General features: G+C 43.1%; 1 protein-coding gene across 1 annotated transcript; it reads left to right on the top strand.

Annotated features, from left to right (window-relative positions):
• Positions 1–37,384: 37,384 nt before the first annotated feature.
• LOC124514242 (cryptic protein-like) lies at positions 37,385–60,405 on the top strand. The gene is made up of 7 exons (XM_047082277.1): positions 37,385–37,407; positions 37,720–37,772; positions 37,864–38,037; positions 38,813–38,927; positions 39,193–39,302; positions 59,008–59,125; positions 60,324–60,405. The coding sequence occupies exons 1-7, from the start codon at positions 37,385–37,387 to the stop codon at positions 60,403–60,405; spliced, it is 675 nt and encodes a 224-aa protein (XP_046938233.1).
• The last annotated feature ends 11,684 nt before the right edge of the window (positions 60,406–72,089 follow it).

Genomic DNA, 72,089 nt, shown 5'->3' with positions numbered 1-72,089 from the left:
CTCTATTCAATATCATCAAACATAAAGGAACGTATGACTACACACAAACTCTAAGATTATATTCTTTACACTGACACCGTTTGTCACTTTATTAACTCCTAAAACTGAGGGTCTGTACCATGCTTAAGTAATTCCTTTTCCAAGTTATACTCAAATTCTTAAAGATATATATGCACACGCATATAAAATCATAGAAAGTGTCAGTCTATTGTCAACACCAACTATAACATAAAAACCCTCACTGAAGAAAAGTGTCAGATGATAGAGTCTCAGATGAAATAAATTTTACACTGAGCAGTGTGAGAAGTAAGTGAGGTGATTGATTTTCAGAAATACCAAATAAAAATTGTGCTAATTAACAATAGGTTTACAACCTACTGGAAATATATACAAACCCTTCTCCCCACACACAATGGAGTCCCAAACCCTTAGACACTTCACTTTCTGGTTCTTCTCCCCTTCTCCATTTCATGGGCTTATTTTTTGTAGGCTTTGCAATGAGCATGTGCCAAAAACTGAAGTCTCTGTGTCACCTCAAGGAATGTATCTTTGTTCCAATAAGACTACTTTTTTGGCCTTACATGGGCATAGGAGACTTCTGGGTAAGGCTGTAACCTCTGTAGTATTCAGCCAATGAGGAATCAGGGGAGGGACTTCCTGTCAGGAGATGAATTGCTGCTGTAACAGCCTCGAGTGTTACAACCCAGCAACCTGGGTTTATTTGGAGGAGGCCTATTTAGATAATAAGAGGCCCTTAGGCCTGGGTCCTGATTTAGAACCATGAAGGCTTGGACCTTCTGGTACCTCTCCATTTGCCCTGTTTTCCACAGAAGAGACCTAACTGACAGATCCTACTGTGTTCAGGGAGTGTTACAGAATATCAGTCCTTTCTCAAATTTTGCAATACAAATTGTTTCCAATAAGTTAAAAGGCATTGCAAAGGAGAGTCCTTGGGAACTGAAGAGAGAAGGTCCACTACAAAGAAAATCCACCTCTCCCTGACGCACTGGTGGTGTCCCATGTGCAGGAAATCTCAGAAGTTTCTGGTGTCAAAGCCACACAACACATCCCTGGAATGAAATTGCTATGATCACTGCCTGCTGTAAAGGCCCCATTGGAGGGAGGCTGGCCCTTCCCAACCCTGCTTCCCCATTGCATTCTTGACCAAAATGGGTACCAACATATGGACCAAGTTTGCCATGCTGAGAAGGCCATGTTTTGCCTTGGCTTGCCTTGCTGAGAAGCTCCTGAAGAACCTGCCATTTTTAACCCATGAAAACATTGGAAAAGTTTTACAAGGGGAAATTACCCAATTCTGTAGTTTAAGTAGTTAGTAGGGAAAACAGTGAAGATAGATATCCTTAATGATCTAAGTAACATTCCAATGCATTTAGTTCTTATGGCCAATTTACTAGGAAACGGGTCCCCATTCAGGTTTTATTTAATCCAGTCAGGTACTGGTTTTGACTGGCTCAGAGTGAAGGTCTCACAGCCAGAAGTGGCTAGACCAGGGATATGAAGGGGATCACATTAGACCAATGAGGAGGAAACTTCACACAGAGTGCTAAGATTGGCAGCCATCCTGGTAACTTAGGTGGCTGTCCCGTGCCCAAGACAGACAACGTTGTATAAGGACAGAAACGAAGAGAGAGCATCAAGTTTCTGGGTCTTATTACCATTCCATCCAGGGTACTAACTTCCAGCCAAAAAGCAGTAGAGTAGCCACAGGCTAGAGGATTGCAGCCTGAGTGAAACAGGATGATATCGAAAAAAACCACCAGACGCGGAATAGAAGCGAGGCAAGATTTTATTCACAGCCGGGCCAAACCTGATCTCCTGATGTTAAGGAGAAAAGTGCAGTGAATGGCCCTAAACAAAGGCAGCAGCGGGCTTATATGGATTTTAGCAAGTCAGAATGCATCATTATTTGGTTAACCAATTACAATCGACAGCATTTCATAGTAGCCAATTATATTGTGACATCAAGATGTTAGTTTTGGCGGGAACCTATAAATTTTGAAGGTCTTTGTCCTAAGAGCGTTTAAAATGACCAATCATAGTTAGACACCTGAGATGCTGTAGGGCAGTGAGTATGTGACTTTTTACATGTTGGTCTTGCCTAGGCCAGATCTTGGTAGAGGGGGTGGGGGAGCGTTTTGCATCCTAAGTTATCTGTTTAGTAAGCAGGCGAGGTCACAGAAGTGAGATAGGGCGGTTAGTAATTACTGATAACCCTAATAGGGAACTACATAAGCCTTTTATCTCAACTATTCATGAAAGGTGAGTTTAAGGTGAACTTATATACAATAAGCTTTCTGATATCTTATAAGTTGACCTATTACACTGAGCAATCGACAAGAAAGTGTTCCATTGGGACAATACTTGTTGAAAAGCCACTGAAATGAAAGTGAGAAGGAAAGCTGGTGAAAAAGCAGATAAAGGGGGCAGCCAGATGTGCGAGGTCAGATACTCCTCTTGCATGCTTTTGGCTTCTGCAATCTTGCTTGTCTCTTGTATCAGCCTGCAGACTGGAACCAGAAACTTGACTGTACTAGCCCTACCCATCCCGGAAGCACATATGTATAAAAGAAGGGTAAAACCTGAGCCAGATGCTCCACCTTTGGAGGTGACTCTGCTGGGCCGACACCTGTGCAAAATAAAGTTTTTTCTGATTCTCCAGTGCATGTTGCTTGTCCCTTCCTGGATGCGGAGTATTTGCTATAACATTTTGGTGTGTTGTCCAGGAAGCCAACAGCTGCACTGGCCCCTTGTGCCTCCATTGTTGAGAACCAGTGGGGGTTCTCATTTTGACTCCCATGATGGGAAGGAAAGTGCACCACCAGTGGTTTCACTGAACCCTGACCCTCTCTGGGCCTGATAATAGCCCAGACCTGGGGACCCTAGGGAGAATCAGAAAATTCTGCCAGGATGGGACATCAGATCAGGTGAGTGTTCCAGGGACTCAGGACTCAGTTCAGGCCTGACCTAGAGGTGGAAGGGGAGCTTGATCACATCCTGGGTGACATAGTCACTCATAGGACAGGTAAGTCCTGGGTAGAAGTCTGGAATCTGTCTGAATGTGAGAGTGCCGGTGCTCCAAGGTTTTGTCTGTGGAGCCTGAGTGGATCCTATCCTGCCATTCCTTGACCACCTCATACGGCTCAAGGCAGAATCAGGTCTGTAGAGGCCTGATCCAAGTCAGGGGTTTATACTGACCTGCCAATGCTAAGCAGCATATTAGTCCCTGCAAGGGGAGTAACCAAGTGGATGAAGTGACCTCTGCCCTCCTGTTTGTCCTGGGACAACCGTACATTGGGATGGATCCATCTAGGATGCCAGGATGGGGGAAATTCCTCAAAAACAACTGTTTTGGGGTGTATGATTAAGAATTTTTTTTTTATATGAAGTTTATTGACAAATTGGTTTCCATACAACACCCAGTGCTCATCCCAAAAGGTGCCCTCCTCAATACCCATCACCCACCCGCCCCTCCCTCCCACCCCCCATCAACCCTCAGTTTGTTCTCAGTTTTTAACAGTCTCTTATGTTTGGCTCTCTCCCACTCTAACGTCCTTTTTTTTTTTTTTTTTTTTTTCCCTTCCCCTCCCCCATGGGTTCCTGTTAAGTTTCTCAGGATCCACATAAGAGTGAAACCATATGGTATCTGTCTTTCTCTGTATGGCTTATTTCACTTAGCATCACACTCTCCAGTTCCATCCACGTTGCTACAAAAGGCCATATTTCATTTTTTCTCATTGCCACGTAGTATTCCATTGTGTATATAAACCACAATTTCTTTATCCATTCATCAGTTGATGGACATTTAGGCTCTTTCCATAATTTGGCTATTGTTGAGAGTGCTGCTATGAACATTGGGGTACAAGTGCCCCTATGCATCAGTACTCCTGTATCCCTTGGGTAGATTCCTAGCAGTGCTATTGCTGGGTCATAGGGTAGGTCTATTTTTAATTTTCTGAGGAACCTCCACACTGCTTTCCAGAGCGGCTGCACCAATTTGCATTCCCACCAACAGTGCAAGAGGGTTCCCGTTTCTCCACATCCTCTCCAGCATCTATAGTCTCCTGATTTGTTCATTTTGGCCACTCTGACTGGCGTGAGGTGATACCTGAGTGTGGTTTTGATTTGTATTTCCCTGATAAGGAGCGACACTGAACATCTTTTCATGTGCCTGTTGGCCATCTGGATGTCTTCTTTAGAGAAGTGTCTATTCATGTTTTCTGCCCATTTCTTCACTGGGTTATTTGTTTTTCGGGTGTGGAGTTTGGTGAGCTCTTTATAGATTTTAGATACTAGCCCTTTGTCCGATATGTCATTTGCAAATATCTTTTCCCATTCCGTTGGTTGCCTTTTAGTTTTGTTGGTTGTTTCCTTTGCTGTGCAGAAGCTTTTTATCTTCATAAGGTCCCAGTAATTCACTTTTGCTTTTAATTCCCTTGCCTTTGGGGATGTGTCGAGTAAGAGATTGCTACGGCTGAGGTCAGAGAGGTCTTTTCCTGCTTTCTCCTCTAAGGTTCTGATGGTTTCCTGTCTCACATTTAGGTCCTTTATCCATTTTGAGTTTATTTTTGTAAATGGTGTGAGAAAGTGGTCTAGTTTCAACCTTCTGCATGTTGCTGTCCAGTTCTCCCAGCACCATTTGTTAAAGAGGCTGTCTTTTTTCCATTGGATGTTCTTTCCTGCTTTGTCAAAGATGAGTTGGCCATATGTTTGTGGGTCTAGTTCTGGGGTTTCTATTCTATTCCATTGGTCTATGTGTCTGTTTTTGTGCCAATACCATGCTGTCTTGATGATGACAGCTTTGTAGTAGAGGCTGAAGTCTGGGATTGTGATGCCTCCTGCTTTGGTCTTCTTCTTCAAAATTCCTTTGGCTATTCGGGGCCTTTTGTGGTTCCATATGAATTTTAGGATTGCTTGTTCTAGTTTCGAGAAGAATGCTGGTGCAATTTTGATTGGGATTGCATTGAATGTGTAGATAGCTTTGGGTAGTATTGACATTTTGACAATATTTATTTTTCCAATCCATGAGCAGGGAATGTCTTTCCATTTCTTTAAATCTTCTTCAATTACCTTCATAAGCTTTCTATAGTTTTCAGCATACAGATCCTTTACATCTTTGGTTAGATTTATTCCTAGGTATTTTATGCTTCTTGGTGCAATTGTGAATGGGATCAGTTTCTTTATTTGTCTTTCTGTTGCTTCATTGTTAGTGTATAAGAATGCAACTGATTTCTGTACATTGATTTTGTATCCTGCAACTTTGCTGAATTCATGTATCAGTTCTAGCAGACTTTTGGTGGAGTCTATCGGATTTTCCATGTATAATATCATGTCATCTGCAAAAAGCGAAAGCTTGACTTCATCTTTGCCAATTTTGATGCCTTTGATTTCCTTTTGTTGTCTGATTGCTGATGCTAGCACTTCCAGCACTATGTTAAACAACAACGGTGAGAGTGGGCATCCCTGTCGTGTTCCTGATCTCAGGGAAAAAGCTCTCAGTTTTTCCCCGTTGAGGATGATGTTAGCTGTGGGCTTTTCATAAATGGCTTTTATGATCTTTAAGTATGTTCCTTCTATCCCGACTTTCTCAAGGGTTTTTATTAAGAAAGGGTGCTGGTTTTTGTCAAAGGCCTTTTCTGCATCGATTGACAGGATCATATGGTTCTTCTCTTTTTTTTTGTTAATGTGATGTATCACGTTGATTGATTTGCGAATGTTGAACCAGCCCTGCATCCCAGGAATGAATCCCACTTGATCATGGTGAATAATTCTTTTTATATGCTGTTGAATTCGATTTGCTAGTATCTTATTGAGAATTTTGGCATCCATATTCATCAGGGATATTGGCCTGTAGTTCTCTTTTTTTACTGGGTCTCTGTCTGGTTTAGGAATCAAAGTAATACTGGCTTCATAGAATGATTCTGGAAGTTTTCCTTCCCTTTCTATTTCTTGGAATAGCTTGAGAAGGATAGGTATTATCTCTGCTTTAAACGTCTGGTAGAACTCCCCTGGGAAGCCATCTGGTCCTGGACTCTTATTTGTTGGGAGATTTTTGATAACCGATTCAATTTCTTCGCTGGTTATGGGTCTGTTCAAGCTTTCTATTTCCTCCTGATTGAGTTTTGGAAGAGTGTGGGTGTTCAGGAATTTGTCCATTTCTTCCAGGTTGTCCAATTTGTTGGCATATAATTTTTCATAGTATTCCCTGATAATTGTTTGTATCTCTGAGGGATTGGTTGTAATAATTCCATTTTCATTCATGATTTTATCTATTTGGGTCATCTCCCTTTTCTTTTTGAGAAGCCTGGTTAGAGGTTTGTCAATTTTGTTTATTTTTTCAAAAAACCAACTCTTGGTTTCGTTGATCTGCTCTACAGTTTTTTTAGATTCTATATTGTTTATTTCTGCTCTGATCTTTATGATTTCTCTTCTTCTGCTGGGTTTAGGCTGCCTTTGCTGTTCTGCTTCTATTTCCTTTAGGTGTGCCGTTAGATTTTGTATTGGGGATTTTTCTTGTTTCTTGAGATAGGCCTGGATTGCAATGTATTTTCCTCTCAGGACTGCCTTCGCTGCGTCCCAAAGCGTTTGGATTGTTGTATTTTCATTTTCGTTTGTTTCCATATATTTTTTGATTTCTTCTCTAATTGCCTGGTTGACCCACTCATTCGTTAGTAGGGTGTTCTTTAACCTCCATGCTTTTGGAGGTTTTCCAGACTTTTTCCTGTGGTTGATTTCAAGCTTCATCGCATTGTGGTCTGAAAGTATGCATGGTATAATTTCAATTCTTGTAAACTTATGAAGGGCTGTTTTGTGACCCAGTATATGATCTATCTTGGAGAATGTTCCATGTGCACTCGAGAAGAAAGTATATTCTGTTGCTTTGGGATGCAGAGTTCTAAATATATCTGTCAAGTCCATCTGATCCAGTGTCTCATTCAGGGCCCTTGTTTCTTTATTGACCGTGTGTCTAGATGATCTATCCATTTCTGTAAGTGGGGTGTTAAAGTCCCCAGCAATTACCACATTCTTATCAATAAGGTTGCTTCTGTTTATGAGTAATTGTTTTATATATTTGGGGGCTCCGGTATTCGGTGCATAGACATTTATAATTGTTAGCTCTTCCTGATGGATAGACCCTGTAACTATTATATAATGTCCTTCTTCATCTCTTGTTACAGCTTTAATTTAAAGTCTAGTTTGTCTGATATAAGTATGGCTACTCCAGCTTTCTTCTGGCTTCCAGTAGCATGATAAATAGTTCTCCATCCCCTCACTCTGAATCTCAAGGTGTCCTCAGGTCTAAAATGAGTCTCTTGTAGACAGCAAATAGATGGGTCTTGTTTTTTTATCCATTCTGATACCCTATGTCTTTTGGTTGGCGCATTTAATCCATTTACATTCAGTGTTATTATAGAAAGATACGGGTTTAGAGTCATTGTGATGTCTGTATGTTTTATGCTTGTAGTGATGTCTCTGGTACTTTGTCTCACAGGGTCCCCCTTAGGATCTCTTGTAGGGCTGGTTTAGTGGTGACAAATTCCTTCAGTTTTTGTTTGTTTGGGAAGACCTTTATCTCTCCTTCTATTCTAAATGACAGACTTGCTGGATAAAGGATTCTCGGCTGCATATTTTTGCTGTCTAGCACCCTGAAAATCTCGTGCCAATTCTTTCTGGCCTGCCAAGTTTCAAAAGAGAGATCAGTCACAAGTCTTATAGGTCTCCCTTTATATGTGAGGGCACGTTTACCCCTTGCTGCTTTCAGAATTTTCTCTTTATCCTTGTATTTTGCCAGTTTCACTATGATATGTCGTGCAGAAGATCGATTCAAGTTACGTCTGAGGGGAGTTCTCTGTGCCTCTTGGATTTCAATGCCTTTTTCCTTCCCCAGTTCAGGGAAGTTCTCAGCTATTATTTCTTCAAGTACCCCTTCAGCACCTTTCCCTCTCTCTTCCTCCTCTGGGATACCAATTATGCATATATTATTTCTTTTTAGTGTATCACTTAGTTCTCTAATTTTCCCCTCATACTCCTGGATTTTTTTATCTCTCTTTTTCTCAGCTTCCTCTTTTTCCATAACTTTATCTTCTAGTTCACCTATTCTCTCCTCTGCCTCTTCCATCCGAGCCGTGGTGGTTTGCATTTTGTTTTCCATTTCCTTTAAAGCGTTTTTCAGCTCCTCGTGACTGTTCCTTAGTCCCCTGATGTCTGTAGCAAGAGATTCTCTGCTGTCCTGTATGCTGTTTTCAAGCCCAGCGATTAATTTTATGACTATTATTCTAAATTCACTTTCTGTTATATTATTTAAATCCTTTTTGATCAGCTCATTAGCTGTTGTTATTTCCTGGAGATTCTTCTGAGGGGAATTCTTCCGCTTGGTCATTTTGGATAGTCCCTGGTGTGGTGAGGGCCTGCAGGGCATTTCCCCTGTGCTGTGGTGTATAACTGGAGTTGGTGGGCGGGGCCGCAGTCCGACCTGATGTCTGCCCCCAGCCCACCGCTGGGGCCACAGTCAGACTGGTGTGTGCCTTCTCTTCCCCTCTCCTAGGGGCGGGATTCACTGTGGGGTGGCGTGGCCCGTCTGGGCTACTTGCACACTGCCAGGCTTGTGATGCTGGGGATCTGGCGTATTAGCTGGGGTGGGAAGGCAAGGTGCACGGCGGCAGGGGGGGCAGGCTTAGCTCGCTTCTCCTTAGGTGATCCACTTCAGGAGGGGCCCTGTGGCAGCTGGAGGGAGTCGGATCGCTGCCGGAGGTTTGGCTCCGCAGAAGCACAGAGTTGGGTGTTCGCGCGGAACGAGCAATTTCCCTGGCCGGAGCCGGTTCCCTTTGGGATTTTGGCTGGGGGATGGGCGGGGGAGATGGCGCTGGCTAGCGCCTTTGTTCCCCGCCAAACTGAGCTCTGTCGTCCGGGGGCTCCGCAGCTCACCCTCCCTTTGTCCTCCAGCCTTCCCGCTTTCCGAGCAGAGCTGTTAACTTATGACCTCCCAGACGCTAAGTCGCGCTTGCTGTCGGAACACAGTCCGTCAGGCCCCTCCGCTTTTGCAAGCCGGACTCGGGGGCTCTGCTTGGCCGGCGAGCCGCCCCTCCGCCCCGGCTCCCTCCCGCCAGTCCGTGGAGCGCGCACCGCCTCGCCGCCCTTCCTACCCTCTTCCGTGGGCCTCTCGTCTGCACTTGGGTCCGGTGACTCTGTTCTGCTAATCCTCTGGCGGTTTTCTGGGTTATTTAGGCAGGTGTAGGTGGAATCTACGTGATCAGCAGGACGCGCGGTGAGCCCAGCGTCCTCCTACGCCGCCATCTTCCCAGAATCCATGATTAAGAATTTTTAAAAGGGATTTTCAGCTGACTACGCAGTCAAATTGACCCCTGGGAAATTACACACCCTCTGTGAATTAGAATGGCCCACATTTGGTATAGGCTGGCCCCCTGAGGGCACCTTAGATGTCCCCACAGTCTGATCTGTTTATCAAGTAGTTAGTGGAGACTCTGGTCAATTCCCATACATTGATCAATGGCTGGAAATAGCCCAAGTCAAGCCTCCTTGGGTCTGGTTCTGCATTAATAGTAAGGGACAATGTAGGGTCTTAGTGGCACAGGCCGAGAAGAAGACCTCACAACAGAAAAAACCGTCCCCCATCCTCCAAGACAATTCAGAAGAAGTCATTACATTTCTGCCACCATATGTCCCTGGTGCCCCATCAATCAAGGGAGGGGAACCTTGCCTGCCTGACAGTCCACCCCTGTGGGTCTCACCTCCACCAGCAGCCAGTCTGCCCCAATCAGGGACACCTGAACTGGTAGGAAGATGCCTTAGGTCCATGGCTCAAGGTCCAAGGCCCCCAGTGACAATGAAGATGCCAACACAGGAGACTAGGGGTCCCCAGAGAATAGACCCCAACGGGACCCTACAAGAGGGGGATCAGTTTTCTATCAACTGTTCTCCAGTACTGACCTCCTCAACTGGAAGCATCGCAGGCCACCCTACACTGAGAAGCCATGGGCAATGGTAGATCTCCTAGAATCCATAATCCAGGCTCACCGCCTTGCTTGGGTTGACTGTAAGCAGATTCTCCTTACCCTTTTCATATGGAGGAGCACCAACGAATTATCACCAAAGCCAGAAAATGGTTCTGGACTCGGGCACCAGATGGACAACTAGATGTTGAGGCTTGGGCACAAGAGACTATGCTTGAAGAAGAGCCCCACTGGGATCCCAACACTGAAGTGAGAAGGGCCAGATTAGAAAGATACCAACTCACCTTCCTCCAAGGGGTAAAAACAGGGGCCAAAAAGCCCACCATCGTGGTAAAGGTATCTGAGGTACTACAAAGGCCAGAAGAGAGTCCAGCTGACTTCTATGAAAGATTATGTGAAGCCTTCAGAGTTTACACTCCATTCGACCCAGAAGCCCCCCAAAACAAAGGCATGGTCAATGATGCCTTTGTGGGATAGGCCCAAGGTGACATTAGACAGAAGGTCCAAAAATTGGAAGGATTCACTGGAAAGAATGCCACCAAACTATTGGAAATCTCCAACAAGGTTTTTGTAAATCAGATCGAGCTGCCAGAAAGGAGGCAGACCAAAGAATGAAACAAAAGATAGCTCTCCAGGCCATGGCCTTGGGGCGACCACTCCCTCTGGAAGGGCCCCTACGGAAACCATGAAGGATTCAGGAACAAAGAAGGGCACCACTGGGATGGGATCAATGTGCCTACTGCAAAGAATTTGGACACTGGAAAAATGAATGCCCCAACTGCCAAAAAGGAAAACCAAAAACCTCCGCTCCACCCAGCCACTACCAACCAGAACCATTTGAAGCTGACCTGATTGGACTGGCAGGAGTGGGCTCTGATTAGAAAAGACCAGACTCTATCCAAATAGGCCCCCATGAACCCATGGTCAAAATGAAGGTAGGGGGCCAGACAATCGACTTCATGGTTGACACTGGGGCTGAACACTCTGTGGTGACACACAAAGTGGCACCTCTGTCGGGTTGAGAAGTTACCATTGTAGGAGCCACTGGGATGCAAACCCAAAGGCCATTTTGTGATCCCTGACAATGCCAGCTGAGGGAAGGTCACCAACTAGTTCATAAATTCCTGTATCTACCCGACTTCCCAGTCTCACTATTAGGTTGGGACCTATTAGCCAAGTTGGGTGCAGAAATGGCCTTCACCTCAGATGGACAGATGCAATTGTGCCTAAACATGAAAGCCCAACCCATGATTTTGTCCCTGATGATTCCACAGGAAGAGGAATGGAGATTATATACTTCCCCTCCCCGAGCTAGGAGCTGAATTCCCTTCAGTTTGGGCAGAAGGAAACCCTACTGGTCTGGCAAAAAACCACCCCCCAATATTAATTGACCTGAACCCTGGGGCCCAACCTATCAAAATACACGAATATATGGTACTATGGGAGGCATGCCCGGGGATCCAGACACACTTGGACAGGCTACTCAAATGGGGACTTCTAAAACAATGCCAGTCCCCATGGAATACTCTCGATGCCCATGCAAAAACCTGGGACAATTACCACCCTGTACAGGACCTGAGAGCCATTAATGAAGCAGTTGTCATGCTGCATTCAGTGTTGCCTAAATCATAGATTCTACTAGGACTCATACCCTCTGAAGCAAGATGGTTCGCATGTCTAGATTTAAAGGATGCCTCCTTCTGTCTCCAGCTAGCATCTAATAGTCAACCCCTATTTGCCTTTGAATGGGAAAACCCTACCATGGGGGCAAAGGAACAATTCACTTGGACTAGACTGCTGCAAAGATTCAAAAATTCACCAACCTTATTCAATGGGGCGATGGCATCTGACTTAGCCAGGTTTCTGGGACTGGGCCTAAGATGTGTCCTCCTCCAATATGTGGACAATCTCCTGCTAACCAGTCCCATGCAGACCCAGTGCTGGGAGAGAGGGAAAGAGAGTCCTACTCAGGCTACTAGCAGAGGTGGGATACTGGGTGTCAAAGAAAAAGGCACAGATTTGCCAAAAGGAAGTTAAATATCAGGGCTTCAAAATTATCCAAGGCAAACGGATGCTGGGAGCCAAAAGGAAATGGCAGTCTGTGACATTCTGGTTCCCACTACCTGCTGGCAGGTCCGAGAGTTCCTGGGAGCAACAGGGTTCTGTCAGATATGAATGCCAGGGCTCTTGGAGTTGGCCATACCTCTATATGAGGCACTAAAGGGGGAAGAAATGGCACCCCTTTTCTGGGGTCCTACTCAAGAAAAGGAAAGGCATTTGAAACCATAAAAACAAAACTCACAGAGGCACCAGCCTTGGGACTTCCAGATGTATCATGAGATTTCAACCTGTTCATACATGAATAGAATGGGGTGGACCCAGGAATTTGGACCTTGGCAAAGACCAGTGTCATACCTTTCAAAGCAGATTGACTCAGTTGAAGCAGGATGGCCACCCTGTTTGAGGGCCTTGGCAGCCACCCCACTTTTAATCAAAGAAGACAAACTTACATTGGAGCAAAACCTAAGCATTAAGTTTCCCCTTTCTGTTATTACCTTGATGGATTCCAGAGGGCAATACCGTTTAAGTCAGACTTGGATGACACAATATCAGAGACTCCTATGTGAGAACCCACAAATAAGATTAGAAGCCTTAAAAACTCTAAACCCTGCCACTTTTTTGCCTGCAGCAGTGGGAATGATTGTCTAAGGTACTTGATTAAGTCTATTCTAGCCAACCTGACCTATAAGACAGGCCCTTACAAAATCCTGACCTCATCCTGTACACCAACAGCTGCAGCTTCATGAAGGCAAAAGATACTCCGGTTATGCAGTAGTCTCTGATTTTGAGGTCATAGAAGCAAAGGCCCTTCCACCAGGATGGTCAGCCCCAAAAGAAGAACTGTGGGCTCTAATAAGAGCATTAGAACTCAGTAAAGACAAATGGGCCAACATATACACTGACTTGCGCTATGCCTTTGCCACTCTACGTGTACATGGGACTTTATACAAGGAGAGAGGACTTTTGATTGTAGGAGGAAAAGAAATAAAAAATCAGGAAGAAACCCCAAAACTATTAAGGGCAGTCTGGAAACTGAAGGAGGGAGCAGTCATCCACTGAAAGAGACACCAAAGAGGAAAGGACTCAGTATCAGAAGGTAATTGACAAGCCAATGCCACAGCTAAACAAGCAACAGGAAAACAAACAACACCCTCAAAAATCATGCTAGCCCTGGAACTGCCAACTTCCCCAAAGTACACAAACTAAGAAACAAAATGGGCACAAAAGGAAAAAGGAGGCCAAAGGAAGGATGGTGGGTACTTCCAGACCAAAGAGTCTATGTACTAGAGCAGCTAGCCCACCAGGTGGTTCTCCAACAGCATGAGCTCACTCACCTAGGAAAAACAACCCTTGAAGGCTTATTGAGCCGTTACTATGTAATTGCTTGACTCCCATCCCTCTGTGCCTCAGTCTCTCAACTCTGCCTCCTTTATGTGCAAAATAACGCCAAATAATGCCAAACTGGGCCCATGGGAATCCAACGCTATGATCAGGCATTCTTTGAAGATTTGGAGGTAGATTTTACTAAAATAAGACCCAGTGGAGGATACAAATTTCTTCTGGTATTCATCTGCACATTTTCAGGCTAGGTTGAAGCCTATCCCACATGCACCAAAAAGGCAGGAGAAGTAACCAAGGCCTTGCTAAAGGATATCATTCCCAGACATGGGATGCCATTAACCATAGGCTCAATGACCCAGCTTTTGTGGCTGAGGTGGTGCAACAAATAACCAAAACCCTAGGTATCCAATGGAACTTACACATGGCCTACTGGTCCCAGAGTTCAGGGAAAGTGGAATGTATGAACCAAACCCTTAAATCAGCCATGGCAAAACTATGTCAGGAAACTAACTTGCCCTGGCCAGATATACTACCCTAGCTCTTTTCCAAATATGCTGTATGTAATAGGATAATGGGTAAAAATAGGATTCCCTTCATTTGAGATCCTATATGGAAGGTAGGATCCTTCAGTTATCCTACCTCCAGTAGTCAAATTCAAGGGGGACCTGACAGAGCTAGAGAATTTATACATACAGAAACAACTACAAGGATTAGGAAAAACTGTATTTGAAATACATAGGTGGATGAAGGACAGGACACCTATTTCCCTAGGAGAACCTGGGGATCAGGTTTTTATTAAAGATTGGAAAAGGGAACCACTCAAACCTACCTGGAAGGGACCCTATTTAGTTGTGTTAACCACACCTACAGCCCTCAATGTTGCCGGACTAACTGCCTGGATCCAACATTCTCGAATAAAGGTAGCCTACCTGCCACCTGACAACCACTTGGAATAGAAAGTGACTGCTAACCAGAATAATCCTTTACAGATCACCCTTAAGAAGATGGCAGATGCTAAGTGGCCTACATCCAGCACCTGAGAACTCTCTGTAACCAGAACCTTGAGGAAATCACCAAGCAACTTGAACTATAACAAATCATTCTCTCTCAAATTTCACTGTCACCCCCTACCTATTTATCTTTCCATACTCATTTTTATACTCTTTGCAGTGGGACTAACCCAAGTTATTCCTGCAGACTGGTGCCTGTCACAAACTCTTGTTAGCCTTCCTCTACTTATTAGTGTCAGGATGCCTAATTGTCTTTAGATGTATATGATCTGATTTATGATTGCTGTCCCTGACTTAGAATAAGAAACTGTCAGGAATCTACCCTAACAAAATGAAATTTCTCCTACTGTTAATGCTGAGTTCTCTCATAAGAAGTGATGTCCTCCTCAATGTAATGATGAATGTTTCAGGACCTATCACACAAGCTCCTCCCTTTCCCATGCACTGAATCGCCTAAAGCATCTCCTAGGACAGAGGACCACACACAAGGTCTTCACCACATATACATATCAACATGCAAAATGTTATCAATCTGCCTTGCTCTATTTCCATGACAGAAAAACCTGTTGGCAAGGAAGAATTAAAGCAAAATACTTTTGGCAGGGAACATCATGTCATGGATATCCAGACAAATGGGATTGCTGGACACAACAAACCCACTTTGGATTGTCTGATGGAGGAGGAGTCTAAGACCAGGCCTATAAGGAGGCAACCCAACAAGAGGCACAAAACTCTATGAAGCAGACTTCTGGAAGTCTGCCCAGGAGACCCAAACTTCCAGAAATCAGGCTTAGTGGGCCTTATGATTTAAACTCCTGTTTATACCATATTCTAAATTCAACCCATCTCCTCTTCAACTTCTCTAACCCTAAGTTAGCCAAGGACTGTTGGCTTTGTCTCTCTCTAAACCCCTTGCATTATGAGGTTACCCCAGTCCCAGATGATATAACCAATATGGCTATCCTCCACAACATGTCAACAGATAACATAACTGTCACAATAGGGTCCATGGTTACTGATACAAAACTAATAGGGCAGCCTCCTTGTGTTTTAAGGACTAACAGGGAACAACCCCTGTAGGTAACTTAACTAACAACCAATGCAACCAAACTGAGATATACAATCAAACAGGTAAAAAACCAAGAGTCACCCTGATGTCTTCCCCCTGTGGGAATATTCTTTGTGGAACTAATGTTTATTTGTGCTTGCCTGCTAACTGGATGGGAATTTTCACCTTTGCACTCCTAACCACCCCCCCAAATAAATATTCTCCCCAACAACCAATCTCTTATATTTCCCTTGGCTGCACATACCCAGTCTAAACGAGCTATCCAAGCTATACCTCTACTAATTGGGTTTGGAATCACTGCTGGAGTAAGTACTGGAGTTGGGGGAGTAACCTCATCTATTTCATTTTACCAAAAACTATCCCAAGATCTGACAGATGACATAGAACAAGTTACAAACTCCCTGGTAACCTTACAAGAGCAGGTGGACTCGTTAGCAGCAGTAGTATTACAAAATAGAAGAGAGTTAGAGCTGTTAACTGCTGAGGAGGGGGGAATATATCTCTTCCTAAATGAGGAACACTGCTTCTGTGTTAACCAGTCAGGGGTAGTTAGAGATATGGCCCAACAACTAAAGGAATGGATCATCAAGCAGAGGCAAGAATTAGCAGACCCATGGAACTCTCAGAGCAACATATAGAATTGGGCATCCTGGCTCCACCCCCTACCTGTTCCTCTCCTAATGCTTGTCATAGCCCTCCTGTTTGATCCTTGTATTCTTAATATGCTAGCCAGGATTGTTCCCTCTTGCCTAGAAGCTATCAAACTCCAGATGATGCTTCAGTTGGACCATTCTAGCTGTCACTACTCTCCTTTGGATGGCGAAGAACCCTAGCTGTCACATTCCTCCCTTTGATGTCCCTGTCCAGCAGGAAGAAGCCAAAACAGTCTTTGCTCCTCCTCCTGTGGTAGCAAAGGATTCCCTGCCCCCACAAACTGATTTTCTCTAAGTCTGCTACAGCATCTTGAGAATCAAGAAGGGGGAATGAGAAGGAAAGCTGTAGAAAAGCAGATAAAAAGGGGCAGCCAGAAGTCCAAGGCCAGATACTCCTCTTGGATGTTTTTGGCTTCTGGGATCTTGCTTGCCTTTTGTATCAGCCTTTAGCCAGGAACCAGAAGCCTAACTGTACTAGCCCTACCCATCCCGGAAGCACATATGTATAAAAGAAGGGTAAAACCTGAGCCGGATGCTCCACCTTTGGAGGTGACACTGCTGGGCCAACACCAGTGCAAAATAAACAGTCTTTACTGATTCCCAGAGTGCATGTCACTTGTCCTTTCCTGGAAAATGAAGTATTGCTGTAACAAAAGAAAAGCAAGACGAGAGGTGTTATGGAACCAGGCTGGCACGCTGGCGGAAAAACCAAGCAGCACTCAGATCTTGGTGGATCAGAGATTCATTTAATGCCAACGGGCTCAGAGGAGACCACTTCTCCAAAGATCTGAGCCCTGAATGCCAGCAGGAAGGGTAATTTATAGTTGTAAGCCTCCATATTTGGGGGGGGGGGTTCGCATGCACAGCAAACAAAGGAAGAAGAACTTGGAGGAGGGGTCTCTTAGCTAGAGACCAGAGCTTGTTTTAGCCCCATCGGCCATCTTTGGCATACTTTATTCACTTCTCCAACACCATCAGTGAGTCTTAGTTCTGTATGGTGCAGATGGCAGGTTGGGGATCACTGGGAAGGCCTGTTACTCGAGGTGAAAACTTCACCAGGGATTAGGGGCTGAGGTGTTTCAAACTGTTGTAATCTCTAGAAAACTCAGACAAAATGTGTAACAATACCTCCTATAACTTTAAAGTACTTAAACATATGTTTTGAACTGGCCCCACCCTGGCTACTTCTTTCTCAGCTCCATTTTATTCTATCTGGATTATTTTATATTTTAACTTACTGGTATAATTGCAGAAAGTGATGTGATGTGATGTGATGTGATGTGATGTGATGTGATGTGATGTGATGTGGGCTGGGAGTGAACAGTCAAGAAAGAATTATTGAGACATTTTCAGTGCAAAAAGAACTGCTTTTGTGCTTATGAGAAGTGACTAATTATATACTTTCTAATTACTGGGGGCTAAGGATAGCAGAAGTCTCTAAGGAATTTGGAAGTAAGGCTTTCAGGACCATGAGGCCTACCCACTACTAAGATAAGGCTATTTACTACTGCCTAGTAAAACATCAGTCTTGAGACCCTTCAGATGCTCTGGATATATATGCAGATGCTCTGGATATATATGCAGATCTATCTGGGGGAGTGTTCAAAGCTATCAGGGAAAGTGACACTAACAAGAGCAAAGCTATAGTGTAAAGCAATAAAAGAAGCCCTCATGTACACTTTATCTCTCTCCATGTCAGTCTGACTTTCTGTCACCTTGTGTGATTCATACTACACTTTGGATGCTGAGAATGGCAGGAAAATTGCCAGTTTGCTCCTGAGCTCTTGCTGCCAGGTATTAGAGCCATACCCACAGTTGGATAAAGACTTCCCTTGCTTGCCAAGTCATTTCACTTGGGCAGCCTGCCTGTGCACAGTTCCACTGGTGAAGAGATTTCAGTAGTGCTTATCCTGGTACCCCATATGCACCTTTGTCCTTATTGGATCAGGACCTTGTCCAGTATTCAGGATTTACAGGTCCAGACCCAGGATGTCTATCAAGATCCAGAGAGAACTAGCTCCTTGATTCTGTGAGTTGAGACCACAGGAATGTGCTCCATTGCTTTGGAGTATGATGGAGCCTTTGGTTCTGAGTCTACCCCACAAGTCCCTGTTTCTATGGTAAGGTGTGGGTATACTCCCTAATCTCGGTCTAAACCCAAGGAGTCTGTCTTTTGCTCTGGAGCAGCCAATGCCTGCTCATTGCTTCCCATGTACTTCCTGCCCTCAGACCTCTTGTATTGTTTGGCCTGTGTGTACAGGGAATGCCCTAACCTGGCAGGTCTTCTCAGAGATAGTTTTTCATAAAGGTACAGCCTAATGGGGAGAGGAAAAGGGCATTTTGTTACCAAACCCTGAAGTCAGATTCAGGCATGTACAGTAAGCCAAACTCTGAGTCACCAGGTTTGAAAGAGAGAAATCTTTATTATCAGAAGGGCAGCCCCACGAGAAGACAGGGAATCAGTCCCAAATCTGCTTTGCCTTTGTTAAGTCTAAGATAGGTTTATATGCAGTTATTAAGGTATGAAGATATGTGTGTGGGGGGGGGTTAGGGCAGGAACTGGAAGGACTTTGGTACTTAGAGGGGAAACTTGAAACTTCTGAGATATTGCACTATTGGGACATCTGGGCTCTATCTGGGGGTCTCATAGCATTACATGTTGGCTTTGTATCTATAAAACAAACATTATTAGGTAGCCTCCCTCCTTGGTTCCAATACCTCATGCTGGGAAGAAGAAAGCAAGGAACAAAGTTAGTGATTCTTGCAAGGCTGTAGAGGAATTTGCTTATATGCAACATGTAAGGTTACAATGGTAGAAGAGCCTAGAGAAAATTTATGTGAAGAATGAAGCATGTACTGGGCTCCAGTTCCCTAATCCTGTTTATAATTCCTCAATCATGGGGATCCTTCTTCACTACTTCTTGCAACGATCCTTCTTCACTACTTCTTGCAAAGAGGGGTGAAGTTTGGCTTTTGAGAAATGAAACTTTTTTGCTCCTAATTGTGAGAACTCTTTGGTGCCTGGCTCAACCTCAGTATTTTTGACAACCATCAAGCTGGTCCCGACTTTTGCAGCCCATGAACAGCATTTCATGAAAAAATTATAAAAAGGACAGCTAGGACAGATAATTGAATTTCTTGTGGAATCCTGGAAAATTTATTAGAAAACCAGTCCCATTTTATTTCTGGGATTTTCACAGGAATTTGTTTTAGCCAAGTGACTTGTTTTCTAATTCATTTAGGTTTCTACTTCAGCTGAAGAATGAACATAGATGCAACACAAGGAGTTAATTACCTTACACATTCTTCCTTGTTCTCCTAAAATAGTCTAGGGCCAATCCTATTGTCCGGGGTTACCTGTGTCAAGGAGTCTAATGGTGTTTTTGTTTTGTTTTGTTTTGTTTTGTTTTGTTTTGAGCTGCTATTAGTTGAGCAATACCCTCAACCAAAGTTCCTAGAATCACAGAAAGGTTTCTTTTTTTAAAAAATTTTAACCTTTATTTATTATTTTTGAGAGACAAAAAGAGACAGAGAGCCAGCAAGGGAGGGACAGAGATAGAAGGAGACACAGAATCCAAAGCAGGTTCCAGGCTCTGAGCTGTCAGTACAGAGCCTGATGCAAGGCTTTAATCCATGAACCGTAAGGCCATGACCTGAGCCAAAGTCAGATGCTTAACCAACTGAGCCACCCAGACTCTCACAGAAAGGTTTCTAATCATGTTTATGGACTCCCTAACCTTACCAAGGCTGGAAAGTTCTCCCAAAGAAATACCAAAATTCATCTTCTTGATTTCCAGAAATGTAGTCTTGGGATCCTAAAGTTTGGCCCCTTCTCTGATGAGAAAGCAGCCTGAGAAAGTGGGCCTAATGTTGGGTTTCTGAAACATTATGAACAGAAACAAGGGTTCCTAAATGTTCCAGAAAACAAGTGCCTCCTATACCCTAGATGTTTATACAAACATAACCCCAGGGCTGCTATTGGTTCTCATGTATGAAAATATAACATGTAGGGGCACAGGGAACCCTAGAAAAGCCCTGAGGATTTATTTGTTCATTAGAAGGAATATTCTAGAGAATGTGCTGTGGCCAAGAAGAAGTGACTGCTAATTTGGTTTTCTTAAAGGAATATTCAGGGAGTGGTATATGGGCTCCATGAATCCACGTTTTCTCAGTCCTCAGTTTAAGCGGACCTGTGTTTTAGAATACAGACAGGTTTTGTTGAAGCAAAAGTCTTCTCAATATTTTTGAGGTTTTGGGGAATTTGAATAGGTCACCCTATTCTAGGATTGAATAAACTTACCAGAGCTTGTTATGTTATAAGCATGAGAGGAATTGCAGGGTCCTCGAGGCAGATTCCAATCATTATATGTCAAGGCTCCATATGTAAAATTTGATAAAAAGAAACACAGAACTGGAATATCCTCTAGCTTAATTATCTTAGCTCCAAACGCCAGAAGAGTAGGCCTGTCAAACCAGATTGTATAGTTAGAAGAAATCTTAGTAAAGTTTGTCAGTGGTACCACTGGGGGAGGAGGGGAGGGGTGGTCACTGTATTCATGTATAGAGTGCAATTTAGGGTGAAAGATCCACCACTTAGTTAAGTCCCCATTTCTAGCTAGAGTTTAAGAGAGTCTTACCATTGAATTGTCTCTCCAGGCTCATGGGGAAAAGGGCAGTAAGCATATCCATAAGGCAAAGAATGATTAGTATCATGGCAAAAGAAGTGATTAAAATTGGGGGCAGCAAGCATACATGTTGAATTAATAGGAAAACAAGCATTGTGAGAGCAAAAAACACAAAACAAATTACAAATGGAAGTCAGCTGTGCATCACTTAGTTTTTGTGAATAGAATTTTATGTCTTCTACAGGCTTGCACTGCTGATTAATGGATTCCTCTCATTTGTTCTTGACACCCAAGGTTTAACTCCAGTGAGTTTGATGGGGGAGTGTGTTGTAAACATCAGGCTTTAAGTTTCTTGTCAGGGCAGGGCTTTTGCCACAATTTCAGGTATATTTGGTCTCCAGGTCTGAAGGGGTGTAGTGGCATCCATAGGATAATGTGACCTGTTAGAAACAAATTTACAGATAGAAATGAACATGTGACCCAAAGCTTTTACAGATCCTGTTACAGCTATTTCCTTTAATATTTGTAGGTCAGGGGCAGCTCTTTTTGCTCACAGGTTCTGTCCTGTGCTTTAATAAAACCACATTTTTGCACCAAAAAATAAATAAATGAATTTGTGGGTCAGCCTGATGGGGTGAGACTTGGAATGGTCTCCCATACAAAATTTCAAACGGACATAATTGGACCTTATTTCAGGGTGCTATTTCTGATTCACAGCAGGGCAACAGCTAACACTTTGGCCCAGGTAAAATTTGTTTCTTGGCAGATTTTAGCAATAGTCCTTTTTAAAGTATGATTCATCCTTTCAGTCTTTCCAGTAGATTGTGCTCTCCATGCAGTGTGTATTTTCCAATTAATTCCTAAGGCCCTTGAGATTTCCTGTGTAATATTTGCCATGAAGGTGGCATCATTATCACTTTAAAATGAGTTCAGAAGCCTAAATCTAATCTCTTTTAACAGACCTTTAGTGACTTCAGATGCTTTCTCCGTTTGTGCTGGGAAGGCTTCTACCCATCTGGAAAAAGTATCTACGAGGATTAATAGGGAACAAAAATTTCCAGGAGCCTTTGGCATGACCATAAAGCCTAACTGTTAATTTTCACAGGGGATTTCTCTGCAATATTGGACTCCTTTTAAGGTTGGAGTTCAAACTTTAGGGTTATTCTTGACACATATTTCACATTGCTAAGTTACCTTATCATCTTCTGAAAGTGAGTCCTAGCAAATATTTTTGTATCCATTGGAGGGTGGCATCTTTCCCACAGTAGGTACCCTGATGGACTTCTTTTAAGATGTCCTCTAGTAAATCTTCTGGAATTAGCACTATGCTTTGTTCATTACTTTTCCATCCTGGAAATGTGGGAGACTCAATATTAAATCCCTTTTCTTCTGCCTGTTCCAAATCGTTTTATGAATAATGTGGTACATATTGGGTGAATGGGTTCTGTGGAATAAAAAATGCCAATTTATCATTTATTTTTGAGAATTTAGCTGTATATTTGGCTGCTTGATCAGCCAATTGGTTTCCCTTAATTGTATGTGAGTCTTCTTTTTTATGTCCTGCACAATGAATAACAGCCACTTCAGTAGGCTGGTTTATAGCCTCTACTAATTTTAGAGGCTTAATTTCCTTGTTATTTTTTTAAAATATTTTTTTATTTTGAGAGAGAGAGTGAGCATGAGTGGGGGAGGGACAGAGAGAGAGGGAGAGAGAAATTCCAAGCAAGCTCCATGCTTACAGCATGGAGCCCCATGTAGGGCTCAAACTCACAAACCAGGAGATCATTACCTGAACCAAAGTGAGACACTTAACTGACTGAGCCACCCAGGTGCCCCTCCTTGTTATTTGAGGTAATGAATCCCCTTTCCTAAGATATTTGCAAATGACATATCAGACAAAGGGCTAGTATCCAAAATCTATAAAGAGCTCACCAAACTCCACACCCGAAAAACAAATAACCCAGTGAAGAAATGGGCAGAAAACATGAATAGACACTTCTCTAAAGAAGACATCCAGATGGTCAACAGGCACATGAAAAGATGCTCAACGTTGCTCCTCATCAGGGAAATACAAATCAAAACCACACTCAGATATCACCTCATGCCAGTCAGAGTGGCCAAAATGAACAAATCAGGAGACTATAGATGCTGGAGAGGATGTGGAGAAACGGGAACCCTCTTGCACTGTTGGTGGGAATGCAAATTGGTGCAGCCACTCTGGAAAACAGTGTAGAGGTTCCTCAAAAAATTAAAAATATATCTACCCTATGACCCAGCAATAGCACTGCTAGGAATTTACCCAAGGGATACAGGAGTACTGATGCATAGGGGCACGTGTACCCCAATGTTTATAGCAGCACTCTCAACAATAGCCAAATTATGGAAAGAGCCTAAATGTCCATCAACTGATGAATGGATAAAGAAATTGTGGTTTATATACACAATGGAGTACTACGTGGCAATGAGAAAGAATGAAATATGGCCCTTTGTAGCAACATGGATGGAACTGGAGAGTGTTATGCTAAGTGAAATAAGCCATACAGAGAAAGACACATACCATATGGTTTCACTCTTATGTGGATCCTGAGAAACTTAACAGAAACCCATGGGGGAGGGGAAGGAAAAAAAAAAGAGGTTAGAGTGGGAAAGAGCCAAGGCATAAGAGACTCTTAAAAACAGAACAAACTGAGGGTTGATGGGGGGTGGGAGGAAAGGGAGGGTGGGTGATGGGTATTGAGGAGGGCACCTTTTGGGATGAGCACTGGGTGTTGTATGGAAACCAATTTGACAATAAACTTCATATATTGAAAAAAAATAAATTAAAAAGTAAATAAATAAATAGATAAATAAAGGAATCCCCTTTCCTTCTATACTGCCTCATGAGTATGTATAACAGAAAAAGTGTACCTGGAGTCTGTGTACAAATTGATCCATTTGTCCTTACTATGTTGAAGAGCACAGGTAGTTCAATGAATTCAGCCTTTTCTACTGAGACCCTGGAAAGCAAGTCCTGGGCTTCATTTCCATGAAGAGTTATAACCACATACCCATTGCTATGCTGCATTCCAGGAAACTACTCCCATCTGTTAAGAATTCAACTTCAGGTCTCTTGAGGGGCTGGTACACCAGATCTGATCTGCTGGAATCCATCTGCTCTATGGTCTGGAGACAATTGGGGTTCCTCGAAACAGCTAGGCAGTAAGGTGGGTGGGTTCAGAGAAGTTACTGCCTTTAATTTGACATTAGGACTTGTCAAGAATGGCTTGGTATTTTCCAAGTCATCTAGCAGTTAATCATTAGCCCCCTTTTTGTCTTGATAAGCAGAGCACTTATTGGGGTAGATGTGTCATCCCTTAGCAGTTTGTTCTAGTTGCTGTGAGAAGTAGGTCATGGGACGTGGAGCAAATCCTAATGTTTGGGTAAGTAACCCCTGGGCCCATACCTTGTCTCTCATGTGTAAACAAATCAAAAGGCTTTTTAAAATCAGGCAGGCCCAAGGCTGGGCAGTGAGCAGTTTTTCTCTCACTTTGTCAAATGCCTGGATCATTTCCTTAGTCTATATTAGAAGTTCATGATCTTCTCCTTTTAAGGCCTCATAAAGGGGGTTTAACAATTAAAATGAAATTTGGGATCCATGTTTGACAGAATCTGGCCATGCCTAAAAATACCCTCAGTTGTTGTGGCATGGAAGCAGCTGCACAGGCAAGACCTTTTTCATCAATCAGGAAGCAAATTTGTCCCTAGGAGAGCTCAAATTCTAAGTGTCTTCCTATTGGCTAGCATATTTGATCCTGTTTCTTAGAGACCTTATAGCCACTCTCTTCCAAGGAAATTGAGGATGGTGATGGTGTCCTGCATTTTTGCTAGCAACTAGAATATCATCCACATGTTGTAAAAGAGTACCTTCTTCTAATTGGAGGTCCCTCAGGTCTGTGGAGAGAACAGAGTCAAAGAGTTTTTAAGTCCTGAGGAAGTGCCATTCCTCAAAATTGTTTCATCTGGGTATCTGGATCTTACCATTAAAAGGCAAAAGTTTTTAAAAGTCTTTCTTTAAGGGGACGCAAAAGAAGCTTTCCTTTAGCTCTAAGACAGTAAACCAACAGAAGTCCCCTGGCAAGGCTGTTAGGAGGGAATATGAACTTGACACTGCTGGATCTCTATCCTGTACTATTGGGTTGATTGCTCAAAGGTCCTGAACAAACCAATACCCCTCCATATGAGGGATGTGAGTATTAGTTATAAGGCAATTGACATGCCCCAATGAGTCCAAATTTTTAGAAGTCTTTTTTTTTTTTAATCTTTTATTTATTTTTGAGAGAGAGAGACAGAGACAGAGCATGAGCAGGGGAGGGGCAGAGAGAGAGGGAAACACAGAATTGGAAGCGGGCTCTGGGCTCTGAGCTGTCAGCACAGAGCCCGACGTGGGGCTCGAACTCAGGAGCTGTGAGATCATGACCTGAGCCGAGGTCAGACGCTTAACCGACTGAGCCACCCAGGCGCCCCAAGAAGTCTTTTATTAAGGGTTGTATTCTCTTTCTTGAGAGGATATTGCTTCAAATGAGGAATAACATGTTCCTTCTTTAAAAGAACTTTGACCAGCTGAGCGATCAAAGTTTTCCTGGCTTCCCATCTGCCCCAACAGCATGTTTACCAGAGTCAAGATGTCTTCAGGCATTTCAGTACTTGGATCCTTTTGATCTTGCATAAATTAAAAAAAAAATGTTTTTAAAGGACAAGTGGTCCTCCTGAGGCATTTGAAAAATTTCTCGAACTTTATTCAAAGTTTTCTGTTTAGGAACCCTCCTTTTGATCCTACTAAAATGCATTCTTTTTAAGATTTTATTTATTATTTATTTATTTATGTTTATTTTTTTAGAGAAAGAGGGAGTGCGTGCATAAGCAGGGGAGAGGGGTAGAGGGAGAGAGACTGTTAAGAAGTCCATGCCAGCACAGAGCCTGACACAGGATTTGATCCCATGACTCTGGAATCATGACCCAAGCTGAAATCAAGAGTCAGACCCTCAATCAACTGAGCCACCCTAGTGCCCCTTAAGATTTCATTTTTAAGTAATCTCTGCACCCAATGTAGGGCTTGAACCTACAACCCCGAGATCATGAGTTGCATGCTTTACAGACTGAGATACCCCTAAAATGCCTTCCGGATAGTTCTGGAGCCTACAAAGCCCACCTTCATTAACAGCCTATTTGGGGTTGCAGGTTGGTACCACTTCTTAGGGCCTCCAGTCTGGCCTGATTATTTGGGTCCAGAAGGTGGAGCTTCCTCCCATGTCTCATCCAAAACCATACAATATTCTTCTACTGTCAGAAGGATTGGATATCTGCCCAAGTGTGATAGTAAGTAGCAAATATCAAGGCAAATAATCCTTCCATGCTGAGTGGATCATCATGATAAGAACGCAGGTTGTTTTTCCAGTTAAATAGATCTGATGTGGAAGTGGGGAATGGACTCAAACCATTCTCATTGGTTTCCCATTAGCATTTAATCCCCCAAATATGTATTGTCATTTGGATATTGCCCTGTTGGCAAGCCAGGCTGCAAACCAACATTGAAAGGGGGACCCTGATGGGTGTGCAGGGGGAGACTATTCCTAAGCTTCCCTCTGAGGGGTCCCTGGTTTAGGGTCCTTTGTTCCCTATTGGGGTGGCTTTGTTCCGTCTTGGGTGACAGGAACAGATGGAGGAGCTGGCATTAGAGCAGGAACTTCTGTCCCATTTTCTGCTTCCCTGGGTGGGTGTTTGTTATCATATCAATAATAATTTTTGTATTACCCCTTTGTCAGAATCAGGGAGGATAGATCGAATCTTCACGGCTTGTTGCACCATAACTTACATGACTTCTGGGCAGATTCATTTGATGCAAATCTTGTACATAGGGCATTTCATCCCATTTCATTTCCTTCTTACAAAACAGTTCTAATTGCAAAGTAGTATTATAATTTCATTTCAATAAATTTCATTTGTTGGCTACTTCTCTGTCACTCAATGCATATTGCAGCCAACCCACATTACGAAAGACTATCTTTTTCTTTTTCATAGACTCATAACTAAAAGTATACCAATTTTGCATCCCAAAGGGCTACAGTCTGGAATCAGCATTTCCCATGGTACAAACAAGACAAACACACAATAACACACAAAGACAATTAAGGACCTGTGAGAGGAAGCAAAATCAAATAAGGGTAGTTATACAACTTTTTCCATTTTGTAAAATGGAAAGTGTAAAAACAGCCTATCTGAAAAATTCCCTGAAAGGGCCAAAAGCAAAATGAGAGGAAAACACAGTTGATGGTGTGTGCACTAGAAACTCACCCTTGAGCTGCAGAATTCCTCCTAGTGGCCAAAGATTTCTCTGCTCCAGTGGTGACTCGAGCTTGAAGGCAGCCAAGCTGGTCAGGGAGACAGTCAAGAGAACTCCCTTGGACTCAGTCTGTGGTCCAAGCAGCCACAGGGAATCCCCCAAGTGACCCCATCACTCAGGGCCTTCCTGCCACATGAAATTGTTACCAAATCCTAAAATCAGATTCATGTGTTTGATGTGCAATAACCAGTCTCTGAATCACTGGGTTTGAAGCAGAGAAAGCTTTATTATTAGAAGGGCAGCCCAATGAGAAGGCAGGGAATTGGTCACAAATCTTGCCTTGATTTCATGAAATCTGACATCAGGGGAGTTAGCAAGTTCCTTTGGAGGCAGTAAGTATAGTGGCTGCCCCCTTGTGTCCTCCACAGGTCTCTGCATTTGGCCCCAAACATTCCTAAATGGTAGAGAGACACTGTGACTTTTCCCAGTGTGCTTGGCTGCAGAGTCAGAGAAGCTAGCTCATGTGTACTTTGCTTCCCACCAAACGCCTGCCCTCCAGTTTTCAGAACCTCTAGTCCATCTGATTGTTTTTAACATTTATTTATTTTTGAGAGACAGAGAGACAAAACACAAGCAGGAGAGGGGCAGAGAGAAAGGGAAACACAGACTCCAAAGCAGGCTCCAGGCTCTGAGCTGTCAGCACAGAGCCCAACGCAGGGCTCCAACCCATGAACCATGAGATCATAACCTGAGCTGAAGTTGGATGCTTAACCAACTGAGTCACCCAGGCACCTCTCTAGTCCATTTGCAATAGAGTTTTTGCCAGCTCAGCAGGATGTGTTTCCTTAGCTAGGGGTTATCAGTACTGCTTTACTGAAGTAGTGATAGGAAAATTATTTCAGTGAGACCCCTTGGGACCAACCCTGTGCCAGGTAATACTCAAGGCACCTGTGGGAGTGAGGTCACTAGGTGTCTCTCTCATCAAGAATTTCCTGGCTGTTCTCAGGTTGGAAAGGCTGAAAATTTCCTATGAGATCTGGCTAGAGGAGCAGGCAACTTCCTTTTGCAGTGGGTTGCGCATCCGTGTGAGAGTCATAGAAGTCCCCACCAGAGACCCTGTCCATACCCACAAGGCTGGCACTGGGAACTGAATTAGGGTGCTTGGATGCTGAGTAATAGCACTTTAAGTGTGCTCAGTTGGTTCCCACCCACTTGCCCCCAGGCATCAGGCCTAGTTGGTCCATTACATAGGACCTACTATAGCTTACCATGCTACCTTCCTGGGGCAGTGTTTGTACCAATCCAGTGATGAAGAGGTTTGAATGTCATTTATAGTTGGACCCCACTGGACTGTCCTGTTCTTATTGGACTAAACATTTCTTCAACAATCAACTCCAAGTTGACACCCATCCTGTGAAAAACCCTGTTCAGACCCACAATGGCACCAGATCTGGCACCAGAGTCATTAGCTACATTGTTTTGGATTAGTATGGACCTTTTGCCCAGTGGGTACCCTGATGGACCCTACATTTAGCCCAAATTGACATACCTGACACTTACCTGGGGGTCGAGCCTTGAAAGCTTGGCCATTCTTCCTGGATCTAGGGATTCCATGCACTGTGCTATGGTGGGGGGATGGAAACATTCCTTTGATTTAGACCCTTGTAACTCTGTGCACCTGGTGGGATAATCAGGGCCTCTGGGGGAGTTAAGTCTCCCAGAAGTCTCATAATTATAAGTGGATAATCTGGCCATACTTGGGATGGTAAGGCTAAGCAGTTCCATGAGATCCAACTTCAGGGAACAGGAGTGTTTGGGAGCAAAGTGGACATTGATATCACTGTGAGTCTCCCAAAAGTCCTCAAAAGGGGCTAGGCTTCTCCTCAGACCTGAAGACCCATCCCAGGATGCCTGAACACAGAGTCACTGAGGCTCAGGCATTGGCAGTCCACTCCTGGGAATCTGCCACAGGCATCTTGCCCAGTTTTCCTATTGGAATGAGCCTGCACTCATCCACCAGGACATCTTCCTGGAGCAGCCTTTCCCTGCAATGTGCCATTGATAAACAAAGTTTGAATCATGATTATTCATGTTAGAAATCAATGGACCTTGCAGTCTTTATGCAGTCTAGGAGACTATGATCATAATTTCCTGGTGTCTCCTATCCTACTAGGTTCTGGTGACCCTGAAAAGGCATCTGAGGTCCCAAGATATCTGGTGTCAAGGGAATTAGCTACATTGTTTTAGAGCAGGATGACCTCTGGTAGCCCCTTGTGTCCCCCTCAAGTCCACACTTTTGGCCTTCAATATCTTTACATGTTTCTGTGGGGAACTATGCTGGGGAGCCTGGCTGCAGGGTGAGAAGGGCCAGTGTATACTCACTTTCCACCCTCTGTACTTCCTGTCCTCAGATTTCTGGGACCCCCTAGTGACATGGAAATAGGCCTATTCCATCTCAGCTGGATACCTTCCTGTAGCTAGGGATTACAGCACTATACTCCTGAAGTAGAGAGAGAAAAGATGTTTGAATGAGACTCCTGGGACCCTGTGCCAGGGGATACTCAGGACACCTGTGAGCATGAGGTCCCCCAGGTGTCTCTCATCAGTGAATTTCCCATATTGGCCTATTATGCAGGTCCTGGACTTGTTTACTCTGCCATTTTCCTGGGGCAGTGTTTCTGTGCACTGATCCATTGATGAAGAGACTTGAATGGTGGTTACCCTCACAACCCATAGAGTCCTTCATGTCCTTATTGAACTAAGGACTTGTTCGGCTGTCATGATTCCAAGCTGTCTCCCACTCTACATAGCCTTGATCATGCCTGGAATGGCTATCAAGATCCTTCGAAATCTGCCTCTGTGATTCCATGAGATCCTGCATCAGCATAACCATTCTGTTTTGGAGCATGATGGGCACTTTGGGCCCCATTTGTACCCACCAGTCCCTGCCTGTGGCCCAAACTATGCCTACATGGGGCCCTGATGTGGAGGCTAAGACATGGAGCTTGGCTTTCATTTCTGACTGGCCTATGCATGGGCACATCATTCCCTGTGTATTTCCTACCCTCAGGTCTCCCAGATTCTAGACCTGAACTGTAAGGCCATCCTCCTGAAGCTAGGGGTTCTTTGCTGCACTACAGATGTGGGGAAGGAAATGTCATTGAGTTTGACCCCTTGTGGCCTTGTGCTGCTAGGATACTCAGTGCCATTTTTAGAGTCAGGTCTCCCAGGTGTGTCATCAGTGTACTTCCCAGCTGTGCCCCTCATGCAAGCATCAGGTCCTCTTGGCCTGTTGGAATGTGCCTGCCCTCACTGTCCAGGATATCTTCCTGGGGCCTCCTTTTCCACACTGTGCCATTGATGAAAAAATTTGAATGGTGGCTACTGTCAAACCCCATATGGGTGTGCTGTCTTTATGGGGACTGAGCACCCACCTGGCAATCATTATTCTCTGGTGTTTTTCATTCTTCAGCACTTTGGTGAAGCATGCAATGGCATCCAAGATCCCAGGTGATCTGGCATCAGGAAAATTGGCTACCTTGTTTTGGAGCAGAATGGCCACTGGCAAACACATGTACACTGCACAAGTCTGAACTTGTGGTAGGGACTCTCCCAAGAGAGCTTTGACCAGGGAATGATGACAGGGAGCCTGGCTTCAGGGTTGGAGAGGCCAGCATATGCTCCCTGCCTGCCTCCTGCCCTCAGGTTTCCAGGACCTCTAGTCCTGTGGAAGTAGGCGTCACTTCAGCCCAGCAGGACATCTTCCTGTAGCTAGGGTTACCTTCACTGCATTCCTGAAGCAGAGGAGGGATATTTCAGTGAGACCCCTTGGAGCTCTGTGCCAGGGCATACTTTCAGCATCCATGGGCATCAGATCCCTCAGGTGACTTTCATCAGTGAACTTCCTGGTTGTGCTGGGAGTTCCCATGAGACCTAGCTTCAGGATAACAGGCAACTTGGGTTTGCAGTGGGGTGAAACTTGTCAGCCCTGTGAGTTCCCCAGAAGTCCCCACAGAGGGTCCTGTCCACCCTCACAAATCCAGGACCCAGAAACTGATCCCAGGGTGCTTACATACTGAATTGGCTCATGCATAAACAGTTCAGTCCTGCACACCTGTCCCCAGGCGTCAGTCCCACACCCACTATTGGCTAGGCTCTGCTCTTGCTTACAACATCATTTTCCTAGAGCATCATTTTTACTCAATGATCCAGTGATGAAAAGGTTTGAATAGTTGTTACCATCATAGCCCATATGGTCCTCTGTCCTTACTGGACTAGGGGCCTCTCTGACAATCATGATTTCAAGTTTTCTCCCATCTCTTATAGCCCTGGTCAGGCCTGGAATGCCCATCATGATCCCAAGAGATCTGGCATCAGAGGAATTAGCTGCTTTGTTCTGGAGCTGGATAGAACCTTTTGGCCCCATGTGTTCCCAAAGTCCCCATTTATATTTCCATGTCCCTGATTCATGGGCCAAACCCAGGATCCTGGCTGCACCTTCAGACTGTTCAATGTATGCACATCGCTGCCCGTGCACCTCCTACCCTCAGGCACCCTGGACTTCTAGGCTGGTGTGTACAGGAGCTGCCCCCAACCCAGCAGGCTACCTTTCTGGAGTGAGGGGTTACTTACTTGCACTGTACTTGCAATGCAGTGAGGGAAAGTTCATCTGCTGCTATGAAGAATGGTGTAATAATTCCTCTAAAAGTTAAACATGGAATAACCACATGTGCCAACAGCTTCACTCGTAGGTATATACTCAGAAGAATTAAAAGTAAGAACTCAAGTGAGATATTTATACACCAGTGTTCATAACAGCAGTATTCACAGTAGCTAAAACCAACCCCAGTGTCCATTAACAGAAGAATGGATAAATAAAATTGGTATATATAGAAACAATGGAATATCATTCATCTGTGAAAAGAAATGAAGTTCTGTTATATGCTACAACATGGATGAACCTGAATATGTTATGCTAAGTAATTATCTAGAAATAAAAGGACAAATAGTATATGATTCTACTTACACAAAATATCTAGAATTCACAAATTCATAGAGACAAAAAATAGATTAGAAGTTACCTGGGGCTTGGTAGGCAATCAACGGGGAGTTATTGCTTAATGGGTACAGAGTTTCTTATGGGGTAGTGAAAATGCTTTTATGCTTTTAAGTAGTGCTGATGGCTGCACATTATTACTATAATTAATGCCACTAAATTTTACATTTATATATGGCAAAATGGCTATTTTTGCTATGGACTGAATTTTGCCCCCCCCCATTCATATTGAAACTATAACCCCCAATGTGATGGAATTTTGGAGGTAGCTTTTGGGAGGTTTAGACCAGGGAATGAGGGTGGGACCCTCAAGATGGGATTAGTGCCTTATAGGAAGAGACCAGAGAGTTTGTTTCTTGTCCTCTTTTCTGCCATGTGAGGACACGGTGAGAAGGCAGCTGTTTGAAAGCCAGGAAGAGAAACATCACCGAGAACCAATTCTGCCAGCACCTGGATCATGGACTTCTCAGCCTCCAGAACTGTGAGAAATAAATGTGTGTTGTTTAAGCCACTCAGTCTGTGGTATTTTGTTATAGCAACCTGAGCTAAGACATTTTGTGTTATATATATTTTACGAGAACAAATCTATTTTATTCCTAAATACAAGCAGCAAAGAAAGGAATTAAGTAACAAAGATAATATTATTTACAGTGAAATTAAAATATATAAACCACTTAGGATTAACTTTAAAAAACGGCACAGTAACAGGTGGAAGTTACTCTGTGCTCAGCAGTCTTCAGATACTGCACACACACCCTACAGGTTTCTTCCCATAATACCTGTACATTCCATATTTTCCAAAGATCTAACTGCCACAAGGGACTGAAGCTCTAAAGCTTGTTTGCCTCACATTTTACACGGGGGAATAATAAAAGACTTGGGTGAAAAAGCTAATAGTCATTATTTCTGAACAAGAGGAGTGATATTTATCTTCTTTTTCATGTTTTCTTCTACTCAAACTAACTGAAAGGAATCTGTTCAAAGCACCTACCCCCAGCCACACTTACAAACAAAAGTCACAGGTGTCTGCACTTGGCCTTAACTTTGTTTTTCTAGATTATGGTGCCCTACATTCTCAGAAAGTAGACTCCAACTACAAAACACTCTTCTCTAGCTTGACCACAACCCACATTCTGGAGGAGCCCCAGACAGAGCCCCTCCAGAAACCTGACACCTCCTGCTCCACCTGGCCAAGAGTCAGCCCCCTCCCCACACTCTGCCATGAGCACAGCTTGGACATCCTTCAAAACCCCTTAAAAAGCCCAACCTGACTCAGGGCTGACATTTTTCTTGACGTCTGGCCCCTCTCTTCCCTTGGAAAGTGAATTAACTCTGTCCTGCTTGGTGTCCTCCACTCTGTACAATTCTTTGTTGTCCATGCCATCAGTCACCCTAATATTAACATGAGGATATATTATGTTTTTCAAATTTAGAGAAAAATGATATTGGTTGCTAAATATATGTTTAGAATTTATTCTTTTCTCTAAATTCCCACTTGATCCCTATTCAGATCTTCATGACTTCCTGCAGGAGCATCCAGGAGGTTCCCCATCAACTGGCCTTTCTATATGCTATAGTTTCTCCTGCATCATGTGTCTACCTACAGCTCCTCCTTCTGCCCTTCTGCCCCTCCGAGGGACCCTCATGGTCCCTGTTGTTATTTCCAGGACACCTCCCTCCCTCAGTCAGTGCTGTCAACACTGCCTTCCAGAGACCACATCCTGTCACTGCCCTGTAATGTCCTGTCTTGGTAAATACTTTGGGCTCTCTAAACCCCTCCCTTACAGTGTAGAACTGGGGCAGTGCCTCTCCGTTTAGTCTTTTCCACTGTGTCCACTCAGAAGCCCTTAGCCTGCTTCAGGGGGCAGCAGCATGCTATTATGGTTGCAAGCAGTAGCTCAGCTTTTGACCGCCTGTGCCAGTGCTGAGAGGTGCTGCGCAAGTCCTCAACTCTTGAAACCTCACTTTTCTCATCTATAAAATGGAGAAATTAATGTCTAGGTCATAAGAATGGATGACAATAAAATAAAGCATTCTGTGTAATTCAGTGAGTATAGTATGCCTGGTCTACATTAAACACAATAATTTTAAAGCAACTTGAATCAAACAAGATTTTAGATCAGATAAACCTGGGTTCAAGACTCCACACAGCTGTTAGTCATACAACCCAAGCCAGTTTCTTAACTTCTTAGATCTCAATTTCTTCACTGAAAAGTGAGTGTAAATATGATAATCCATTTATTCTTTTATTCATATAAATACACCAGATTGTGTGATACCATACATGAGGCACTGAGCTAAAAGTCAGGAATGCAACAAGAAAGAAGCACTCCCATCACTGGGAACACATAGCCACATAAAACACAGACAGCAGAATCACAGTCCTGGCTGAATACTGGAGTCCCCTTAGCAGGTTAAAAAAAAAAAATCCCAATGCTGGGCTCTGCTCAGGGCTTGAGGTGTGGCTTAAGTACGGATTCAGAGTTTCCCCAGAGACCCCAATGAGCAGCACACATGGACAACTACTGCTTTAGAGTCACTCTCAGAGAATTCCTTCACACCTAATTTGTTACAGAACATTTCCCTAAGAGATTGTTTGATATACTGTGGACACAGAGGTGGGGTAGTCTCTAATCTTGGGATCGGGTGCCCCAATTCCCACACACTTTATATCAGCTCAAAATGAGTCACAAGTACCAGTGGAGGTCTGGTGAGTGGGTTGGCTCCAATCTTATCTATTTATAACTGATAACAAGAAAAAACCTTCCCCAGAGCTGGGAATCTGTTGCCCCCTCACTAGGCTTACAGCTGCTCCCAGACAGCCCCTCCCAGCTGGCCACCTGGGCCTTGTTAACTAAGCAAACCTGGGCTCCTCTGCCATGAAATGCAAAACTCTTTTTTATAATGCCTGTAAGTAAATGAGATCAAGTGACAGGATACTGAAAAATAGGAATCAGCAGCTTTCTCACTGCTAGGCCATCAGCCCTTTCCCTCCCTGGAGCTGACTTTAGGTCTTAAGCAAATAGCTAGTGGGACATTCCATCCATATTTCTAGACTCTCAATCCTGTCTTGCTGTCAAGACATTTCCTTTCCTTTCCCTGCATTTTCCTTTTATAAAGTTTATATCTTCAAAACCTTATTTGACATAGAAAATATCATGATGTCTGAGATTTGCTTTAAAAAAATTCCAGAAAAAAATATATGTTTGGGAGAAATAATAAGATTGGCAAAAATTGATACTTAATCGATAAACCCCAGTTATTGAATCCTTATTATCCTGGCTTTTGTGTATGTTGAAAAATGTCCACAATACAGGGGTACCTGGGTGGCTCAGTTGGTTAAGCTTGGTTTTGGCTCAGGTTATGACCTCACGGTTCATGAGTTTGAACCCCAAGTCGGGCTCTGCGCTGACAGTGCAGAGCCTGCTTGGGATTCTCTCTCTCCCTCTCTCTCTCTGACCTTCCCTCTGCTCTCTCTCTCTCTCTCAAAATAAATGAACTTAAAAAAAAAGAATCAGATTGTAAATTTAAAAATAATGTCTACAATACAAAATTCAACAGAAGAAACTGGGGGGGGATTAGATTTTAGATATTAGTCTTAGATCTTTAATGTTATCAGAAAGGCTTGGATTCGATATCCTGCAAAGTGAACAGTTTTAAATCTTCTTATTCAAAGAAATATAATCCTTTAGCTTATACATGGTTTTACTTTAGCACAACCCATTTGCTCAAATAAAAGTTTCTCCTGATTTGAAGTCATAAAACATACTTACTTTCTCCAGCATGGAGCCTGATGCAGGCTCCAACCCACGAACCGAGAGATCATGACCTGAGCCAAAACCAAGAGTTAGATGCTCAACCTACTGAGCCATCCAGGTGCCCCTTTTATATATAACTAAATTATGCACTTCACAAGTAATAACCATTAAATTTAAAAGTGTATTTGTCATGACTCCAGTTACAGATGTTTCCATGAAAGTGTGAGGTATCATCTTCCATATGGTTTGCCTAGCCAGGTCTGCTGGTCTTGACCTGGTCTTGGCAGCTCACAGACCCAGTCCCTGGGAGGCCCCATGGCAGCCAGGCTCACCAATTCCCTATTGGTTTATGTAACAGCCTCTTTAATAAACCTCATACTAAATGTTTAAAAAATTAAATAAGTATCAAAGACTATTTCATCCTCAGAGGAAGCATGCTATTTTTAGAAAGCAGTTTTTATATTAAAATCACAGAACAATTTGCCCCAGAGTTGCAACGTATCCTCCTCAGTGCTGATAAAAGGGCCTCTGGTCCTTATTTTGGCAATCACTCCCTTCTTGGATTCAGAGCTTAATGGGGGGGGTGTCACCTCTATACTCAGTAGTCTTCACATACTGAGCACACTGTAGGTCCCTTCTTATAAAATCTGTACATTTCATATTTTTCAAAGATCTAAGTGCCACAACGGACTTAGATTCTAAGCTTCTTGTTGCCTCTCCCTTTACATGGGGGATAATAATAACACTTCCCCAGGGGCATGCTGTATCATATTCACCACCATGCTGGGCACAGAGAAATGAATCAGTCTGTTAAAATATTGATACATCCTCAGAAAATAGGGGTTGAAATGTCTCTCTTTATATTCATGTTTCTCAGTCAAGACTTTTGGGACCCACACTTGCTGGTTATGTCCCACACAATGGATCCCTTCTCTAGCTGGGCCCTCACCACCAGTACAAGGAGTATGCAATATAAAATTTCCATTTTCCTGTGAAAAGGTTTTGTTCATGTTGGATTTTAATTTTTGTTTGTTTGTTTGTTTTTGTTGTTGTTGTTTTGGTGAGGGAAAGGCTTGTTGCCTTAGCCACAAATGTTTTACATCAGGGGTGGACCACTCCTGCCGCTGTCAACACTGTTAACACTACTGGGGAGAGAATTAGTCCAAGTGTCCGGCCCCCACCCCCCCCCCCCCCACCAGATCTCATTGAGGGAACAGTCCTGGAGGCTCCGCATGGGCCCTGCCTGTCACAGCAGGTCATTGCCTAATGGGCCTCCACAGCAGAACCCAGAGATCTCACTGTTGTTTCTCATGGCCTAGGCAGAGGATAGGAAATACCCGTATCTTCTTTACTTATCCACCTTTATGTCCTAGTGCAGTTGTTACAAGAGCTGGAGTAAAGACACCTTCAAGTACAAAACCCAGTCATATTTGACCTCCTTGGAAGTTGGTCTTCAGTGTATGGATGAGAGGAGACTCTCACAGCAGACGTGTCAGTGGGAAAATGGTCCGGAGCCACCCTGTTAGGTAAGGACACAGATCATCCAGATCTGAGAGCCAAGAGGGGCATTTAAAAGCCTCCAGAATAAACTGCAATGCATGCACATTTGTTCCTTCTCATTAAGGGACATGTACACTTCTTTGGTCTCAAAATCTTTCTAAGTCATGACAACATTAATTAAAATCTACAAGTTATAAAACATGGCATAATATTTATTACACATTAAATATTGTATAGACTTATGTTTATATATGATTGCATTACATTTTGAACATATGTAAATTTCTACTTATACTTTTAATATTTTAAACTTCAATAATTTCCTTTAAATATTCTAGGCTTCTGTTTTTTACCAGTTTGGCATTACAGATCATCCACTTGGGAAACAACAGTAAGAAGCATTTTATTTATAGTCTCTTACTTTTTATTGCCTATTTGTTTCTTAATCATTATCAGTCTCATATTTTCGGTGTTTTTAAAAGGTTATCAAAGAGAGAAACATAAAGGTAACAGAGAAGAAATCAACAATGCTACAGTCCAAAAGCTCCTGCAGAAAACACTCAACTGGACCCTGAATAATTTTGGGGAGGTGAATGCAAGCGCCAATGGCTGGAGGCCCCAGAATTCACGTCCCTACTTTCCGGATCTCCAACAGCGTAAGTTGCAAGTCGCGAAGGCGCCCACATTACCTTTGTGGTCATCTCAGTCGGTGGTCTGCAGATTTAGGATCTGAGAAAAACCTGGAATAAATTTAGCATAAAATGAAAAATCCAACAAAGCACATTTTATCATCTTCAAATGATGATACACTATAAAGTGAAAACTATTTCCTAGTGAGGTGTTCTTTTGCTCTGAAAAGTTTTACTATTTCATTGGTAAAACTTTCCATCTGCTCAGGTCCAGAGAACTGCGATTTAAATATATATGCAAAACAACCTCCCAACCCAAGATAATAGGGGACCCTTGCTTGGCTTATTGCAGACTGTCAGCCTCCAGACCCCACATCCCGGGGGCGTGGAGGCTGGGGGCGGGGGTAGGCGGTCTTTCTGGCGGGAGGGCTGGAGGTGAGAGGGTTTTCTACAGTCCTCTCTCGGTGGGTGGTCCCCTCCCAAGAGGCCTGTCTTTAATCACTGTCCAGGCAGGTCACAGCCTGACTTTAACATGTGAAAGGAATGAAGAGAGAGAATCCTACTTGCTGGGGGCAGGGATTCTCGTCGGGTCCTCGGACTGGTTCCTGACCCTCCGGTATTCCTGGCAGTTTGCTTTTAATCCTTAACTTAACAAGTAGGGTTTGCCTGAGCAAACACACTTAGCAGGGAGTTAAATTTTATTGCCTTTCCGGGGTGATCTCGCGAAGCCCTCTTCGGGCTTGTCTAACGCGGAAAGCCCAGCGGCAGGCGGAGGCTGACAGCCAGGCGACTCCCCCCACAGGTGAGCCCCAGCTGCTGCACTGCTGCAGTAACGGCGGCACCTGCGTGCTGGGCAGCTTCTGCGTGTGCCCCGCCCACTTCACCGGCCGTTACTGCGAGCACGACCAGAGGCACAGGTGAGCGCTTCACCTAGCGGGCTGCTAGGTCGGTGGGGCGGGGATAATGGGGCGGGGGCCCTGGAGCGGGCACTGGGGCAACCCGCGGGGCGGCGCGTGGCGGAAGGGAGCGGGCTCTGGGGGCTCGCAGGTGGAGTGTGGGGGAGGGGAGCGGGGAGTGGATGGGAGCGGCCGCGGGGCCTGTGCGGGGTGGGGCGTGGATGGGCGTGGGAGAAGGGAGCGCACGCGCTTAGGCAAGGCTAACTCCACCTTGCGGCCTCCCTAGCGAATGCGGCTCGGTGAAGCATGGAGCCTGGACCTTCCTCGGCTGCCGCCTTTGCAGGTGTGTTTTCGCAGCCCTGCACTGCCTCCCCCGCCAGACACCCGGCAGCTGCGGTAAGAGTACCCGCCTCCTATTAGCACAGTCCACACACGCAGGTGGTTGCTCCTTTGTATCTATCTATCCGCAGAGATCTAGCTGTGCCAGGCGACACAGAAATGAGCAAAAATTCATCACTTAGGAAAGTCACATTCGTCGTGAATCACATATAATCATTCTGTGATTATCAGCATATCATTATTATTATTTAAATTTTTATTCCTAAATTTACTATGTCCCGATTGCTGGGTTTAAAAGTGATTTCCAGTGTTCTTCAAGTATCCTTTCAGTGAGCCTACTTTGGGGAGCACACAAGCTGGTAAACCGAGCCAAGCCTGGCAGACAGATTACCGGACTGATTTACCGGACTAAATCTCCAGTGACTTCCTTAAACCACACCAACACCATCTTCTCCAGTGTGAAATGAGGAGGGCATTGGAGCAGGACAGGAACAGGGATGAATGGCTACACGCCACCCTTTAGGGCCTACCAGGTAGTGCTCCCAGGGAAAGAAGGTGTTCAGGCTTGCCACACATATTAAAAGCCAGCATGGTGTGGAGAACACATGGGGTGAACGCTCATTTGTGAGGATTTTGAGCAGGGAGCAAACTTCGTGCAAATGTTTCACTTTTAAAATGCAGTACGAAACATGAAATTTCCTGGGTCAGAAAACAGATGTAACACTCTGCTATGACCTCAAGGGGCACAGTTAAAGAAGGTACAGCATTTCAATCCCACATCCTGCACCCTCTCCCCTCTTCAGCATGCTCTGACCGGACTTCACTGAGGAGCAGTTAATGAAGGCACAGCCCTCAGCCCTCTTCAGTCAATCCTGGTGGCCTTGGCTGTGAGAAGTCAAAACTCCTAAGTCCCCTTTTATGCTCCTCCTTTGTCCTTCTTCTTGTCCTTCTTTGTCCTTGCTCCTGGGCAAATCCCACAGTTGAAGGGCACACTTAATGATATCACAGCCCTTCAACCCCACTTCCCACCCCTTTGTCCACTGTCAGGACTGCAGTGGAGGAGCAGCAGTAAGTGAGGATAAGAAACCTCCAAACCAAGTTCTTGCCCCTGCCTTCTTGGTGGGGCCAGTAGTGGAGGAGCACACTGAATGAATGCTCAGCTTTCAACCCACATTCCTATACCTTTCTCCCTCTTCTGCAGCCTTGGGTAGGATTACCTGTCAAAGATGCTTAGTGAAGGTACAACCCATCAACCCCACTTCCTGCCCTGCCCTTCTCATCCAGCTGTGCATGGTGTGGGTGGTGCCAGTAGGGAGACTGTGATTATAGTACAGTATTGGAAAACGTTGTATCTTTCCCTCCCTCTGTCATGCCCACCACATTTCCCAAAGCACCCCCTCTCCTACTGGGCTTTTTGCTGACCTGTGATTCACTAGCTGTTCCTTCCGTGCTCCAGAGAAAGGACACACAAATTAGGGAACAGATATTGATATTGCAGGTGGAACCTGTGTAGTCCTACAAGTGAAGTCATTTCCCACGTTCCACTGGCACTCCCAGCAGTAATGTGGGGAAGGGATTAGCTATGATCATTTCCCAGTCTCCCATGCAAAGCCAGCTTGGTTTCAGAAGCAGCAGGGCAAAGACTAGGTCCCAGGCTCTCTGCTTACTAATTTGTATCTTTGGAAACATCCAAGGCTGGGAATGCTGTCTGCCAAGGACAGTGAAAATGGCTCCAAAATGTGGTTTCTGCTCATGAATGTTGAATGAAATAGTCATGTTTCAGAGTGAATTGTCAGGTGCAGAAAGCACAGCAACACTTTTGGACTCTTTGGCCTGTTGATTCTTCTTCATAGCAGATGACTGTGGTGGCTGTGCTGACAGTGGTTATGATAGGAGGGATGATGATGATGGCTGTTTTTGTTAGCACTTGGTATATTTCAGGCACTTCGTACACTTCATCCCATCCGATTCTCTTAGGCCCATGAAATAGGTATTATTAGGGGCGCCTGGGTGGCGCAGTCGGTTGGGCGTCCGACTTCGGCCAGGTCACGATCTCGCGGTCCGTGAGTTCGAGCCCCGCGTTGGGCTCTGGGCTGATGGCTCAGAGCCTGGAGCCTGTTTCCGATTCTGTGTCTCCCTCTCTCTCTGCCCCTCCCCCGTTCATGCTCTGTCTCTCTCTGTCCCAAAAATAAATAAACATTGAAAAAAAAAATTTAAAAAAAGAAATAGGTATTATTATACTTTTTTGTATTTGAGGAGACTGAGACTTAGAGGAATTAACTCCTAAAGCAAATAAACAGGGTCTGATATTTATTTCTTAAGAGATAATCATGAGAGGCTAGTTGGTATAAAAATATATATACATATAAAATAAAATATATATAAATATATAAAATATATGTGGTATATAAATATATACAATATAATATGGTATATGTATATGTACATATATAATATATAATATATGTAATATATAATATGGTATATATAATATAGTATGGTATATAAATATATATAAATATAAAGTAAGATATATTTTATAACGATTATTTAAAAATATTGTAAAGAAACATACCATAGCATATTGATATAATAATAATTAACATTATTCTGTGAATAATAACTAATATGAATCTATGACTAAAATTGCTACCATTTATGGAGTACGTAAGGACATCCCTGAAATTTGTCATATACTTTTTTTAAAATTGAGATATAATTCGCATATAACATTACATTAGTTTCAGGTGTACAAGATGATGATTGAAAATTTGTGTATATTGTGAAATGTTCACCACACTAAGTCTACTTAATATCCATCACCCTCCATAGTTAAAATTTTTTCTTGTGATGAGAACTTTTAAGATCTACTCTCTTAACAACTTTCAAATGTACAATATGGTTTTATTAACTATAGTCACCATGCTGTACATTACAATCCCATTGGTTATTTGTTTTCCAAATGGAAATTTGTACCTTCTGACCTTTGATCTTCACCCATTTGCCCACCTACCAACCCTCGCCTTTGGCACCCACCAAACTGTTCTTGTAGCTATGTTCCATTTTTTTTTTTTTTTAAAGATTCTACATATAAGTGAGAGCACATGGTATTTGTCTTTTTCAGTTTGATTAATTTAGCATAATGTCCTCAAGGTCCATCTATGTTGTGACACATGGCAAGATTTCCTTCTTTTATGTGGCTGAAAAATATTCCACTGTTGTGTGTTTGTGTTTTATATATAAATATACATATTTTGGGGCACCTGGGTGGCGCAGTCGGTTAAGCGTCCGACTTCAGCCAGGTCACGATCTCGTGGTCCGTGAGTTCGAGCCCCGCGTCAGGCTCTGGGCTGATGGCTCAGAGCCTGGAGCCTACTTCCGATTCTGTGTCTCCCTCTCTCTCTGCCCCTCCCCCGTTCATGCTCTGTCTCTCTCTGTCCCAAAAATAAATAAATGTTGAAAAAAAATTTTTTAAATATACATATTTTACCCACATTTATATCATATTTATATTATATTTATACATATTTATATCATATATTAATCCATTCATCCATCAATGTACACTTAGGTTGCTTCCATATTTTGGCTTCCATATTATTATAAATAATATGCAATGAATATGGAGGTGCATATATATTTTTAAGTTAGTATGATTGTTTCCTTTGGATAAAGACCCAGAAGTGGAATTGCTGGATCATATGACATTTCTTTTTTTAATTTTTTTATTTTATTTTTTATTTTTTAAATTTACATCCAAAGTAGTTACCATATAGTGCAACAATTATTTCAGGGGTAGATTCCTTAATGCCCCTTACCCATTTAGCCCATCCCCCCTCCCACAACCCCTCCAGTAACCCTCAGTTTGTTCTCCATATTTATGAGTCTCTTCTGTTTTGTCCCCTTCCCTGTTTTTATATTATTTTTGTTTCCCTTCCCTTACGTTCATCTGTTTTGTCTCTTAAAGTCCTCATATGAGCGAAGGCATATGATTTTTGTCTTTCTCTGACTGACTAATTTCACTTAGCATAATACCCTCCAGTTCCATCCATGTAGTTGCAAATACAAGATTTCATTCTTTTTGATTGCTAAGTAATACTCCATTGTATATATATACCACATCTTCTTTATCCATTCATCCATCGATGGACATTTGAGCTCTTTCCATACTTTAGCTATTGTTGATAGTGCTTCTAGAAACATGGGGGTGCATGTGCCCCTTCGAAACAGCACACCTGTATCCCGTGGATAAATGCCTAGTAGTGCAATTGCTGGGTCATAGGGTAGTTCTATTTTTAGTTTTTTGAGGAGCTTCCATACTGTTTTCCAGAGTGGCTGCACCAGCTTGCATTCCCATCTTTTTTAAATTTTTTGAAGAACCTCCATACTGGTTTCCATAGTGGCCACACCAATTTACATTCCCACCAACAGTGCACAAGCGTTCAGGATGTGAATCCTAACTATTGTGCCATTTCTATACTCATCCTATAAGAATAATTATCAATATAAACTAAAGAAATATTTTTGATAGTGTTATTTAGAATACTGAAAATATGACCATATTCTAAATTTAACAGCAGAGTAATAGGTAAGTAAATACTGTAATGGGATGTTATGAGGATTGTGAAAAACATGTGGAAGATAGAATAAAAATTATGTTTATAATATAATGAGGTGAAAGGATACATCTCGATGCAGGAATCACAAACAGAAAATAACACACTATAAAATCATGGCCTTGTGGCACCTGCAGGCTACCTGAAAGCCAAAGGGTCTCTAAGGGGCCTTCTTGCTCAATCCTGTCTGGGTCCAAGAATGACAGGCTGTCTTAATCCCAAATATAATGCCTTTCCAAGGGCATTCTGATTCAGAAGAGCTCTATTTGTTTCTCAGTTTTTATATAAAATGAGGATAACCTGCCCTCTACCCTCACATACATGTTGAAGGATAAATTTTATGCAAAATAATCTTGTTTGTGGTGTGAGCTATTTTCTGTTCCATGATCTAAAATAATGCTTTGTGAATAATAATTCTAAATAAATATTGAATGGATGACCTTTGAGGAATTAGTTCCAAATACAGCTCGAAAGAAGAAACACCATAGAAGCCATTACCTGTTATTATATTGCAATTAAAAGAAACCATTTGTAGGGTTCTATCATTGCAGGGTTCTATCAATTGTTCTATCAATTGCAGGGTTCTATCAATCTATCAAAATGATAGGGTTCTATCAATTACCTACATTGCAGGTAACTATCATTATTTCTACTATTTTCTCCATTTACATCTGTTAATTTTGCATTTAAAGAGACAGTGTGGCATAATAGAAAAAGCGTGGGAACATACCTCCAAAATACTTTTTCAAATCCCCAAAAAATACTTTTTATAATGTTTATGATCTTTATGAAAGGTTGAATAACTTGTTTGTATTTCAGTCTCTGCAACTGCAGAATTAGAGCTGAATATTTACCCCATTGATAAGATGTAAAGGCACTAAACCTGTTACATGTTATGCACAGAGTAAATTATTTTATTATCACTACCATCAACGTATTCAAGTCAATATGAGGTTTAAAAAATTATTTCATAATCTAGCATTTATATGCAAGTTTACCGAAATGTGTCTTTTAGGGGGCGCCTGGGTGGCTCAGTCGGTTAAAGTGTCCGACTTCAGCTCAGGTCATGATCTTGCGGTTTGTGAGTTCAAGCCCCACGTCGGGCTCTGTGCTGACAGCTCAGAGCCTGGAGCCTCTTCAAATTCTGTGTCTTTCTCTCTCTCTCTCTGCCCCTCCCCTGCTCACACTCTGTCTCTCTCTGTCTCTCAAAAATAAATAAACATTAAAAAAAATTTTTTTTAAAGAAATGTGTCTTTTAGGTTGTGAACAATATCCACTAAGGGGCATTAAGTTAATTAGGGTTAAAAAAAAAAAAAGACAGGGGTGCCTGGGTGGCTCAGTCGGTTGAGCGTCCGACTTCAGCTCAGGTCATGATCTCGCGGTCCGTGAGTTCGAACCCCACATTGGGCTCTGTGCTGACGGTTCGGAGCCTGGAGCCTGCTTCAGATTCTGTGACTCTCTGTGCCCCTCCCACATCATGCTTGCGCTCTCTCTCTCTCTCTCTCTCTCTCGTTCTGTCAAAAATAAACATTAGAAAAAAAAAAAAAGACAACATTCCAACTACCAGGACCTTTGCTTTGTGTTGCGCCAGCCCAAGATCTCATTATACCAACAGGGTGGTTCTTCCCACACAGTCCCAAAGAATTAAGTATTTCGTTAACCTCAGGAACCAGTTTAATATTCTAAGATTTAGTCTTAAGTACTGATAAAATGAAATAGCAAACTCAAGTGCCTTCAGAAGTAAACAGGTAATGTGAATGTCAGATTGGGGTCAGGTCAAGCCTCACCTCACGCTTCACACCCAATTTTAAAAATACATTTCTGGCACCAGCCAATCAACCCACACAAGCAAACAAACATCTTTGGGCCAGAACCAGCCTATATAGGCCCATAGGAGAGATGGCCCTCCAGCATCCTGGCCCTGGCCAGCTCCAAGTGTGCTGTATGGCAGAGAGAGAGAGAGAGAGACCGACCCTTGGTCCTGCCCTCCAGGAACCACCCTCCCATGATAGGTGCCATTCCAATAGGTGAGCTTCTCTGGGTGTCATGGCAGGAGACAAAGCCATCTGGCTCCCAGAGATATCTGCAAATTGGAAACTTTTGGGAATGTTGGTTCTGGACCTCACACTGAAATCTGATGTTATACTCATCCAGGGTGGTCTCCAAACTTTTTAATTTCCCACTCCATTCCAGTAAAAATACCTGAGATTGTTCCCCATTCAGTGGCGGTAACACAGTTGCCATGCTAGCATGTACAAACTTGATTTTACTTATATCTTCCTCTTTATACATATGTACAGGACTAATACACATGATAAAAATCTTTGCCATGAGGGGCACCTGGGTGGCTCAGTCGGTTAAGCATCCAACTTCGGCTTGGGTCGTGATCTCAGTTTGTGAGTTCGAGCCCCACGTTGGGCTCTGTGCTAACAGTAGGCCTGGAGCCTACTTCAAATTCTGTGTCTCCCTCTCTCTCTGCCCCTCTCCCACTTACACTCTGCCTCTCTCTCTCTCTCTCTCTCTTTCTCTCTCAAAAATAAATAAACATAAAGAAAAATTTTTAAAAATCTTTGCTATGTCTGACCAAGTCTAAAAAAGGCCTTTTGATAAGTATATAATAAAAATCCCAGATTATAGTAAGTCATCTATTGGTAACAGAGTTTTCTTTTTTGTATGATGTGAATAATGGTGGGCCATAGAACCATTAATTTGGTAGATTCTAATAAATACAGTAAATATTACTAAGCTTAGTTTTAAATTTTCCTATAAATGTACAGTAGAAGTTCTAATATTTTCTGTCTAAGCTCTGTGGGTGACCTTGGGCTTCCTGAGAGGGACACCACATGGTGTTCACAGTCCCAGTTTGGGGACCCCTGCTTGCAGGGATGCCTTGGTCTAACCAAATTCACAAAGCTGACTAAAACAGCCTTTGAGTTTATGTATAAGCAATGATTGCCAACGGGCCTGAACCCTTTCCTATGGGAAGCCTGTTTCTTTCTACCAGGGGAGAGTGAACATTGAAGGTCAGTATGGGCTGACTCTTTTCTCACCTAAATACCTTCGTACACTGTGAGCACCTGTCTTAGCATCAGCTTTTCTGGAGACTTCTCTGGGCCCAGATGTTAGGTTTTCTATTTTGTGGGGTTTTGGTACTCTGAAACAACCCTCTCCCAAGGTGGGGTGGTATGGAGAAGTGGTACCCAGGCCTAGAGTGGGCCTGACCTCAGTCCTATCCTTAATCTAGCCTCCTAGATGGTCCCACCAAAGCCCACCTGTGAACATGTGCAGAGTGGGTCCCTGTTGCAGTTGCTTATCACTGCTTGTTAATTTCCAGTGTTTCATGCTCACCATAGGTTCTCACATTCAGAGGGCAGGACCAGGCAGGCCTGTCTGGGGTGGGGTCAGGGGGAGGGGGGAAAACACCAGGTTGTGCTGGAGTCCAGCTCTAGCAGGTCCAGGGGTTTCTGAAGGATGAATGGTGTCAGCAAAAAAGTGAAAATAAAACAAAACTAAAACAAAAATGAAAATACAAAACTAAAATAAAAAACTAAAATAAAAAAACTAAAATAAAAATGGACAGAGACAACAGCAGCGTGTTGAACTGGCCCATTTATTGTAGCAAACGTGGCATTATATATGCTAGTGATTTCCTTGTAGCATACGTCATCTGTGTTTTTCTAACATTACCTAATTTTGAAAATGTTCCTATGTATAAACGACCTTTAAGAAATAACATGGTGATTTTCCCCTAACTTTCCCGCATACCCTTTGATTATAGATTTACTTCTTACATTATTCCATTATGCATCTGCGTTTATCTATAATCTACAAAGCATTTGCTTTGCTGTTCTCATGAAAGGCCCTCCATTTCTCAACACCTCAAGTGGAACAGTTACAGGGACATGACCTCCTAACCACATGAGGCCAGAAGAACAATGTGTTTGCCTTGGTCCGAGGTGCCAGAAAGGGGCTGAAAAGGCCTTAGAAACCCATGCCTCATACATTCTCAGAGAGACAATGCACCTAGGAACCAATGAACCATTCTAGTTTAACTGACTAGGTTCAGTCATCATCTGGAATGCCTCCGGGGGGCCAGGTGGGCCTAGGGGTTGAAGTCACCTGTGCCCAGAGATACACTCCTTAGTTGCCGGAGTGGGGCTTTCAAATCCATATGTCTCTTCTTTACAGGCCCTCTTTGCTGGCAAAGGTATGAGGCTATCCTTCCTGTAAGTAGAGGAGTCTCCATAGGGGATGGCAAGGGCTAAACGTAAGGCCACACCATTTCTTGTGGAACCTTATTTTCTTCCCTAATGGTTCTTTTCCCAGGGGGCCTGCTGAGGGCAATTCCCCAACAGACAATACCCCAGGTAGTTTTAAAGCTAAATTACCTAAAAGCAGGAGTACAAGAAGCTTCACCGTCGGTGGGCCGCCTTGCAGTCACCAATCCGTCCACAGCCCGGGCTTTGCCACTCAGGCTGGGATAGCTCGGCTTCCAGCAGGGTTGGCCTCTGCTGAGCAGTCCTGGGGAGAAGTTTCCTATATTTGGGCCCTTCCTCATCTGCATGCTTACCTGCCCAGCCTTCCCCACATGTAGCTCCAGGTTTGCTTGTGAGAGTGTTCTAGTAGAGACACTGCCCCCTGCCCATGGGGCTTGTGGTTTTCACATAGTAATCACTCAGTAAGGACTTTAGCCAAGACTTCTGCTGGGCCCCACTACCCCAGGACTCCCACCCAGCACCTTTGGGATGGGGTCCAGCCATACAGGCAGCCAGAATCATAGACCCTTAGGGCTCAAAGGGAGACCTACTGTGGAGGAACCCCCTTGTGACAACAGGGAAGGTGAGCACCTTGGGGTGTGGCACTAGCCTCCAAAATGCTGTGAAGCTATTTATTTTTGTGACTTACTCTGTGGAAATACCAGCCATTGCTTTAGGAATTGGTGCTTTCCTCCTGTTTAATAAGCAGTCCCTAGTCAAGGAAATGGGTTATTGCAGGATTTTTTACCTCAATACATGGGGTTTGTTGTCTTGCTGCTTTGAAGAATGAAGAGGTGGACACAATAAAATGAAAAACACACAAAAGTTTATTAGAGTATAAGTTTAGGAAGTAAGAATGGTATGAAAACTGTCTTTGCAGAGAGGGGGCATTTAAAAGGGAATGTCCATGACTATAGGCAAGGGTCTTTGTTTTAGAAGGTTCTGGTAGCCCCCCCCCCCCCGCTTCCCCCTTGCTCCTTCTCAGATCCTACCCTTATTGGCTTGATAACTCTAGGTGCTGGGTTGTCTATTCCTGATTGGCTTGACTCCATCATGTGAGGAGTCAGGGTATGGTCATAATGCCCCTCATATAACATAAGTTTTATGGTTTACCTATTTTAGTTATGTATTTTGATTGTCAAATTCCTGAAGGGGAGTAGGTGGTTTCTGTTACATTCTTTTTTTTTTAACAGCTATCTTTTTTTTTTCAATGTTTATTCATTTTTGAAAGAGAGAGAGAGAGAGAGAGAGAGAGAGAGAGAGAAAGCATGAATGGGGGAAGGCCACAGAGAGAGGGAGACATAGAATCCAAAGCAGGCTCCAGGCTCTGAGCTGTCAGCTCAGAGCCCAACGTGGCCTTGAATCCATGAACTGTGAGATCATGACCTAAGCCAAAGTCGGATGCTCAACCGACTGAGCCACCCAAGTGTCTGTTATATTCTTAAGAGGAACCTTACTCCCGAGGGTCAGTCCCACTCCTCTGGTCAGTCCCTCTCAGCGTTGTTCCAAAATATGTGTTTTTCTCCATCCAAGGACCTCAGGTCCTAACCTTTCTTTCCCTCTCTGCCTATTTTGCCCTATCTTTCCCTATCATAGTTAGGGGACTAAGTTGGGGAAAAGTTGGACCTTCTTTGAAACACATGGATGCAAGCTGTTTTATGTTACTGCATTTCAAATCAGATCTATTTGCTCCTGATTGTTAAATGATTTGGTGTGGAATTCTCTGACAGATCACCTGTGGTCAGCTCACATGCTACATAAGAAGGGCTAAACCCTAAAACCAATAAATTCTTCTTCAGCTAAGTTCCACAAAAATCCCATTGTTTCTGGCTGCAAGGAAAGGAATATAAAAGCTAGAGGAAGGCACATCTTCTTCCTTGAGCTGTGACCCCCACAGCGGAGGCTTCCTTTTGCTGCCAAGGGAGCTCACTGTCTCATGGGGTGGGGCTTCACAGCCATCTATTCTCGGAGCCTCACCAGAGCAGTCTAGTGAGGAGGCCCCAGCAGAGCAGGGCTTCTAACAGAGCAGGTACAGACCTCTCTGCTTCAGTCTCTTGTTTTATTTTATTTTATTTATTTTTTTTTCAACGTTTATTTATTTTTGGGACAGAGAGAGACAGAGCATGAACGGGGGAGGGGCAGAGAGAGAGGGAGACACAGAATCGGAAACAGGCTCCAGGCTCTGAGCCATCAGCCCAGAGCCTGACGCGGGGCTCGAACTCCCGGACCGCGAGATCGTGACCTGGCTGAAGTCGGACGCTTAACCGACTGCGCCACCCAGGCGCCCCTCTCTGCTTCAGTCTCTTAAAGCCGGCCTGTGACAGTGTGTCTTACATACTCGGGATTTTTTTTTTTCAGACCTGGAAGACTTTCTTGCTGCACGGTCTAATGGAGAAAGAACACAACACATGCTGAATGTTCTCTTCCTCCTTCCCTGCTTGCTCGTACAAAGCATCCTTAGTGAAGCGGGAGACTCCTGACTGGATCTTAGAGGACCTAACTCGCAGTTCCACACAGGAAGAACCTTGGTGTTCCCAGCACAAGCTTGAGCAAGCATGGTTCTCTGTGGGAAAGCCAGGGCTGTGCATCCACATCGTTTTCTGTGTTGTAGGTAATAGATTTGTTTCATTTCCTAGAACTGAAGCATTAGGTGAATATTTTTATTGTTTAATAAATATTTTCATGAAACAGATTTTCTCCTCTAAGCCTTATTTCAAGGTCTGCAACCTAGAGCAACCATGAGTAAACACTTGTGCTGGGGCCTATTCAAGCCTAAATTACCTCTGATGATTTAAGAATAAACCGAGCGTGCGGCCCCTCCCAGATAACAAGTTCCCTTTGAGTACCCCTTCATCTCCCACACACATAGATACACCATGGATGTGGCAGCACTTCATGTCATGCATTTGTTTACTGTCAGTGTCCCCCACTACTCTTATAAATCTTTGGGAGGCAGGGACAGCACCACATGTGCTGTGGGTCTGGCAAAGAGCTGCTGCCTTAAAAAATGCTTCATTGATAAAGAAGCAAGAAGGGGGAGAAAGGGTATGAAGGAGGGAGACAAGACTTGAGGCTGACAGCCACTTTTTTCTCACCTCCTTTTCTGCAGCTTCCCCTACTAAACCAGCTCCTTTGTGACACCTTTTTCAGGGCCTTTGGCACTTCTTCGGATTATCACCATCTCCTTAAAAGGGGAAGATTCTCCATAGCAGAATCCATTCTAAAGACAAGGCAGAGAGAATTCAGCAAAAAGAGGTCAGAGCCTCAGGCTCTAGGCTAGCCCTCCTCTCTTGGAGTCTAGTGATCTGATAGCCAACCAAGCAAGCACAGCTTACCTGCAGCAGGCCAGCCACTAAATCTTGTTACAGACTCAAACTTGTCCACGAACATGATGTGCCTTGCTTGTAGTTCCTAAAGCTGCCTTGCTCTGTTGAACCTAGGAACAGTTTATATGTAGTGATTGGGGAAGGAGGTGAATACATGAAAGGAGAGTGTTAGGTTTCTTGAAATCTTGGGTGGGGGAGCCTTGAAACAACCTGAAGGTATGCATTCATGATGGGGGGCATCAGATAATTTCAAGACAGATGTTATCATCTGGTCTCTATTAAGTTTCTATATCAATGTGTAAACAAGGAATAGAGAGTGAAAAAGGCAGAGTTAATGGGGCTGAAAGGAGGATAAAATATAGGAACATAAAAAGCAACATGAAGTTAGGTTAATAATATAAATCCTACAACTGTAGTACTGTTTATGCTTTCAAAACAGGTCCAGCCACCAAGCATCCAGCCTCAATCTGAATCCCAATCTGAAATCAAGTATGTATAAAGAATTTATGAAAAATAAAGGGACTGAAGGACCCATCTTCCTATCAATCACACAGTACTTGGGAGTTAGGCGTTTCTAAGCTGGATCTGTCAAGTACATTAGCTCTCAGATAATCACAACTCTGGACAGTTACCACAACTAGAAATCAGAGGAGTGAAAACAAGAAGAATATTACAAATTATTCAAGTAAACGATAAGAATAAAATGGGATCAAGAAATGGACTCTGGAATAGATAATACAGCCTGAATTAATATATTAATTGATCACGATATTGATATTTTTATAAGGCTTATAGAACTTCATTTAAAGAATTCATAGCTGAGTTCAATAGAAAGGCCTTCCCATTGCTCATGTGATGTAAAGCTGCATGTACTGGAGTACTTTTATAGACAGAAAAGTGCCCTGCCTCGAGACAGTTGCCACAATGCTCAACTGTCAAAATGCTGCATTGGAGGGTAGTTTTGACTCTATTTAGATAGTAGAACACTCTACCTATAGGTGAATAGAGAGCTCTTGGTGTGAGCACTAAAATGGGAAGTGATGCTGAATTAAATAGGCTACTACTTTAGTGTTACACATAGCATACACACACTACACACTCACATGTAACAATTCAACAAAATCTTTTGAGGCCCACTATAAGCTGGGCCCATTGGCACAGTCCTTCAAGCAGGAAATAGGAGAGAGAAGTGAAACAATGCAAAGGTTGTCAGTGACTACAGAAGTACATCAGAATGGGGCAGGGGCACACTGGAGACACCAGATGAGAGGGGCATGTCCAGAAGATCCACTTTGAAAGTATACATTTCAAATAGATTGGACTTCCATTGAGTTTTTCAGCTTTTTAAGTCCACTTCACTTTATTAGCCTATGTAATACAATTACTTTAAAAATCTATACTATAAATTGGTTTGTTGGCATTTTCAACCATTAGTTATGAAAATATGAATTCAGAATGTGCAATATTCAAATGAATGTTAAAGAAGGTAGAATACAGAAAAGGATTGAGTTATCCCCCTATATTGGATCTTTTTATTTATTTACAAATAAAATTGTTTATATTTAAGGCATATAATGTGATGATTTGATATACGTATGTGCAGTCAAGTTAATTAACACACCCATCACCTCACATAGTTCTTTTTTCTAGATAAGAACACTTAGGTTCTACTTTTAGCAAATTCCAAGTATACAATAAAGTATTAGTAACTATAGTCATCATGTTGTGCAATAGATCCCAGAACTTACTCATCTTATACCTGAGTTTACACGCTTTGACCAACATCTCTCCATATATCCACCCTCCCAGTGCTGACAACCACCTTTCTTTAAGTTCAATTAATTTAGATTCACCATATAAGTAAGATCATACAGGGTTTGTTTTCTGTGTCTTGTTTATTTCACTTTGCATAATGTCTTCCAGGTTCATCTATATTGTCCAAAATGGCAGGATTGCCTTCATTTTAACACTGAATGATATTCCTCTGTATATATGTGTACTTATTATGTATATGCACGCACACACACACACACACACACACACACACACATACATTTTTATCCATTCATCCATTGACAGACACTTAGGACACATTGTTATCCATTCATCCATTGACAGACACTTAGGTTTTTTCCACATCTTGGCCATTGTGAATAATGCTACAATGATGAAAGGATTTCAGGTATCTCTTATTTCCTTAACATATATAAACAGAAATGGAATTGCTAGATCATAAGGTAGTTTATTTTTAATTTTTTGAGGAACTTCCATACTGTTTTCTATGATGGTTATATCAACAGTGTACAAGTGTTCCCCTTCCTCCACATCCTTGCGAATACTTGTTAATTCTTGTATTTGGCATAATAGCCATCCTAACAGGTTGGACATCTCATTGTGGTTTTGGTTTACATTTCCCTGATGACTAGTGATGCTGAGTTCCTATTCATATACTATGGACCATTTGTGTGTCTTCTTTGGGGACTTTGGGGAAATGTCAGTTCAGGTCAATAAAGGGTTTATTTGGACTATGGTTCATGAAAAAGTAATTACTAAACTTTTGAGAAGTATTTCTAGGCAATAGTGATTTTTGATAGCAAAGTTGCCTTTAAATAGTTTCAAGTGCATTCTGGTCAGTACCTTGTATTGCAACTCAAATGTTGTAGAAGCAAACAAGTGATGAACTTTGAACATGTATTCTCAGAATTTGATGAATATGTTTATACTATGTGTAGAATGTTCACAAAATACGTTTTACACTTTTTACATTTTTATACCAATATGAAGTATGCTGAAAAACATAGGCAGGCAAAAATTGTCTCATTTTTGATAGCTGCACTTAGGAAACTGAACTGAGAGAACTGTTCCATGTCTGAGAGGCTACAGTTGTGGTGAAACGGAAAAGCAAGATTTCTTCCTTACTAGTATGAATATGTAAGATACAAACTCTCATTTACATTATAAGTGGGAAATTGGATCCTCCTAATAGAATAATTCCTGACTATAAATAATAAAAGCAAATTAACCATCCTATCTATCTATCTATCATCCATTTATCATCAATCATCTACCCACCTACCTACCTAGCTCTGAAATAATATAAAATCTCATCCAGCAATTGTGAAAAGTAAACCACCACCTTCTTCTGTAGTGTTTGGAGAATTTGAGGATAAAAGGTATTTTCCCTGTAAATAGCTCTCCAGGTGTCCAGAGAGATCATTAAAAGGCAGAAACTTCCCAGGAGACAAAAGGGGATCCTGGGCTCATGGTTGGAAACTTCACATAAATGTGTCACACATCTTATCTGTATCCTGCCATTGAGGAAAGCAGATAAAGGCAGCTTTCCTAGGCCACTATCTCAGAGCTGCCCCATCCCAGGGATGAGCCTATTCATACCTCTGGTTTTGCTCACCCTGACAGCTGGTGAAGGGACCTCCTTTGGAGAAAGTAATTACTATCTGTCTCCATTCTATATTGTTTATAGAAGCAACTCTTTCCTTGCCAGCTTTCCTTCTCACTCAGTCTACCCTGGCATATCCTAGAAAAGTAGGGTTTGTTATTATAAGGCCATGTAAGCTCTTACTCGGGGAACCACTTGGGGACACTGAGAAAAGGAGCAGGGAATGCCACCTGTCACATGGTTTCAATTTCCTGACTGTTCAGAGCTTTTAACCCATTCCTGCATTAGAATTTACTTAAGAGCCAAAGCAAATGCCTGTCAGTCCAGGAGCCCTCTCTTACCTTCCAGCCACCTCACACTCCCTCTGCCCCAGTATTGAAGTCACTAACTTCTTGACTGGTAGCATTTAAAAGCAGCTGTATATGTATTTCCAATCTCTGTAGTCTGCAAAACCCATCTGGCACAAGTAGCTTTATATCACACAGGCAGTAAGTCCTGTGACTGACCTTTCTATTGAATTCATTTTTGAATATTTAAAAGGAAGTTGTATAAACATTATATACACAGGCTTTTGTCATTTCACCTGGATTGTCTGCTATTGGAAAGGAAAACAGAGACTTGTGTCACCTCCAGTTAGAACTGCTGGGCACTCCACTGATCTGACCAGGAGCTGGACACCTTTTGGATCCCAACTAGACACTATGAAAGTTTAGCCAGAGAGATAGCAGGGTCCCCAGCAGGTGAACACTGCCAATCTGAGTGGGAGTGCTGTGCTTGGAAATGTTTGCAACACTTCCATTGGTGTTCATACCCTGACATGTAAACAAATGTTCAATAACCGGCTCTCCAGAAAAATATCTATAAAAAATGTTATAGTATTTACTTTGTATATTTATAAATATGTTATATATTATAAATAGGCATATCTATCAGTTTATTATAAGTAAGGTAGATACAGTTTGTTATTTATAAATATAGATAGCACAGAATTTGTACATAATAATAACATATATAATATTCTGTCATGAATTCCACATAGCCAATAAGCTTTTGTTGACCTTTTACCAAATTTTGCATCTGTGCCCAACCTATGATTGTGATTCAACATAATTTGACAAATGGTGCTGCATCCTCATTCACTCTTTCTCCAATACATTATTGTCATTACATCTGATATGTGATTTGTGAATCTATGTCTAATGTCCGTACAAATGATGTTAAATATCTGAAACCTTTTTGAACTTTGGTACATGTGTGAGAACTTCACTTGCTTGTTGACATGAATAACTTCTTTACTGTTTTAGAATGTAACTGGGATTTGTTTTAATCAAGAACGGTAAGACATATGGACACAGAAATGACTGTCATGAAGGAAGAAGTTTACACTTACAGATCCCTAGAAGTAGAAGGCATAGAACACCACACAGAGCTGCATGGGGAAACACCAGGGTCATTCAGGAGACAGAGGGAACAAGGGAAAAATGTAGGCAAAAGCCTTAAATTTTGGTTTCCATGGGAAGGAATGGGCAAGGCAAGGTAAGAAGGCTTAGGATTGGCTAGTTTGAATAATTTCAGCAGACTCTGGGGCAGAGAGTCTGTCCTTAGTTTCCTGGTACATTTTTCCATTGCCCCCTCTGCCTCCTAACTGACTCTGTGCTTCTCTACCTGTCCTCTTGAGATTTGTGAGTATAACAAACTATCTTTTCAATGGCCTTGTCACACCTGAATAGTAATAGAAGCTACATTTTAAGACACATAGGAATGAGTTGTTCATACATTGGAACTATAATGGACTAAAGAACCGTGTAAGCTTTGGCACTGGGTCATCACTGTGAAAGCTGCAAATGCTAGTGTGGTAGCTTTGTATCTACTGCTGACTGAACCTCCACAAAGGCCAACCATGCAAGTGTGACCCACATGTCTAGACAAGGATGGTTAGTAAAGCATACACTTGGACTCCAGGCATTGTCTCGAGGGAAGCCTGGTACTGCTTGGGCCTCTGGAGTTTACTGTATACCGAGAGATACCTCAGTTCATCTGGGGCGGGGGAAAGGTCATCACCACTCAAAATGTTCACAAGGTTGTAAATGAACAAAAACCATATTTCAGAATCTCTGTTATTGAGTCAATAGTAACTTCATCTAATAATAAACCTTACCTTGAAGGAGGCTTTTATATTTCCCTCATGGAATTTGATCAATCATAATGAAAGAAAAGCCACCATAACTGTCTTTCTTTGCCATGTGAGGGAACAGAGGCTTGAGGACTAAGCAGGCACATAGCCAGCAAATAAGAAACAGGGCACTGAAGTTTTGGTGCCTCGATTCCAAAGCCCATGATGCATTTTCTCTCACATCTCTACTGCCTGGAAGGGACTGTAAATTTCTACTATGAATTAGGCATCAATTGTGATTTTAGTTCTTGCTCTAGAGCCTCCTTGTGTGGGGCGCTTGCCAGCCCCAAGACTTCAGTAACCCAGTCCTTGCTCCCTCAAGTACTTTTAGGATCAAGTGAGCATTTTCCCCCTCTGATGCCACATTCCTTCCCTTCTCCTCATTCCCAAACTCTTTCAATTACAGGCTTCCTACAATCTTTTGTAGTCAGGCCCTGGGGCAGACATATGCCACACCCAGCTCTGGTAGGAATCTGAGAAAGGAGGAGTTTTCAGGCAGAGCTGGAGACATTCACTTCAGATTTCACCAACTGGGATCTAACATTTCACTTCAGATAATGTTGCCCAAAACAGGAAATGCCATTCCCTTGTGGAAAATCTCTCTCCCTCATTTGTGCAAGCCATGGTTTCTGTGTGATGCGCAAAAGACACAATAAAATAAAAAGAAAAGCAAGAGATCTTCAGGGACTGGCCATTAAGGTGGGAACCCGGCTCTTTTACAAGAGATGAAAAAACAGGCTGTGCATTGCAAGGTGGAGGAAGGAAAGTTCAGCAGTAGGAGAGGGAAAGCACCACTCAGTTTCGTGTGGAGTCAACCACTTAAAATAGGCTCTTGCTGTCTTCTGTGGACCTTTGCAAGGAATCATGCCTATGTCATTGTTTTAAGTGAATATAAATCTATAATGAGACAAATTATGGTTTGAATTTTCCTTTTAGATCCTGTATATGTGTGAAATATGTTGCATTTTAGTGAAATTTGTTTGTCCTGTCAGTGTCAATATTTTCCTCCACAAAACAAACAGTTGAGACTGCTGGATTGAAAAATATCACAATTCACCCCCAGAAACTCCTTGAAATTCTTAATCTCTGGGTGATAGTTTCCATGACATTAACAGGGAGGTTCTAAGGATTAGGAGATGACTACCTGGTAGGCTCCATGGGTGAGTGCAGCACTCAGAGCCTAGTGCTGGATGTTATAAGAAAAAAGATTTATGAAAGCAGAAGGAAGACACTAGGCACACCAGATGATGGGATGAAGGAGAGGTCAAAGGTCTCAAGAACAGAAGAATCAGTAGAGCATCATCACCTGAGCCCAGCCACGACTGACCAATATTTGTGCTCCCCTGAGTGGGGATGAGGCAGGATATGCCACTATGACTAGCATGATCACTGTATGGAGGTCTCCCTACAAGACTGCATTAGAGCTTCCTTCTGTTCTCATGTCTTCTCCAACTGTGTGACATACCAGGTATTTTCTTTCATGACTTTAGCAATTTTACCAACAGAAATTAGTGAAAGGCAGCGAAGTGAAGTCTCCAAAGATTGGCTCAGAAACGCATTGGCCCAGAAGGGCAGTTTAAGAGGCTAGGGCAGCTGCGGTAGCATGTTCTGTTGCAGTGGAAGTGGGCAGGGCACTGGTTTCAGTGCAGGGCAAGCCCAGCAGAGATAGGAGCATATCCCGGAGCTCAGGTGGTCCTTGCTGCTCCCTTTGTGGCCAGAACTTCTGTTGGAATTTTTCTCTTAATTTTTTTTTAACATTTATTTATTTTTGAGAGAAAGAGACAGAGTGCAAGTAGGGGGAGGGGCAGAGAGAGAGGGAGACACAGAATTTGAGGCAGTCTCCAGGCTCTTGAGCTGTCAGCACAGAGCTTGATGCTGGACTCAAACTAATGAATGGTGAGATCATGACCTGAGCCAAAGTTGGACGCTTAACTGACTGAGCCACCCAGGTGCTCCCACTGGGAGTTTTTCTAAAAGTGTCTTGGAATTCTCAGGTCCAGACTCTTCCTTTATAAGTCTTTCCTCTCATGGGGATGGGAATCTTGGCTATGGGCAAGCGCTGCAAGGGCAGCAACATGCCATCCTCATTGCCAGTGCTCAACACTGGGCAATGTCAGGTGAATACACTCCTGGAGTAGGATCTAGTTCAGGTTTGAAAAGGACCCCTTCTCAGCCTGCTCAGGCCTGTTGGGCCCCAGATGGAGCCAGTGCCTGCCCAGGCTTTCATCAAGGGTGGGCTTCTGAAGACAGTGAAGGGACTTTATGCTTTGATTTTGTCTAGTACAGGCTCTGTGGGGCCATGATTTGCACCTCTGTTTTCAAGTGGCCCTCTGCTGGGAACTCTTCTAGGACCTGAATGTTGACCTTACTGTTTTAGTGTCCCCAGAGCCTCACAGAGGCCCTGGCACTTGTGTATGTGCCCAGGCCAGTGAACCACTCTGCAAGGAAAACCGGTGGATCTTCCTCATCAATGGAATTCTAGAACTACTCTATCGGCCATGGCAGCCACTAGCCAGATGAGCCTGCTTATATTTCAGTGAATTAAAATACAGTCCCTCAGTTACATAAGCTCCATTTCAAGTGCTTGTCAACCTACCCATTGTGGCCAGCGACCACCATGCTGGATTGTGCAGAGAGAACATCTCCCTGCCTCACAGATGCTGTTCTGGGCAGCTGCTTTGAGCCCAGCACAGGGCTGCTGTCCTTGTACTTCACATAATCCAAAGATTCAGAAACAGTAGCAACCTGCATGTGATTTATTTCCTTTTTCTGTCTCTTTTTAATTCTCTTTCTTAGTCATAGGCTCCTCTTTGTAGCTCTTCCCCATTCCTTCTCTCAAAATTCTCACCCTGAAGGACCTGGTCTCATCTAGGCAATTGAGGTCATTGGGTCATCAGTGTCTATAAATAATCTCTCTGCAGGCCCCTCACCCACTTTCCTAGTATGTCCTTGGTTTCTGAGTGCTGAGCTGCACCGTAGTGTATTGAACAGCCGTGAATGCCAAGGGAGCAGGGCTGAGAGTCAGAAGAACTGGGCCCATCCTGCTGAAGTGGCAGCAATAGGGCTGGCTGTGCCCTGGGTACTCCCTACACAGGAAGTTTCCTGCATTGGGTGGCTCTGTCAACTCTGTTCCAGCAGGAGTCTGGTTCCAGACATTCTCTTGTCATGGACTCAAGAGAAGGGACTGAGTAGTAAAAGGATGTGATAAAGTAGCAGAAATGTGCATGTGGAGCAAGTGAGATGAAGTAGAGAAGGCAAACAAGTTCATGTATACTTTGGTGCTTTCCTCATGTTCTTTTTGGCATTTCAGGAAAACCAACAAAACCAAGGAGAGCACTGGGATGGGCACTATTGTGTATGACTGTAGGAGGAGGATCAGTGCCATCAAGTGAAGGATGTCTTTAGAACATCCTCCCAGGGAGTGGATGTCTGTTCCATAAAAGTCCCTCAGGTTGCATGGCTAGACCTCTAATAGTTCCTTAATTAGGAGGAGAAGGTTATAGGTACCTGCAGAACCACCTTCCAGTGACTTTAGAACTTGCTGTTACGTATTCCATGTGAAGAGAGCTGCTTGTCCTGCAGGAACCAACCCCATCCTTCAATCTCTTAAGGTCAGTATGGAGCATCCACAGTTAAGTACTGGGTTCTGTGGCTTCAGATCTCAGAAAATGGTGAGCAGCATAGAGGCACCCAGGGCCCCCTCCCATGCAAGCAGGAAAGCCCACATGGTACACTTGGGAGTAGCCCAAGCCCTGGGGTCCCACAGCCTCTATAGAGCCCTGTCCAAGGCCTATGGTTACAACGTGACACAATTTTTCAAAAGCTGGAGTCCTGTATATTTTTTCATTGGTGTGTAAAAGTCAAACAAAATACAAAAACCTGAAGGTGAAAAACCAAAGTTAACTTGAAACGTGTTTAAAGGGTAGGAGTACAAGTGTATTCATGTGTTTTTCATTTTGTAAATAAATAAATAAATATAACTGGATATCTTACATTTTAAAAAGGAGCATCTCCTGTAGACATTTTCACATTGGAATATACTAAAGCCATAGAATTTATGTTTTTATTACCACTGCATAAGAATATATTTTTTTTAACTGAAAGGTACAGGCAAGGTTTGGTGGTTGTGCTAGAAAGAAAAATCCTTATTAGGGCAAAAGGGAAGCACTCCAAGAAGCTGACCACTTTTAGCCTGTTTCTGATTCTGTGTCTCCCTCTCTCTCTGCCCCTCCCCCGTTCATGCTCTGTCTCTCTCTGTCCCAAAAATAAATAAACGTTGAAAAAAAAAAAATTAAAAAAAAAAAAAAAAAAAAGGGGCGCCTGGGTGGCGCAGTCGGTTAAGCGTCCGACTTCAGCCAGGTCACGATCTCGCGGTCCGTGAGTTCGAGCCCCGCGTCAGGCTCTGGGCTGATGGCTCGGAGCCTGGAGCCTGTTTCTGATTCTGTGTCTCCCTCTCTCTCTGCCCCTCCCCCGTTCATGCTCTGTCTCTCTCTGTCCCAAAAATAAATAAACGTTGAAAAAAAAAAAATTTAAAAAAAAGAAGCTGACCACTTTTTTTTTTTAAGATTTTTTTTAATGTTTATTTATATATGAAAGAGAGACAGAGAGTGCATGAGCAGGGGAGGGGCAGGTAGAAACAGAAACAGGATCTGAAGCAGGCTCCAGGCTCTGAGCTGATAGCACAGAACTCGATGGGGGGCCCAAACCCACAAGCAGAGCTGAAGTCAGACTCTCAACCGACTGAGCCACCCAGGCGCCCCTGCGAGCTAACCACTTTTAAAGTGCAGATCTCATGACAGGACTGTCTTGGGTGGAGGGGTGGGGGAAAAGAAAGGGTCATCCCTTCCACTCCTGTTCCATGAGACCCGAGACAGGCAGCTCCTCACTCAGCCCAGGTCCGTGGGACTCAGACTGCTCATCCTGGAGACCTAGAGTTTTCCCATTTGCCCTGCATTATTTCACTCTCCAGGGTACCAGTCCTCTGAAGGCTGCCCTGCCCATCACCTGGGGTGAATGGCTCTGTGTGTTGATAGATCACATACTTAGTACAGAGCAGCAAATAGGTCTCAGTACCTTGTGCATATGACCCCGGATGATTCTAGGGGCCAAGGTCACCTTCCCAGGGGCTAAGACACACCCAACACACTCACCCTCTTCCATCCATCACTCTGACCCCCGTGGATTCCTGTTTGTGCTACAGATTCGGGCACTGGTGACCAGAGGCCTCAGAGGGGCTGGAGATGTCCACTGCTGGAGGCCTTAAGTCATGAGGCCAACAACGGAGGTGCCCCTGGGCTCCTCCTGAACACTCCTCTCTCCCAAGTCAGCTACTGTAGTGCCAGTTATTTAGTTCCTGAATGTGTGGACCTAGACTTAGTTTGGTGAACATTCTTTACTTTTGATGTTGGAAGTTTTACATTACACAATATTTGCTACCAGTTGTTTCCTTTATTTATTTGCTTAATGTTTATTTATTTATTTATTTATTTATTTATTTTTTGAGAGAGAGAGAGCATGAGTGGGAGAGGGGCAGAGAGAGAGAGGACAGAATATCTGAAGCAGGCTCTGCATTGACAGCAGCAGGCCTGATGTGGGGCTTGAACTCACTAACCTGAGATCATGACCTGAGCTGAAGTCGTACACTCAACTGACTGAGCCCCCTACCAGTTGTTTAAAAAATATCTTTATATAAATGAAAAGTACCCCAAACCAAGAAAGCTCTTAAAAAATTATTATGAGGCAATTTCCCTGGTGACTGCCACTAAGGTCATTCTGCCTCTCATTTTTTTCTTAAGTTTATTTATTTATTTATTTAGAGAGAAAGAGGATCCCAAGTGAGCTCCATGCTTCAGCACGGGGCTTGATCTCATGAACTTCGAGATCATGACTTGAGTCAAAATCAAGAGTCAGGTGTTTAACTGAGCCACCCAGGCGTCTCAAAAGCAGTATGATTGATTTAATTTTTTAAATTTACATCCAAATTAGCATATAGTGCAACAATTATTTCAGGAGTAGATTCCTTAATTCCCCTTACCCATTTAGCCCATCCCCCCTCCCACAACCCCTCCAGTAACACTCTGTTTGTTCTCCATATTTAAGAGTCTCTTGTGTTTTGTCCCCCTCCCTGTTTTTATATTATTTTTGCTTCCCTTCCCTTATGTTCATCTGTTCTGTGTCTTAAAGTCCTCATATGAGTGAAGTCATATGATATTTGTCTTTCTCTGACTAATTTCGCTTAGCATAATACCTTCTAGTTCCATCCATGTAGTTGCAAATGGCAAGATTTCATTCTTTTGATTGCCGAGTAATACTCCATTATATATATATATATACCACATTTTCTTTATCCATTCATCCATCGATGGACATTTGGACTCTTTCCATACTTTGGCTATTGTTGATAGTGCAAAAGCAGTATGATTTAAACAGACTTTCTAACATCCCAGGGCTCTCTCTCCTGTTGTTGCTGTGAAATGCTTGAAAACATGGCAGCTTGCTTCTGGAGTTTTCCTAGCTGTAGCACTCGTAGGGTGCCTCCTGCTACTCCTACTGCACTGTCCTGCTCTATTTTGATTCTGTCCTTTAATACCAGGAGCAACTTGTACAACTTAGAAGGAACAGCTGCATTCATCTTCCCCAAGTATACAGCTACTCCTTTAAATGGATATCTATTTTTTTTAAGATTTAATTTTTAAGTAATCTCTATAGCTAACATGGGGCTTGAACTCACAACCCCAAAATCAAGAGTTGCATGTTTTCACCAAGCCAGCCAGGCATCCCTAAATGGATTATTTACTTTCAGACTCATTTAACTTTGAAGTTATTTTCAATTATATGCATATATTTTAATTATTTCAATTTAGAATTTTAAACTTATTTAAAAATATTTTTTTAATTTATTTTATTTTAAGAGAGAGAATGAGAGAGAGAGCAGGAGTGGGAAAGTGGCAAAGAGAGAGGTAGAGTGAGAGGAGGCCAAGCAGGCTCCAGACCTCCACACTGAGCCTGATGCAGGGCTTGATCTCAGGACCATGAGAGAGTGACCTGAGCTGAAATCAAGAGTTGGATGCTCAACCAACTGAGCTACCCAGGCATCTCTAAACTTACTTTTAATAAGTATTTTACTCTTATAATCATTAATTTTTAATTTCTTATTTATTTTAGTCATGGCTTTTCCTTTGTTATTTATATTTGAGTCTTTTGATTTTAGAGTTGTTAATTTTCATTTTCTATTAAAAATTAGAATAGGTCATTTGTTTAGCAAATACAATTTTCTTTACTAGGTTTTTAGAGAAAATCAAATAAGATAAAGATCCCAGCCCAAAGAAGCTTACAGTCTTAGGCAAACTCTTATATATTACAATGACAAAAGTGATGTTAAAAAGTATACAGGTGAAGTCCTATGGAGGTGACATTTCCAGGCATAGTTGATAAAGATTTCATGTAGGAGATAACACTCAACTTTCCAAAAGAGAAAAGGAAGGACATTTGATGTATGTCGAAGTCTGAAGGTTATTACTTTATTTATTTTAGATTTGCCTACTTTCAAAAGGATATGGTTTTTATTATGGCAATTTATTTTTGGTGCTTAAGTGGCTGTTTTTGATTCTAGCTCTTTGGATCCCTAGTCATGTAGATTTCAGAACCATGTATAACTGGGCCTACAACTTCATCAGCAAATGGCTTTTGCTGTTATCAGGCAGACACCAGGCTCCCCCACCAGATCTTGTGTAAGCCACAGAGCCTCTAAGTATTATCTTAAATACTTGTCCATACTATATATAAAAGTATTGTTTTGGAAATAACCTCTAAAAAGAAAGAACTCTTAATTTTTACTTATTTTTATTTTAACAAGTGTACATAAAAAACGTCAGCCACATTATGCTATGATTCTGATTACTCGGTCTCTTGAAAATAGACATGTAAGCTAAGAATTATGTGGCTTACAGCACATAAATGTTCGTCCTCTGCATATGGAGAGGAATATTCACATTCCAGAGGTTCAGAAATGCTCTCGCAGACTGCCATGCCCAGGGTGCTCTGCGTCTCACTGCCAGCAGACTGTTAGTGCAGGAAGTCATCGAACCAGGGTCACAGCTACATCTTTTTTTTTTCAATGTTTATTTTTAAGAGAGAGAGAGAGAGGGAGCATGAGCAAGGAAAAGGCAGAGAGAGAGAAGGAGACATAAAATCCAAAGCAGGTTCCAGGCTCTGCACTGTCAGCACAGAGCCTGACACAGGGCTTGAACCCATGAACTGTAAGATCATGACCTGAGCTGAAGTCGGACGCTTAACTGACTGAGCCACTCAAGCACCCGTGGTCACAGCTCCATCTGAAACACATTCTCAAGAGATCTTTCTTCACTAAAGGATGAGAGCTACATCATACAAGACCCCTTCAAAATTTGATCCCCACAGAAGCCCTGTCCTAGAATCTTCCAGTAAAGATTGGCTTGATTCATGGATGACAGAATATGTGACATGTAGATGAGCACTGGGCTGGCTGACTACATCCCATGAGCATATTTGTCACCTCTCTGGGCCTCAACAGGGCTCACCGGCAAAGACCATTGATCTAAGTAACTTCTAGGATATTGGGTATTCACATAATCAAGTTATGGACTTGTCCTGTACTCGCTTTCCAAGTGGTGGGCAGAAAAATTTCACTTCCCCAAGGATAGGCAGAGCCAGAGAGAGAGAATGTAGGAGAAGAGATAAGAATAGGAGATTTGTAGCCAAGGCATCAAGGAGCATGTGTCAAGGGAGGAGTAGAGATGGCTGGATTTCCACCCAAGCAGAGTCCTACAGGGTGGCAGAAGGGCTATGGTACAGAGTGCTCTCAAATGTGCAGCCAAGTGACTATGGGATCATGGTCTTTCCCTGGATGTCAAGGAAGGCAGTTAAGTAGAACAGTCAGGCAGACCCAGCTTCACAGGCAGGTAGCACAGTAATTTTTATCTTTGAGCTTGTGACTTATAACAGAGTATGTGCACAAGGACAGCAGAGGAGGTTCTCCAGGTGGGCACATGCACCTGGGGGTTCAGGGACATGGGCACAGTAAGCCATGGGAAGTGTGTCATATAGAATTGGCCTGATCCAATTAGATTCAAGCTCTTTTGGGGGGATAGTTTTTGAAGTAAATGTTTCAGATTTGTTGTGATTCCAGGAGGGCTTTTCTTAGCTGCTTCTTGCCCTGGTTCTCTCCAGTAAACCAGCTGCCCTGCAGTTTAACTTTTATCTCAAATAAATCTACCAGTCTCTTAATTGCTTTTTGCCACAAAATCCATTATTTCTGAGGAAGCCCTTCAGCTTGAATTTTCCCACATTCCATTGTAAACAAAGTCAGTTCTGTTGGGAAGAGCTTCAGATTTCTTTGTTGTATAGCCTGATTCTCTCCCTGGACCAAATTTCTGAGCCAGAACTGGAGCTCTGGGGACAGACACACTTGTCTATCAGCCTGTTTTAGGAGCTAGATGCTCCATGATATGGGGGAAGGAGGGTGGTAGCCTCAGGTCATCTTGTCTTGCCAATCTGCGCATAGATACTTTGCTTTAAAGTCCAGGGCAATAACAGGTATTTTTAGTGCAGCACACCCAATGTAGAGCCTTCCTTCAGAGTAGGGGCTGATGGTAGAAAGATCCTCAAGCTCTTGGCCACACTTGCCCAGAACTTCATAGGTAGCTGGGGTCAGGATAAGAAAGACTGACATCCTGCCTCTCCCAAGAGGATGCTGTAACCCTCTAACTGGGGGACAGGGAGCCCTGTGTCCTTGGCTGCAGGAATCTGGAGTGGACTTTGTGTCATGCTGATCTGGGAATGGGAAAGGGAGGAAGTAGGTGTGGTTCAAGTGCCACAGACTCTTGCCATTCTTACTAAGTTTTTGTAGGTTTTCTTGAATAAAATTTTCTCCATTTGTTATATGTCCATAGGACCACTTTTGAACACTTTAATTTTTGAAAACAATCTTCACCACTTTCACTGGAGAGTTGGTCCATAGAGCCATGCCACAGTGGTACTCCTTGCTGGTAGTTTGAGGTCATTTGTTATTCAGTAAAAACAGATACAGGGAAACGAGTAGAGATATGTAAAAGCTAACAGACACAGGGGAACAAGTAGAGGTATATGTAATCTTTGGCATTTACAAAGTCTGAAATCTTGGTCCATTTCTGCTTTCTCTCATATCTTCTAGTTCTTATTTAGTGAGTTTTGTTTCAGTTCATGGTTGCTTCTATTTGACCATATGCTGGTTTTTATTCTTGGAAGAACTTGCAGTGATTTTCTTATACCAAGAATGAATGTACCCTCCTTTAGGGAAGCTCAGCATTTGCTTCTGCCAGGAGGCTGGAGCCCTATTGGTCACAGACCACCTCAAACTACATTCACATCTTGATGTTGGTTGACAGAGCTCTAGCCAAACTGCAAGGGTACATCCACCCGTTTCTTTGCTTTCAACTCAGTGCCAATGTGGCCTTCCCTGCAGGCTCTAGGGCTTGAAGGAGACCAGTGTGTCTTATCCTGTTAGGCTTTTTGGGGTCCCAGTGTAATATGGGGAACATTTCCCATAAAATTCTTGAGATAGTTAATTTTATGTATTGACTTGGTTGGGTCACAGTGTTCAGATATTTGGTCAAAAATTATGCTAGATGTTTCTGTGACAGTGTTTTTTTTGATGAGATTAACACAAATCAGCAGACTTTGAGTAAAGCACATGTCCTTCCATAATGTAAGTGGGCCTCACCTAATCAGTTGAAGGCCTAAATAGAACAAAAGACTAACTGCCCCAGAGGAAGAAGGTTATTATGCCAGCAGACCACCTCCAAACTTGAACTGAAACGTTGCCTCTTCCTGAGTCTCCAGCCTGACAACCTTTGGACTTTGTGTTAAAATACCTGTGCGATTTTAATTTATGGAGGTGACTATGTGGTGGCCCAGAGAGGTAAATACCATTGAGGGATTTTTGTTGTTTACATTTCCCGAGAAGAGTGAACATGTCACTTCACACAGGGCCACATGATAATGAAACACCTGTTTGGTCAGGAGATAGAAGCAGGAGTGAGGTGAAAGTACAGCCCAGCGCTTTATTGTGGTTTGCATGGACAAAGTAAGGCAGGGGAGAGGAAGCAGTTTAGGACTGGTCAGTTGGAATAATGTCAACAGGCTCTGGGCTATACGGGTGGTCTCTGTCTACCATCTAGCTTTGCAGTGATTGAAGGTGGGAAAAATATTGGTTTGGTGTGTGAGAGTAAGACAGACGCATTGGGGGTACAGACTTTGGTTTGGTTTGGTTTGCATATGAAATGTATGTTCCCAGTTGATTATTATCTCTAGGTATGGAACAGCCTCTCCGTGGTCAACCCCCACTGAGATTTCAAGTTATTATAAAATACAGAAAACAAAAAATACAATTAATATAGCTTTGAATTGCAATATCATCTCTTCCTGAGTCTAAGCCTGCCAGCCCACCCTGCAGATTTTGGATTGTTAGTCTCCATAATCATGAGCTAATTCCTTTAAATAAATCAATCTGTGTGTGTGTGTGTGTGTGTGTGTGTGTGTGTCTGTAGATGTATAGATATAGATCCTATATATTTATATACAGACATTAATTGATTCTCTGGAGACCCCTGTCTAATACAGCTTCCTTCCCATGGTCTTTGCAGAAGTCTCCTGAGGCCCACATATGAGCTGTAAGAATATAGCCTTGCAACAAAAATAACTTTGGGTATCAGATATTCTGATTATGTTCTGATTGCAGGCTTTTCTCTCAGAATTTGCCCTGGCAGATCCCTGCTCTCTTCCTACCTTTTCAATGTCTTTATGAAGATTTTTAATTTTTTTTTAACGTTTATTTATTTTTGAGACAGGGAGAGATAGAGCATGAATGGGGGAGGGTCAGAGAGAGAGGGAGACACAGAATCTGAAACAGGCTCCAGGCTCTGAGCTGTCAGCACAGAGCCCGAGGCGGGGCTCGAACTCACAGACCACGAGATCATGACCTGAGCTGAAGTCAGACGCTTCACTGAGCCACCCAGGCGCCCCGAAGATTTTTAAAAAGGATTTTATTTTATTCATTATAATTTTTATTCATTTAATTTACTAATGAAATAACTTATTTGAACTATTCAAATTAGAGCCTGGCCCAGCTCTCCAAGCTCAAGCACTCATTTGTAACTTCCTGATCTAATTCACGCATGAAAAAGAAAATGAGTTTAGTTTATATTGTCACTAAGCCCAGAAAATCCCTGCCAACCTTATGCTGCCAACTTTTCTAGGACCGTATTATTGGTGGAGAATTTTAAACTGAAGGCATTTTTATTCTTTTTACATATTTTCTGTATCTCCTTTTTCTTTATTTTCCTCTGTTTCTCTCTGGATTAAGCCTTATAGTTTTTTTGATTTTCTGCCTGGTCTTTTTTTCTGCCCCTGAAATTTCTCTTTTTGTATAGTAAAAGGCTTCTGCCACCCCACTCTTTTCCATTTTTTCCAGGGTTACTTCAATGAGCTATCAAAACATACCTGGCGAATTATTCAAATTATTCAAATTTTAAATTATTCAATTTTCAAATATCAAATTATTCAAATAATTTATTCATTATTTTATTCATTATTATTTTACTTTTTTGTGTGTTTTTATTGAAATTCTAGTTAGTTAACCTACAGCATAATACTAGTTTCAGGTGTACAATATTCAGCACTTCAAAACAATACCTAGTGCTCATCACAAGTGCCCTCTTTAATCCCCATCACCTGTTTAACCCATGACCCCACCCACCTCTCCTTTGGTAACCATCAGTTTGTTCTCTATAGGTGAGAGTCAACTTCTAGGTTTGCCTCTTTACATAAGATCTTATTTTTTGAAGTGATCTCTACACCCATTGTGGGGCTCAGACTCACAATCATGAGATCAAGAGTTGCATGCTCCATCAACTGAGACAGCCGGGTACCTCATGAATATTTTCTTTACTGAATTAATAAAGACTTTCTTTTCTTTCTTTCTTTTTTTTTTTTTTTAGCAGGAGAGTGGACCCAAGTAATCTAGACCCCCTGTAGCAATTATCTCCTGTCTGTCCCTCCAGGCATACTCTCCACCCCATCCCACTCCTTCTGTGCGGGTGGAAGTGCAAGCTGGAAGGCCTGACAGGTTCCTATTCTCTCTGGCCACAGTGGGTTCAACCAGAGGGGAGACTCAGATGAAGATCTGAGGAGGCGACAGAAGTGGTCACAGTGTTTATTTCCACAAAAACCCTATTTGTGAGGTTTCCTCAGTTAGCTATGTCCCTCAGCTGTCAGTCCTTGCTCCTCTTCTCCCTTCCCTGTTCCTTAGGGCCAGGGGTGGGGGGAGTGGGGGGTGGCAGAGCTTATGCCAGGCTCCTGCACTGTCCTCCTCTTCTCCTTATCCCCAACCATACTTTAAATTTTTTTTTTCAACGTTTATTTATTTTTTTGGGACAGAGAGAGACAGAGCATGAACGGCGGAGGGGCAGAGAGAGAGGGAGACACAGAATCGGAAACAGGCTCCAGGCTCCGAGCCATCAGCCCAGAGCCTGATGCGGGGCTCGAACTCACGGACCGCGAGATCGTGACCTGGCTGAAGTCGGACGCTTAACCGACTGCGCCACCCAGGCGCCCCCCCCAACCATACTTTAGAAATTAGATCTTTTGTAAAGAAACTCCACACATTATCCTACCATAAGTGTGCCAGCTCCAAAGTCCATACTTTGCAATGTCTACACAAAGTAGCAACTGTATGCCTCTTTCATCTGTGTTTACCTGTTATTCATCCAATCTGTTGTGCCTTCTAATTCAACCATTGTATTTTTCATACACAATGTTTTGACTTGGTTCTTTCCTGTGGTTTCTTTGTCTTGGGTCTTATTGCTAATAATATTTTCCTATATCCATAAGGATATTTATTGCGTTTATTAATTTTTGGTGGTCTGTCTCTTCTAATAATTCTATCTCAAATAACATATAACGTCCAATCTTCTGTATTTCTTATGTGACAATCATACTTCTCAGTTGTGCAGTTATTTTGGCACATGTGCTCATATAACCCATGGGTTAGCAGCTACTCTGTCACTCTTTGGTACAGTATACCAGAGAAGGACAGAAGTCCTGGTGAGTTCAAGGAGAAGGGAGGGTGACCCTAGACCAGAGGCCCCAGGCATCAAAAATCCACTCTTAACCTCTCCTCCATAATGATATCTGCCAGGCATTTTCTGCAGCCAAGGCTTCAACATTAAAGCTCTTAGAAGAAGTCATAGTGGAAGGATCAAGTCTCCCCATGTAGTACTCCCCCTGACCTCAGGGGTAGAAGCGTGGGCACGGAGGGCATGTACTCAAGATGGCTATCAGAAGCTACACACTAGTTGACACATCCACCCTGGAATACACTGGCACCTGAGAAAGATTAGGCAGCATTTGTCACACGGTATCGGTTGGGGGGAGAGTGGGACATGCAAACAGCCTTCAAGCCCATCCTATCATTGCCCTACTCTCTTAACCCAGCTACAGGCCACTTCAGGAAAACTTTACTTCCTCTAGGATTTCTTGTTGATTCTACATTTCCTTATCACCTCCCCTGCTCATCCAGGGTTGATGTGGGAGTGAGACCTAGCAGCCCATTGGGAGCTTCTGATGGCGGGTCTGGTGAAATCCACCTCAGCAGCACTCCCAGCCTGTTCCCCAGCCCCAGTCCTACTGGCCTTCCAGACCTGCTCTGCACCCTGACATCAGTCTTGTTATTTGGGATTTTTCCTTGTCACTGACCAGGGCCACACTTGGGACAGTTAACCCAAACCTCTCAAGGTACCTCTCAAAATTAACCTGAGAGAGGAAATCACACAGGGCCTGAGGTGCCTGAGAATGGCCTGCATTAGAGGGAAGACCCCTGAGCTCCTTAAGAAATCTGGGTTTGAATTTCTGCTCTGCTATTTACTACCCACATCACCTCAGACAAGTTACCTAACCATGCTAGATCTTGGGTTAAGATCTGTAAAAAGAGATCAAACATGGATAATAATACCAAACATTGAAGCTGGCTGTAACAGGGAAGTAGGCTGTGGGAAAGTTGTGA

Source organism: Lynx rufus, unplaced genomic scaffold, assembly GCF_022079265.1.
Source record: "Lynx rufus isolate CCGP_SWC_20201006 ecotype Redwood Valley unplaced genomic scaffold, mLynRuf1.p SCAF_2, whole genome shotgun sequence".
In the NCBI taxonomy this organism is placed as follows: Eukaryota; Metazoa; Chordata; class Mammalia; order Carnivora; family Felidae; genus Lynx; species Lynx rufus.
This window is presented reverse-complemented; position numbering and strand designations above follow the sequence as displayed.

Bases quoted from the DNA above. Each gene is read 5' to 3' on its own strand.
- LOC124514242 (XM_047082277.1), top strand. From the start codon at position 37,385: ATGGTCCGGAGCCACCCTGTTAG. The intron at 37,408-37,719 runs GTAAGGACACAG...TAAATATTCTAG, and splicing joins GTCCGGAGCCACCCTGTTAG to GCTTCTGTTTTTTACCAGTT. The intron at 38,928-39,192 runs GTGAGCGCTTCA...CGGCCTCCCTAG, and splicing joins GAGCACGACCAGAGGCACAG to CGAATGCGGCTCGGTGAAGC.